The following is a 72,089-nucleotide window of genomic DNA, read 5'->3' as shown; positions in this document are numbered from 1 at the left end:
TTTGAGGACCTGTCATGGTAGATGGATATAGATTTGAGGACCTGTCATGGCAAGTGGCTGTACAATTGAGGACCTGTCATGGCAGATGGATGCAGATTTGAGGATCTGTCATGATCGGTGGATGTAGATTTGGGGACCCGTTATGGTAGGTGGATGTAGATTTGAGTATTTGTCTCTCTGTGACTAGGCTCCCTTGCTTCCATAGCAGTTACTTGCCCTGACCTAGAAATTCAGGCCTCATAACGTTAAATTGTGCTGTATGCAAACAACCAACTTTTACATCAGTCTTTTAAAAGTGTCCACCCACATTAGATGACAGTCAGCTGAGCCTAGATATTGGGTGACCATTTATTTTTATTGGGGCATCCCTACTCTCCTTTGATGGCAGATGTTGGGAAACAAGGATCAGACTTGTTGGATTTCAGTAGATTTACTGCTGCCAGAAGTATTGACAGCGGTTTATTCCCTTTTCCCCATTGAGAACACATTCATGCTTAGCCAAACGTGCAAGTATACATAGGGGGAGGGGAATATCAGTTGGACAGCCAACTATAGTAAGTTGCATGACCACCTTCAGTTGTCTGCTGTGTCAGATCCTCTATATATTAGATTACCTACACACAATAAAGACATTTTGTGGGTTAAACAATTTTTAGGATTTTTTGAAATTTTTTATTTTTTTTAACTTTATTACTTGTAGGGTAAAACAATATATTGATCTCATTGACAGTACTCTGAGCGTACCAAAACTTGCAAATGATTTTCACACAAAGGGTTTTTCTGTGACCATGAATGTTGAATGTTTACAAAATGGCGGTTTCTTCTGGATTTATGCAAAAGGTATGCTTAAAAGGATTCTCCTACAATAACAGAGTTTGAGCGCATTATGTGCTCACACCTTCTAGTCAAGTTATATTCAGTGATTCGTTCCCTGAGAGCAGTGGCCACAGTTACATACAAACCTATGTATAATGTCTTGTGGACACTCATCACGTGAACAAGCAGAGATATGGCTGTATGTAACCTCACTCCTCCTCCATAGACTTTGTGTAAGCATTACAGTCTCTGAGATCTGCCCTCAGGGACTGAATCGCTACTTATAAATATAGTGCAAATATACTACAGTATATGTACTGATATTCGGCTAGAAGTTTCATTTTCGTGTAAGTGACAGATAGACATAAGGGGATGGATAAAAGTAGATTACGTCTGTTGTCATTGTAAAGCTTCCTCCAAATACTCTCCACATCGGGACCAAGTAATATATAGACAGATTGTTTTTTTTATCTATGGTGCTGATGTAAATGTTTGAAAAAATGGATCTTTGTAAATATCTTTTTACTATACTGCGGATATCACTGGGTCTAATGTCTGTACAAATATATAAATAAAATAAATATATATATATAATTATATATATATATATATATAAATACTGTTTGTTTAAAATAGAGTATTTTTATTTCTTTCTCTATCTCATCATCGATGCAGTGGTATTGCACTTCAAACAACATCAAATTTTAATTTTGTACTGTTTATCTGACATTAATCTTCACCATTCAGATCATAGTTTTTAGTTTTTTTTCTAGACTTTTCAGATTTTTTTATTGGGTTGTTTCTTGAAAATTGTAGATTCTTAAGCTGTAGAAAAGGTGATATTGGCATACCACTTTTGATGAATAAAATATTATATGAACAGAACAATTGTGTGGACTAATCCTTTGTAATGTGACCGGTTATCAGTTGACGCTTTAGTCAGCTTATGGCCAGAAACATTTTCTCCCATATGGTTAAATCTCTAGCAGATCCTGTGAGCCAGCTCACCTACTCTTGTGGATCCAAAGTTGGAACATTAGTTTTGCCTCCCAAGGGAATGTGCATGATGGCATAGCTTAGAGCTATGGAAATCTCACAGCTGTGAGCTGAATGGACATGGAAGAACACTACAGTCCACTCTGTTCTAAATTGATCTGAGTGGGTCCCATGAATTATTGGGAGGGCTAAAGTGGCAATTACCCAGGGACCTCTACAATAAGGACCTTCTCCCAGAAGTGCTTCCCAGAAACACCAAGCAGCAACAATGATATGTTAAAGTTTTTTGTGTATAGCTTCAACAACAATATGACAATGTGAAAGTTCAAATGTGTGGTGGCAGAAGAAATGGTAATGCAGATAGCATACTGTATGTGTGTGTGTATATATATATATATATATATATATATATACAGTCAAAAGTTTTAGACATGCATGGAAATAAATGCCTTTTAAAATAGATAATAAATGTTAATAAAGAACTGTCTTCAGCATAAAGAAAAATGAAGAGCCTGTTTGGGATTACATGAAGAGACAGAAGGATTTGAGAAAGCCTAAATCCACAGAAGATCTGTGGTTAGTTCTCCAGGATGTTTGAAACAACCACCCTGCCGAGTTTCTTCAAAAATTATGTGCAAGTGTACCATTTTTGGTACCATTGTGGTATTGTTTAATAAGATAAGAACCAATCTTCACACAAGCAAATCACTTAATCCCATGGAAATGAATGGAGGTCTAGAGATAAAGTCTCTACTCACAGCATGAGGTGGACAGGCTGTAGGTCTACAAAGGAATATGAGTAAATATACATATTAGGGCTCATGTACACGGTCGTAAGTGTTTTATTGTCTGTAAATGGCGGATACGCTAAAAGCCGGATTCCAGCCGAGTGCATGCCATCATTTTATTTTATTTTTATATTTATTTTCAATTTCGATGAAAACATAACAATAAGTCATGAACAAGGTTGTAACATGGTACAAGGTACATGATACTGACAAGCAGAAAGAGTCATCATATATGTATAAGGTGGTGGCTTGAATTGACCAGGTTCTATTGGGTCTAATTAAAAGCGATATAAGAGACAGGCCAAATATTATGGCTTGTAGTCAAGACAAGGTAATGCCAACAAACTTTTTTGGGAGTTGGTAAGTGAAGGGAGAGTGATCGATTCAAGGAAAGATGAGACAAGGGAGAGGTGAGATTCGGGGGAGGGAGGTGGTGGAAGATTGTATAATTTTTTGTAGAAGTTCTTAAATTGTTTGGCAATTTGGTTGGAGGCAAAGAGGGGGTCTCCACTAGGAGAAGACATTTGGTGTATGTAATTGTCTGCTCTTCCGGCCTTGATTCTATTCATCAGGAACTTAGTTGTTTTGTCACCATGCGCAAATAATTTATATTGCGAGTTGAGGTAATATTTTGCAGATTTAGCTTGAAGTAAAGCTTTTAATTCTGCTCTTAGATTAGAAAGATCCTGAAGTTGTGAATCAGCCAAGGAGCGTTTGTGTGTTGTTTCGAGATTTTTTATTTTAGAGAGGAGGGTTTTGATATTTTTCACTCTAAGTTTTTTCAGGTGAAATCCTATACTAATAAATTGTCCCCTTATGAAGGGTTTGTGTGCGTCCCATAGGGTTTGGGGTGAAAGGGAAGGGTTACTATTTAACTTAAAATATTCTTCCAATATAGAGGCGACTCTTTCGATGGTGTTAGTGTCTCCTAGAATAGATTCATTGAGGCGCCAATTAAAACATGTGGGATTATGTGAAGGGGATCGAACCAAGAGGAACACAGGTGCGTGATCAGAGATATGAATGGAGCCAATCTTGGCTTCATGACATAGCTGGAGGTGCTCTTTGGAAATAAAAATATAATCGATTCGATGGTAAGTATTATGGACATGGGAAAAAAAGTTATAGTCTACAGCATTTGGGTGTAATGCACGCCAAGAGTCTACCAGATGAAGGCTCCAAAATGTGTCTCTTATCAGTCTTAGGGAGCGTAATGAGTGAGACATTTTGTTGGAGGATGAGTCTAGTTGAGGATTCAAAGCGACGTTTAGGTCTCCACCCAATATCACTATGCCCTCCTTGAAAGACATAATAGTCTGGGAGATGTCAGTAAGCCAAGAGGCTTGTTTAGTGTTGGGAACATAAGTTTATGAAGGTATATATTTGGAGACCTATATTCCCTTTGACCAGAAGGTATCTCCCCTCCAGGTCTTGGATATGATTAACGTATTTAAAAGGTACTTTTCTCCTAAACCCTATGCTTACTCCTCCAGATGCAGATGAGCCACCCCACAATGGAACCACAGAGGATAATGTGAAAATTCCAATTTAGGGTAATGATTAAACCTGAAGTGTGTCTCCTGGAGGAGCAACACATCTGAGCTTTCTTTACGCATCATTGTGAAAATGTGACTTCTCTTGGACGGGGAGTTAAAGCCCTTTACATTGTAAGTGGCGATGTGGAGGTCAGCCATGATCTCGGGTCAGATTGAGAAAATAACGCTGCAGTGTGTTGGTCCCCAAGAAGAGAGCACTTACAGATTGGGTGGTACTCATCTGCTCTGGAGGAGAAGCTCGGGTCCAAGGGTCAATGTGCTAACTTCTATAGATGGGGGGTAGAAGTATTGTGTACCTTAAATCAAACAGGGGAAAAGGAAAAAACATAAGAACATAAGATAAAACCAAATAATAACAAAGTTAGCGTAGGGTCGGACCTACACCAAGCATGAAGGGGTTTGGGTCACTAGACCTGATTGTGTGCCGTCAAGCACATTTTAAGACAACGAGTATGATGAAATATTCATACTACAATGGGGAAGAATATTTGTGGCTTAAGGAGAGAACTACCAGGTTAGACATACACTGCGTGCAGAATTATTAGGCAAATTAGTATTTTGACCACATCATCCTCTTTATGCATGTTGTCTTACTCCAAGCTGTATAGGCTCGAAAGCCTACTACCAATTAAGCATATTAAGTGATGTGCATCTCTGTAATGAGAAGGGGTGTGGTCTAATGACATCAACACCCTATATTAGGTGTGCATAATTATTAGGCAACTTCCTTTCCTTTGGCAAAATGGGTCAAAAGAAGGACTTGACAGGCTCCGAAAAGTCAAAAATAGTGAGATATCTTGCAGAGGGATGCAGCACTCTTAAAATTGCAAAGCTTCTGAAGCGTGATCATCGAAGAATCAAGCGTTTCATTCAAAATAGTCAACAGGGTCGCAAGAAGCGTGTGGAAAAACCAAGGCGCAAAATAACTGCCCATGAACTGAGAAAAGTCAAGCGTGCAGCTGCCAAGATGCCACTTGCCACCAGTTTGGCCATATTTCAGAGCTGCAACATCACTGGAGTGCCCAAAAGCACAAGGTGTGCAATACTCAGAGACATGGCCAAGGTAAGAAAGGCTGAAAGACGACCACCACTGAACAAGACACACAAGCTGAAACGTCAAGACTGGGCCAAGAAATATCTCAAGACTGATTTTTCTAAGGTTTTATGGACTGATGAAATGAGAGTGAGTCTTGATGGGCCAGATGGATGGGCCCATGGCTGGATTGGTAAAGGGCAGAGAGCTCCAGTCCGACTCAGACGCCAGCAAGGTGGAGGTGGAGTACTGGTTTGGGCTGGTATCATCAAAGATGAGCTTGTGGGGCCTTTTCGGGTTGAGGATGGAGTCAAGCTCAACTCCCAGTCCTACTGCCAGTTTCTGGAAGACACCTTCTTCAAGCAGTGGTACAGGAAGAAGTCTGCATCCTTCAAGAAAAACATGATTTTCATGCAGGACAATGCTCCATCACACGCGTCTAAGTACTCCACAGCGTGGCTGGCAAGAAAGGGTATAAAAGAAGAAAATCTAATGACATGGCCTCCTTGTTCACCTGATCTGAACCCCATTGAGAACCTGTGGTCCATCATCAAATGTGAGATTTACAAGGAGGGAAAACAGTACACCTCTCTGAACAGTGTCTGGGAGGCTGTGGTTGCTGCTGCACGCAATGTTGATGGTGAACAGATCAAAACACTGACAGAATCCATGGATGGCAGGCTTTTGAGTGTCCTTGCAAAGAAAGGTGGCTATATTGGTCAGTGATTTGTTTTTGTTTTGTTTTTGAATGTCAGAAATGTATACAGTGGCGGAAATAATTATTTGACCCCTCACTGATTTTGTAAGTTTGTCCAATGACAAAGAAATGAAAAGTCTCAGGACAGTATCATTTCAATGGTAGGTTTATTGTAACAGTGGCAGATAGCACATCAAAAGGAAAATCGAAAAAATAACTTTAAATAAAAGATAGCAACTGATTTGCATTTCATTGAGTGAAATAAGTATTTGAACCCTCTAACAAAAAAAGACTTAATACTTGGTGGAAAAACCCTTGTTTGCAAGCACAGAGGTCAAACGTTTCTTGTAATTGATGACCAAGTTTGCGCACATTTTAGGAGGAATGTTGGTCCACTCCTCTTTGCAGATCATCTCTAAATCCCTAAGGTTTCGAGGCTGTCTCTGTGCAACTCTGAGCTTGAGCTCCCTCCATAGGTTTTCGATTGGATTAAGGTCCGGAGACTGACTAGGCCACTCCATGACCTTAATGTGCTTCTTCTTGAGCCACTCCTTTGTTGCCTTTGCTGTATGTTTTGGGTCATTGTCGTGCTGGAACACCCATCCACGACCCATTTTCAGTTTCCTGGCAGAGGGAAGGAGGTTGTCGCTCAGGATTTCACGATACATGGCTCCGTCCATTTTCCCGTTTATGCGAATAAGTTGTCCTGTGCCCTTAGCAGAAAAACACCCCCAAAGCAAAATGTTTCCACCCCCATGCTTGACGGTGGGGACGGTGTTTTGGGGGTCATAGGCAGCATTTTTCTTCCTCCAAACACAGCGAGTTGAGTTAATGCCAAAGAGCTCTATTTTGGTCTCATCAGACCACAGCACCTTCTCCCAGTCACTCTCTGAATCATTCAGGTGTTCATTGGCAAACTTCAGACGGGCCTGCACATGTGCCTTCCTGAGCAGGGGGACCTTGCGAGCCCTGCAGGATTTTAATCCATTGCGGTGTAATGTGTTTCCAATGGTTTTCTTGGTGACTGTGGTCCCTGCTAATTTGAGGTCATTAACTAACTCCTCCCGTGTAGTTCTAGGATGCTTTTTCACCTTTCTCAGAACCATTGACACCCCACGAGGTGAGATCTTGCGTGGAGCCCCAGAGCGAGGTCGATTGATGGTCATTTTGTGCTCCTTCCATTTTCGAACAATCGCACCAACAGTTGTCACCTTCTCTCCCAGCTTCTTGCTAATGGTTTTGTAGCCCATTCCAGCCTTGTGCAGGTCTACAATTTTGTCTCTGACATCCTTGGACAGCTCTTTGGTCTTTCCCATGTTGGAGAGTTTGGAGTCTGCTTGATTGATTGATTCTGTGGACAGGTGTCTTTTATACAGGTGACTAGTTAAGACAGGTGTCCTTAATGAGGGTGACTAATTGAGTAGAAGTGTCTAACCACTCTGTGGGAGCCAGAACTCTTAATGGTTGGTAGGGGTTCAAATACTTATTTCACTCAATGAAATGCAAATCAGTTGCTATCTTTTATTTAAAGTTATTTTTTCGATTTTCCTTTTGATGTGCTATCTGCCACTGTTACAATAAACCTACCATTGAAATGATACTGTTCTGAGACTTTTCATTTCTTTGTCATTGGACAAACTTACAAAATCAGTGAGGGGTCAAATAATTATTTCCGCCACTGTATTTGTGAATGTTGAGATGTTATATTGGTTTCACTGGTAAAAATAAATAATTGAAATGGGTATATATTAGTTTTTTGTTAAGTTGCCTAATAATTATGCACAGTAATAGTCACCTGCACACACAGATATCCCCCTAAAATAGCTAGAACTAAAAACAAACTAAAAACTACTTCCAAAAATATTCAGCTTTGATATTAATGAGTTTTTTGGGTTCATTGAGAACATGGTTGTTGTTCAATAATAAAATTAATCCTCAAAAATACAACTTGCCTAATAATTCTGCACTCCCTGTAGGTTATAGGACAGACAATAAGATGAAAAACAGATAGACAGGGGGAACACACAGACTAGTAGGCTTAGAGACAGGGAGACAAGGAGACCAGGGAGGGTTTGGAAACATTAAGTGAGGGACAGTTAAGTGACACATAAAAAAGACAAGGGAGAGACTTAGACGTCAAGCAGTCTTCATCACATGTCGGTTGCTGGAGTCTCTTCCTGATCTCTCCGTATTGTTGGAGTATGCTGATGTACAGGAGATCGACGACACCTGGTGTGACAATGGCATCTCAAGGTAAAGTTCTCCGGTGGCGAACCGCAGCGAGGTAGAACCAGCTTGAGAGAGACCTATGGTTCTTGAGCAAGTCTCTTTGGAGTTAACTAGTGGCCCCTTTTGCCAGCTTTTTGAGCTTTGAGGGTATGTTGCAGTGAGAAAGGTGTTATTGTTGGGACCTCTGGAAGTGCGGTGATGTCTTGAAATAAGTCCCAGTTGTCTATCGTCAGGGGTGGAATTTGTAGGAAATCATATATTTCATCCAGGTCGGAATGAGTCGAAATGTTGAAGCGGCGTCCCGCTTGAGAAAAGGAGAGGCCGAACGGAAAGTTCCATTTGTATTGAATTCTATTGGTACGTAGCCATTCTGTCAGGGGTTTCAGGGTTCTACGTTTTCGGAGTGTGGAGGGAGCTAGGTCTTGGTATATGGTGACCTGCGCACCCTCAAATAAAATATCAGGACGGTTCCTAGCAGCCTCTTGGTCTGCCACCTTTACTTGAAAATTAAGGAATTTGCAGATCACGTCCTTAGGAGGGTCCTCCGGCTTAGGTTTAGGGCGCAGTGCTCTATGAGCTCTCTCAATAACTATGTCAAGGGTATATTCTGGGCCCAGGAGTGAGGCGCAGAGAGTTTTCACCGCTGTAGGGATATCTCCAGGCATAATGGATTCTGGGATCCCTCTGAGACGCAAGTTGTTGCGGCGCCCTCTTTTTTCCTGGTCTTCCAGGGCATTATGCAGCTCGTTAAGGTACGTGCTGCACTTTTTGAATGAGCTGGTAGTGGCCTTCTGGTGGTTTAGAATCAGAGTCTGGTGAGTTTCGAGGGTCTCCACCCGATCTCCCACATGTCTCATGTCCTGGCGCATAGCTGCGATTTCACCAAGGACCGGCTCCATGGCCTTGCATTGGGTTTGTTTCAAATAGTGCCTGGTTATGGGAAGGGCCCCTTTACCTTGCGACTCTTCAGTATCGCTTTCTTCCTCCGATCTATCCGGCGCGCTGGCTTTATGCTGATGTGTCAGCGCCATCTTGGAGTCTCGCGCTACAAACGAAGAGGCCGCTTTCTTGATAAACTTATACATTTAACTCCCGGCAAACTGGGTTTTGTTGGGGTTCGGATGATCTCCTGCCTTGCAGTTCCCGATTTTCACAATTTTTGGGAAGATAGCTGCAGTTAGCAGGTGCTATAGACGGTCTAAGTTACGGAGCTCAGAAACGTGCAGCCATCTCTGACCGGCGCAAGCTCCGCCCCCCCAAGTGTACCATTCTTAATTTGCAGCATTTTCATCACACCTGTACTGTACATTATATGTATATATGGAGAGCAAGAGAGAGTGGAGCTCCATCTGCTAACTTCTAATTCTAAGAAATTCGGTGCCTGAACATGCATGCTTATTAATAAGCGAGTGGTTCACACCTCTGTGTCCACAGATTTTTTTCCCACAGTAGAAAGGAGAAAACTTAGGCTGCTAGATTCAGCAGATGTTGGTTGCATTGGCCAACAATTATCTAATGTGCATAGCCTGCTGAAGTAAGCCACGCGTATTATGACACTGGGCCTCCACCATCCTTGTTCTTGCCCTGATTTTGCAAGCTTCATCTTTTTAATTCAGAGCAACCATGACAAAATCATTTCTGTATTAAATACCTTGTCATATCTTACAAGCAAATATTTGTAGAAAACCTTTCTTTCACAGCTATACAAGATCCAAATGTTCTAAAATGGAACCATGAAGGCATAGGTTGCCTTAGGAATAGGGAGGGTCCATTAGCTTTTTATTATTACTTCTTTGAGGAGAAGAGGTCATTCCCAACAGAGGCCTGGACAAGTTAGTTGATTTGGTCCTTTCGTTCTATTGCTATGATTAATATGTTGGTGGGTAACCCACATATTTCCCAATTCCCCCCTAACAGTAAAATGTTTGTTCCTTTTGTCTTGTTTTTGTGTGCCCCCATGTTGTGCCTCACATTTTCTGTACACACGTTGGCCCTTGTATTGTAAAGAGCTGGTGGGCCAATGTACATGAAGGTGGCACCAGGAAATTTGGTTTCCTGGCTGCTAGCTTACAGGAGGAGGTGAGCATCAGGGCTGTCCTGATACACTTGCGTTGATGCGGGAAGAAAATAAAGTTGACTGTTCAACCACAAAATGTCTGTGTAAGCAATAGTTAAATGGGTTGTTTGGCAAACAAAATGAGATGCTATCACAATAGAAAAAGATTATATTCACCATTACAAATCACTCCATTCCAGTACCGCCACTCCAATCTTTCTGATGGGTTTTGTTTTCATGACGGCAGTTATGATGTGTCTGAATACCGCACGTGACTGTAGCAGCCAGTCATTGGCCTCAGTGATCTTGTGCCATAGTGTGTACTGCTGAGCCCAGTGATTTGCTACAGAAGTCAGGTGTAATCACATGTCATGGGGGCAATGCTGGAGTGGAGAAGGTACATAACAGTCAGTTAAACATTTTTTTTTATAATTGTAATGCCTTCATAAGCCTTTTACAATTTTTTTTGTTTTACAGGGACAATCCCTTTTATGGATTCTTCCTATTCTGATTTATCTTGATGTGTGTTACCGAATCAACATTGACATTGGGATCATTTTAAGAAAAAAAAAATGCCAGTTAATATAATATTTTGCTCAATTTTGTTTTTATTGTAAAAGCTCATTAATACACAGTGCAATAGGAAAGTTTATTTTCTTAAATTGTATGAATATTACCAAATAGTAGTGGTAGAAATGTGACAATGTATGACAGCTTGTGTATAACCGTTTAATAAAGGGTAAACACAACTGTTACATCAGTCAGCAAATGAAACTATAAAATCTGTAGATCGTTATAGTAAAACAAAGACAAACAAAAGGGAAATCATTCTGTATTTCCTGGAGTCTGAATCTCCAAACAAATTAAGAAAGATCCTGCAGAAAACCTCTGCAGCTCGACACAAAAAAAATAAAAATAAGACAGTATAATTTAACAATAAAAGAAATCATACCTTACTGATCCTCGGCTGCTCCTGTTTTGGCACTTCATGATTCCGCCAGTCTCGGCTTTCTGGTCCCTCTCAGCATGCAGGAAATGATTGCTCAGCCGATCACTGGACGCAGCAGTGTCCTACCTCAGCCAGCTGAGCGCTCATTTCCTGCATGTCGTGATGGGAAGTGCTGGAACAGGAGCAGCAGAAAATCCGTATGGTGAGTATCATTTGTTTTATTATTTTACACCATGAATAGTCTTCATTTTTAAAAAATACAGTCAGATAAGTGGTAAGTCCACATACATATGTGATACAAAAATATGCATTCACACACTCACATCTAAACATCATAACAAGAGACTGTCGCTATAAGAGATATCTGTATAATACCCTAAAGGAATTTTACTTATGGACTCAACAATAGGCACTAAACTATCCCAGAAAGTGTGAAATAGAGGAGGGACTGAAAAATAGCACTTTCTGGTTCTGTGAAGTCCATAGTTGAAATATGCGTGATTGTCTTGGACTCTATAAAGCCATATAGAGTGCCACATGCTTTCACAGCCAATCAGCAGTGCTGATAGGGATCATGTGATACCTGCCATGAGTCCACAGACCCATGAAGGTCCCTTTTTGGCACTTGGGGGTAGTTTTGTGGATGTAATGGTACTCCTTAGGCCTCTTTCACACGAACGTGTGCGCTCCGTGGCCGTATTGCGGACCGCATTTGTGGATCCGCAATACGCAGGCGCCGTTCCGTGGGCATTCACTTGAATAGGTCCGCAAATCCGGAGATGCAGAATGGAAGCACGGAACGGAACTCTACGGGAGCACTATGGAGAGCTTCCGTGGGGTTTCGTCCCGTACTTCTGTTCCGCAAAAAGATAGAACATGTCCTAACTTTTTGCGGAACTGCCGGATCGCGGACCCATTAAAGTGAATGGGTCCGCGATCTGCTGCGGCTGCCCCACGGACGGTGTTCGTGCATTGCGGACCACATTTTGCGTGCCGCAGCACGACCACGGGGCGCACACGTTCGTGTGCAAGAGGCCTTAGTACAACTCAGTGAGGGTATTATATGTGACCCTCCAATTCAAGAAAAAAAAAATCCACCTTGACTGAGGAACAAACAGAACACTTGGCTAATGCCCTCCTTTTTAGCTGCAGATCCATGACTTCCCCAGCTCCTCTTCCGCCATCCAGACTGCCTGATGCATACTGTGCATTTGGTAGCCCAAAACATTTCTGCTGTTCTTGGATGGACCAGCACTGGTCCTGTGAACATTGCTGGCCAATCCAAGAGCAAAGCTAGACAAGTAGGGAGTGTCTTGGGCTACTGATGCACAGTGTGTATCATACAGTCTGAGAATCTGTGCGGCCATCTTTGATGGCAGAAGAGGAGCCCAAGAATTAGTGGATCCGCAACTAAAAAGGTGAAAACAAGGTCACAAGGTAAGTGTTGCATTTGTTTCCCAATTAATGTGATTTCTTTTCTTGAACCAAAGGGTCACTTTAAAAAAGGTTTCCATTAATGATTTTTATTCATTGTCCACAGAAAATGTGTCAGTTTTCCCTGGCCAGGTGCTTTTCTTAGGCTGGGGCTACACAGCAACACTGATTGCGGCCAGGATTGTAGATTAGCGGTGATCCCATAGGTGTGGTACAAAAACATGACGTGAACACAGGCTAATACAATAACTCCCATTATGGGAAGAGGAACACATTCGACTGACAGTAGTGTATTTACAGCTACAATTACTTGAGCTAATTTTATTTGCCTCCAGATTTCCAAGGATCCTTCAGGTAGTTTTACCTCTGCTCTATAACATTTTCATACTTCTCTTAGGCCAGGCATGCTCAACCTGCGGCCATCCAGCTGTTGCAAAACTACAACTCCCAGCATGCCTGAACAGCTTACAGCTATCAACCTACAGTAGGACGTGGTGGGAGTTGTAGTTTTACAACAACTGGAGGGCCGCAGTTTGAGCATCCCTGTCTTAGTCTATACCCATGGAAGCCTAATTAAATGCATTTTAATGTGAAACTATTAATAACATTGGCTCATTTCATGCTTTGAGTCACATATTTCCCTAACGTGTGGTATAACCACTAGCACATATTAGATTTTTAGTTTTGTGACGTATATACCAATTATGAGTAAATGCCATCACCATGAGGTAGACTACAATTTCACAAGGTCCTCCTTTTTTCTCTTTGGTTATAAAGCTATATATTTTCCATATTTCCCTCTTGTTCTGTCTATATCCAAGTGCCATTGTACATAAGAGTGATGAGCACTGTGACTCCAGGATCAGTCATAACCTACCTGTTTATCAAGCCTTGCCACAGAGGACCCTGCATACAAAATAGCAGGCAAAATTACAGAAGGCAAAGGACACCAAAATTGCCAAATGCCATACCAGATGTCTCAGTAGAAAAGTCAGCACATGCATAACATATTCTAAAATTGTCTAAAATTCCAAAAATGATTATATAAAGCCATCATGTTAGCCTCCCCCCTTATCCTAGTACAATGTGACGTATTTTAGTCAGCAGGTTGAGGTGGATATATTTGTCCAGGAGACTGTTAGTGATTCCCGTCACGGACATGATCAGGAGCAGAATCAGTGCCATCTTGCTTACAGAGAATCCCTTTAGCCTAGTGGAAAAGGGACAAAACGAGAATTAGCCTTATCTGATACACCGGGCATATATTGGAAAATGACAACTGTCCAGAACTGTCTCTACAATTATAGCATTCGATCGTACGGTAAAGTCAACAAAATGTAAAGAAAATTGCAAACTACTGAAAATGCTTAAATGTGCCTAAAATAAAAATAATATCAGTTTGTTACCAAAAAAAGCTGTAACAGAAACCAGATAAGTAGAAGTCAGTTTTCTTATTTAGCAGCAGTTCATTCTCCGATTTTTTATATGTATTATAATTATTTGTATGTATTTAACATGTATTTGTCAATCAGATTGATAATTTCCGTGGATCAAAAATGCTATAGAAAATGCTTTACACAAACAGACAAAGGTGAAGACAGACTTCAGTTTGTCCCCTGTTGATAAATCAGGTTCAAAGACTATATTAACTCTATTTATGCCTAATATACCATATTGGCCCAGATTTACTAATATGTCTCCACCTAAAGTCTGTCTAAAAAGTGGAGCTTATTTGCGAAATTAGCACAACTAGGGTTTCTACAATTTGTTTCTAACTTGCTCAGGGGGTGCGGCTTAGCTGAAACGGCAGAGCTTCACAGGAAATAGTCCAAGATGCACCATTTTATGACAAACATGCGCCATAATTCTGCCATAAAATTCTGTCTCAAAGTAAGCCAACAAATATTTGGTATAGAGTTAGGAATTTCAAGACATGCACCAGATTTATCATCCAGCCTGGTCCACTGTGATTAATCTGGTGCAGGTCTAGACAGCCTGTCTAAATTCACGCCATTTATAGGATTAGGATTCTGCCATTGTGCGTCTGGCTTTAGTACAGATGTAGGAGAGCTAAATGAAGTTTGTCTGACTGCGCAAGAGCTATTCAGATATTCTCCCATAGAAGCAATGCCTCCATAATACGGTATGTGTTGGTGAAAGAAGCCTCTGTATGAAATTGTGGGCCTGCAGAGGAATAGTAAGGCCCTCTGCATCTCTATGGCTGTACTATTATGTGTTACAGTCATGTATTACATTTTATCTCATTAATGAAATGTAAGTATGTAGAGGAACAAAGGTGTTCTTTTTTAGATGTTGCAGCAGCCTTCCTGTAATGACTATATACGAGGCCTTAAAGGGGTTCTGCAGTTTGTTTAAACTGATGATATACAGTTGCAAGAAAAAGTATGTGAACCCTTTGGAATTATATGGATTTCTGCACAAATTGGTCATAAAATGTGATCTGATCTTCATCTAAGTCACAACAATAGACAATCACAGTCTGCCTAAACTAATAACACACAAAGAATTAAATGTTACCATGTTTTTTTTGAACACACCATGTAAACATTCACAGTGCAGGTGGAAAAATTATGTGAACCCTTGGATTTAATAACTGGTTGAACCTCCTTTGGCAACAATAACTTCAACCAAACGTTTCCTGTAGTTGCATATCAGACGTGCACAACGGTCAGGAGTAATTCTTGGCCATTCCTCTTTACAGAACTGTTTCAGTTCATTATATTCTTTGGATGTCTTGTGTGAATCGCTTTCTTGAGGTCATACCTCAGCATCTCAATCGGGTTGAGGTCAGGACTCTGACTGGGCCACTCCAGAAGGCGTATTTTCTTCTGTTTAAGCCATTCTGTTGTCGATTTACTTCTATGCTTTGGGTCGTTGTCCTGTTGCAACACCCATCTTCTGTGGAGCTTCAGCTGGTGGACAGATGGCCTTAAGTTCTCCTGCAAAATGTCTTGATAAACTTGGGAATTAATTTTTCCTTCGATGATAGCAATCCGTACAGGCCCTGACGCAGCAAAGCAGCCCCAAACCATGATGCCCCCACCACCATACTTCACAGTTGGGATGAGGTTTTGATGTTGGTGTGCTGTGCCTCTTTTTCTCCACACATAGTGTTGTGTGTTTCTTTCAAACAACTCAACTTTGGTTTCATCTGTCCACAGAATATTTTGCCAGTACTGCTGTGGAACATCCAGGTGCTCTTGTGCAAACTGTAAACGTGCAGCAATGTTTTTTTTGGACAGCAGTGGCTTCCTCTGTGGTATCCTCCCATGAAATCCATTCTTGTTTAGTGTTTTACATATTGTAGATTCGCTAGCATATGCCAGAGACTTTTGTAAGTTACTTTTATAACCCTTTCCAGCTTTATGCAAGTCAACAATTCTTAATCGTAGGTCTTCGCAGAGCTCTCTTGTGCAAGGCATCATTCACATCAGGCAATGCTTCTTGTGAAAAGCAAACCCAGAACTGGTGTGTGTTTTTTATAGGGCAGGGCAGCTGTAACAAACACCTCCAATCTCATCTCATTAATTGGACTCCAGTTGGCTGGCACCTCACTCCAATTAGCTCTTGGACATGTCATTAGTCTAGGGGTTCACATACTTTTTCCACATGCACTGTGAATGTTTACATGGTGTGTTAAATAAAAACATGGTAACATTAAATTCTTTGTGTGTTATTAGTTTAAGCAGACTGTGATTGTCTATTGTTGTGACTTAGATGAAGATCAGATCACATTTTATGACCAATTTGTGCAGAAATCCATATAATTCCAAAGGGTTCACATACTTTTTCTTGCAACTGTATTCTCTGGATAGATCATCAGCAATTGATCGGCAGGAGCACCGCGGCCTTCTCACTGTTTACCGCAGGCCCAGTGACGTCACGACTAGTATCAATGGCCATTTAAGTGAACAGAGCTTTCTATATGGTATCCAGCTTATTACTGGCTTACTGTTCCCACTGCTAAAATAAACAAAAGTTCTTAAATACAGTGATTTTCAAAAGGCAATGCTGCTTGATTTTTCACCCCAAAAAAATCTCCATGCCACGTTTGTTTATACGATGCTGCCCAGTAGTTTGGTTCAGGTCGAGCATGGGTGGTTGATACCAGCCACCATCTATAGCAGATATCCTCTTTGTGTTGTACAATGAGATGGCACACTGCACATGGCGGTCATGCACACTGCTCTCAATGAAGCAGCTGTTCCTCAGAAGCACAGAAGTCTCACCCATCACCAATGGTAATATCTCATAAAAAATAAAAAACAACAACATAAATATATATTTTTATCCCCATATTTGTCACTACTGGTCACTTCCATCCTGGAGGAGAAGTCAAGTGCTTACGAGAAATGTGGTTATTTCCCACAAGCAATCAGAGGTCACGTGGGCAGCACTGAAGGACTGTGTACCACACACTGAAGAGAGAGACAGGATCAGGAGCCAACACATTGTGTTGCCAATGTGAAAACTGGAGAATTTCAAGATTTTTTTATGTGGATGGCCAGATAAAAAGCACCAAGATTAAAAGAAAATATGTTTATAATAAAAACCTGATTTCGGCTACTTTCACATCTGTGTTGTGCTGTCCGGTTTTGAAATCCGGCACAGGCTCTCAAAATCTCAGCACAACGCTTCAGTTTGGTCCCCGTTCATTGTCAATGGGGAGTAAACTAAACAAACCGGCACAGAGGGCACCAGAATGCATTCTGTTCCGGTATTTTGCGTTCCCATGCCGAACACAGAACTTCTGCACGCAGCGTTTTTGTGTGTGGCATGGGAAACTGAAGAAGCCGGATCCGGTACCAAGAACCATGTAAGTCAATGCTGTCTGATCCGGACACGAAAAAAACTGATCAGGTGCCCATTGACTTTCAATAGTTTTAGTGCCGGATCCGCTTTCTTCATTTTCAATATAATACAACCGGTTCCATTCAGAATGGATGCAGCCGGTTGTATTGTTATAACCAAAAGCGTTTTGCTGTGGTTTTGAGAACCCATGCCAGATTTCAAAACTGGATAGAAAAAGCGTAGATGTACAAGTAGCCTTAAATGTAATTTTATGATGGTCACTCCATGTAGGATAATGCAATAGGTTTACCCGCAGTACTAAGAAAAACCACAGTGACATAATGGGGGAGATTTATCAAAATGGTGTACAGGAAAACTGGCTTAGTTGCCTATAGCAACCAATCAGATCACAGGAGCTGTGAAAAATGAAAGGTGGAATCTGATTGGTTGCTATGGTCAATTTAGCGAGTTTTTCTTTACACCAGTTTTGATAAATCTCCCTCAATGCGCTGGGATATCACAAACTCAGCTTTGCTTCGTCTGTTCATGTACTTGGATCGAAGGACAGGCAGTAGAAACAAATCATTTTTTTCTAGGGAGCAATCAACAGGGGAAATAAAATGGCTGCCGCCCTATTAGTACACACAAAACCTGTCCTAATCACACAGGAGGACAAATTACTTCACAACACTGAGCTATAGTCTGTCCTTTCTGTACTTCATGTCTCCTCATGATCTCCATTCCTACAGAGATTCAGCTAAGGTTCTTATCATCTGTATTCAGGATCATAATTCCTAACAAGTAGGAAAGAGCTGTCTCAGCCTCCTCTATCTCAATGTTGTGAAGTAACTTGTCCTGCTCTGTAATTAGGACAGATTTTGTGTCTGCTAATAGGATGGCGGCCATTTTGTTTCTCCTAATGATTGCTCCCTAAACAAAATGAGCCATTATAACTAATGAAAGGTATTTGGGAATATATTTATAATAAAGTAATATTTAAGTATTTTAATTTTCTAAATTCCTGGAGAACCCCTTTAAGCTGTAAAGATGCTTAGTCTATAAGTCCCTTCAGCAGCAAAGGTATAATTCCTCTTTAACCACTTTCCGTCCGCCCATAGGATATAAACGTCCTATGGGTGGATCTCTATTTCTGAACGCACGTTTTAAAACTTCCGTTCAGAAAGTGCAGCTGCACGCTAATCGTGCAGCTGCTGATCGGGTTGCCCGCTGTCAGTGACAGCAGGGCAACCCAGAGAGAAGGCAGGGACAGTTCCCAGGTGTCCCTGCCTTCTGGATCGCTGCATACACAGTGCTCACCGAGCGCTGTGTATGCAGAGCAGGAAGCGCTATGCGCTTCCTGTTCCGGCCCGGCGGTCATGTGACCGCCGTGACCGGAGAGTGCAGGGGCTGTGTGAGGTCTTTCAGAGACCTCGATCAGCCCTGCTCTGAGGCTGTACAGCGCAGAATTATGCTGTACAGCCTCTCTGGGGGGGTGTATTTCCCCTGTAACTGGGGACTCAGAAACTACTATGACAGCCCCAGTTACAGGAGAAATCAACAGTGAAAAAAAAAAGAAAAAAAGTGAAGCAAATGTATGACCTTATGGGGGACAAAAAGTGTAAATAAATAAATAAATAAATAAAGGGTTGAAAAAATAAAATAAAAAAAGTTTCACATGTAAAAAAAAAAAAGTCCCCAAGTAAGGAATAAAAAAAAAATGTTAAAAATAGAAAAAATAAAATAAAATAGACATATTTGGTATTGCCGCGTCCGTAAAAACCAGCTCTATAAAAATATCACATGACGTAACCCCTCGGGTGAACACCGTAAAAAAAAAAAAAAAAAACTGTGTCAAAACAAGCAATTTTTGTCACCTTACATCACAAAAGGTGCAACACCAAGTGATCAAAAACGCGTATGTCCCACAAAATGGTACGAATAAAACCGTCACCTCATCCCGCAAAAAATGAGCCCCCAAGAAAATCTCTCAACAAATAAAATAACTATAGCTCTTAGCACATGGAGACACTAAAACATCATTTTTTTGGTTTCAAAAATGCTATTATTGTGTGAAAGAGAAACAAATAAAAAAAAGTATACAATCTGCTCTATAAAAATGTCACTTGACTGAACCCCTCAGGTGAACGCTGTAAAAATAAATAAATAGAAACTGTGCTAAAACAACCAATTTTTTGGTCACCTTGCCCCATAAAGTGTTATAATGAATGATCAAAAAATCATATGTACCCAAAAATAGTACTAATAAAACTGGCACCTTATCCCCTAGTTTCCAAAATGGGGTCACTTCTTGGGAGTTTCTACTGTAAGGGTGCATCAGGGGGCTTCAAATGGGACATGGCATCTAAAAACCATGTGGAGTTCCTTTTCTTCTGCGCCCTGCCGTGTGCCCATACAGCAGTTTATGACCACATGTGGGGTGTTTCTGTAAACCGCAGAATCTGGGTAATAAATATTGAGTTTTGTTTGGCTGTTAACCATCGATGTGTTAAAGAAAAAATTGGATTAAAATGGAAAAACTGCCAAAAAAGTGAAATTTAAAAATTTGATCTCTATTTTCCTTTAATTCTTGTGGAACGCCTAAAGGGTTAACAAAGTTTGTAAAATCGGTTTTGAATACCTTGAGGGGTGTAGTTTCTACAATGGGGTCATTTATGGGGGTATCCACTATGTAGGCCCCACAAAGTGACTTCAGACCTGAACTGGTCCTTAAAAAGTGGGTTTGGGCAATTTTCTTAAAAATTTTAAGAATTGCTTCTAAACTTCTAAGCCTTCTAACGTTCCAAAATGATGCCAACATAAAGTAGACATATGGGGAATGTTTAGTAACAAATATTTTATGAGGTATCACTTTCTGTTTTAAAAGCAGAGAAATTGAAATTTAGAAAATTGCGAATTTTTCAAATTTTTGGGTAAATTTGGGATTTTTTCATAAATAAAGGTGAAATATTTTGACTCAAATTTATGACTATCATGAAGTACAATGTGTCACGAGAAAACATTCTCTGAATGACTTGGATAAATAAAGGCGTTCCAAAGTTATTACCACATAAAGTGAGATATGTCAGTTTTGCAAAATTAGGCCTGGTCAGGAAGGGGGCAAATGGCCCAGATGGCAAGTGGTTAAGATTGGTAAGGCAATTTTGCTAATGCATTGTTGAGCATGAGATCTAATTTATTATAATATGTCAATAGAAGATAAAATATGAGCATATGAAAAACAGATCACGTGACCAGATTTTACCTCACAATTGGTTTAAAAGAACTGAACTTCTCTCACTGAAACAGTAAGAACCTGTAGCTGAACAGCCTCCTCTGCCCATTTTCAATTTACTGTTTTACACCAGATGGATTTTTTGGTGGCTGCAGAGGTTTTTGGAGACCGTGCCAGGGAAAAGGTTTCAGTGTTATCGTAGCCCTTGACAGAAAAGATATTTAAAAAATGGATACAAATGGAAAGGCAGACATTTGCATCAATTTTACATAGATTTCAATGTTAAAAAAAGAAAAAAACTTCCGCCACTGTCAATTTTCTTTTTTCGCTGGACACAAAAGCATGGTACACTCCCTTTTTTGTCTGCTTAAGGGTCCATTCACACGTCCGTTGTTTCTTTCCTGATCTGTTCCGTTTTTTGCGGAACAGATCTGGACCAGATCTGTACCCATTCATTTTCAATGGGTCCTGAAAAAAACTCAGACATTGAGCTGTCCGATTTTTTTCAGGACCCATTGAAAATGAATGGGTCCAGATCTGGTCCAGATCTGTTCCGCAAAAAACGGAACAGATCAGGAAAGAAACAACGGACGTGTGAATGGACCCTAACTATGTATATATACTGAGCAAAAATATAAACGCAACACTCTCGGTTTTGCTTCCATTTTGTATGAGCGGAACTCAAAGATCTCAAACATTTTCTACATACACAAAAGACCCATTACTCTGAAATATTGTTCACCAATCTGTATAAATCTGTGTTAGTGAGCACTTCTCCTTTGCCGAGATAATCCATCCCACCTCACAGGTGTGGCATATCAAGGTGCTGATTAGACAGCATGAATATTGCACAGGTGTGCCTTAGACTTCCCACAATAAAAGACCACTCTGAAATGTGCAGTTTGATCACACAGCCTAATGCCACAGATGTCGCAACGTTTGAGAGAGCGTGCAATTGTCATGCTGACTGCAGGAATCTCCACCAGAGCTGTTGCCCATGCAATGAATGTTTATTTCTCTACCATAAGCCGTCTCCAAAGGCGTTTCAAAGAATTTGGCAGTACATCCAACCGGCCTCACAACCGCAGACCACGTGTAACCACACCAGCCCAGTGTATGTATTATTTTTTTTACATTGAAATCTATGTAAATCTTTATACTGTATTTCTCTATAATATGATGGAACAGAATAACACAGAGTAGCGATACAACAGTGTGAACAGGGCCTTCTTTATATTCAATATTTTAGGTCATTTTGAATCCAACTTACCTGCCCTTAACAGATTGAACATATCCATAAAAGTAGAGGTGCCGTCCGTAGATGTATAGTAAACCAAACAGTGAGGCTAATTCTGAAACAAAAGTCATATGCTCATCATATCAACTATGTATACACAGCTTTATGAAGACATGTACTGTCATTTTTCTGCTTAGGCAATGAGAATGCATTTTTCTAATACGCACAGTATTCTTGCCCGTAGAGATGGCTTAAATGTTAAAAATAAAGGGGTTTTCCAGGATTTTGATACTGACGACCTATCCTCCGCATAGGTCATCAGTATCTGATTGGTGGGGGTCCCACATCCAGGACCCCTGCCGATCAGCTGTTTGAGAAGGCACTGACGCTTTTGTGTGCGCTATGGCCTTCTCGCAGCTTACCAAACACAGTGCCATACAATGTATAGCAGTTGTGCCTGTTATCGCACTCAGCCTCATTCACTTCAAAGGGACTGAGCTGTGATACCAAGTACAGCCACTATACAATGTACGGCATTGTGCTTGGTAAGCTGCAAGAAGGCAGCGCACTCACAGGAGCGTCGGTGCCTTCTCAAATAGCTGATCGGCGGGGGTCAGTGTGTCAGAACCCCCCTGATCTGATCATCAGTTATCAGTATAAAAATCCCGGAAAACCCCTTTAACTTTTTGACTAAAATATTTTTACAGTCAATTCTACCATTGAGAATTAGATGTCTGATTCTGCTGCCCTCCTTTTGTTGTAAGTATGTTAATATAGTTACTATAGGTTACATTGACTATTCTTTATTGCTATTATTATAATTAATATTACTATTATCACGCTTACATTAGATTTCTACCTAAACTAGTTCTCAAAAGCAAATAGAAATATATTTAGAGAGGACCTGTCACCTCTCTTTGCACTAAAAAGATTAAAACGGATTAAATGATTAAAACGACCACGCTTGGCCCGGGAAACACGACCCCCGTGTTGGCTGCATATCCCAGACCAACAGCAGCTCCCCTGATCCGAACTGACTGCCTCATAGTGATTTATTATACAGTCAGTTCCTATCTGATCGCACAGCTATCGTAGTAGTATACCAACTCTAATTAAGAAACAGGAGCAGGCAGGTAATGAGACATCAATAAACTAAAGGCAGTAAGGAAACTGTATGTCGCTGTTTGCTTGGATAACCTCTTTATCTTGGTCTAGAGGTCTTGGACTTTCCAGAGACAATCTAGTCATTTGTGGACAGCATCTGCATGGAGAATGGTCATCTAATGCCGAACAAGCTTGCCATTATGCTATATTATACAAATGACTAATTTATCTTATTAAACCAAACTAATGAATTACATACAATATGAAATTGTACAATATTTAAGCAGCTCATCCCATTCAATCTTGTTAATTTTTTTAACAGTCAGTTAGACATAGGAAAACACAATCCCCTAATAGTAGACATTTACTGTATGTGTTCCTTAAAATCCTATACATATATAAAAACACTAACAAAACATCATTTAGGAATGGTTGCAGAAGCTGAAATAGTAGGAGGTGCATTTTGCTACGTTTGCATTTCACTGTCATTTTTATAGAAATTACCTTGATTAAAGAACCAGCCTGCAGCCCAAAGATCGACCAAAAACATTGCATAGAATTCAATACAGTTTTGTCTGCAAAAAAAGGATATAGTTATATAGTTATAACACTGATCTGTATAATGTGTTGTCAACTTTCAGTAATAATCAATAATTAATGTATCGACTCCCCAAAGCGCTGACAGGGAGATATTCAGTTGTCTCATGCACTGAAAGGGATTTATCTGGGTTCTAGATAGTAACAAGCTATCCTCAGCCAGAAACAACACAGTGGACTGTGCCAAAAGCTGACAGCTCCTCTGTGTAATGGTCATGGGAGCTGAGCTGCAGCAACCTAGCACAGACACTACACGGTGGACAGAACTGACCGCTTCCAGCTCCATCTGCTGTGTTATTTCTGGCACCTGCTGAAAACCGCTGATCAGTGAGGGGTCCCAGTTGTTGGACCCCCATTGATCTGATATTGATGACATCCTAAGAATTGGTCATCATCAATATACAGAACCCAGACAACCCCTTTAAGCAAATAAATAAATGAAGTCACAGTGACCTATACACTGTATGCAGTAACGTATTACTGAGCAATATAAGGTAAATATTATTCACACAATACAGTTTTTTCTTACTTCTATCAAGAATCCTCTTCTACCATATGACAGTACTAGACACAAAATGTCCTCATTTGACCAAAACAGATTCTCCAGTTTGTAAACCTCCCAAGTGTCCTCTTTTGGAGGGACAGTCCCTCTTTTTGACCCAAAGCCCCCAGCCCCCCCCCCCCCTCCCTTTGCATGACCAGAAGTTGTCAACTTTACTGGAGAAGAAGAGAGGTGACTGCACTATTACTGTTCTCCAAATGCAAGATCCTGAAGACCCAACCAGGGATAGTGGAAGGACTGCATGGAGAATGGCACAAGCATAGCTAATGGGAGCAGAAAAAATACAAATAAGGGGATCTGGGTGGACTAAAGGAGATATCTGAGAAACAGTACAACATGCAACATGGAAAAAGCAAAGTATTGACATACTAATAATAGTAATTAGTACTTTTACACAAGGATCAATTTTTTTTAATAGAAATACCCCATTAAACCATATAAAACCATATTGTTTTATAACAATTGTGAATGTTTCTTGTTTTATTACCACCATAAGACATTAAGATATTATTTGCTAATCAGACCATGACTGAAGTGTTTTGACTATTGCTTTTATTAATCTACAGTTTAGTGGTAGTCTGTTAGGGCAAAAATAGGGAGACAGGATCTGGATCAGTGTTGGTTACGTATACTGTTATGGAGACACAATAGCCTTTTACCATTGGTGTACTTGCTGTGCTCATGTTTTATATTTAGTGCCAAGAACAGCATCAGATCCTACACTGTGATATGAAGAAAGCCTTTCCCAAAGCTTTCCTAGGAAAAAGATTTCCAGTTCCATCCTTGGCTTGAGCTGTAAATTTAAACTGTACAAGCCCTAAGGAGATCTGAGATCCCACCTTTCACCCAGGTGAAATAAAAACAACAATGACCTAGGGGTATTATGTAGGGTAATGGCAATTTCTTCTATTTTGTTAGAAATATCTTTAATTAAAATCTTTAGAATATGACCATATATACTGTACAGTACTGCAGCAGTCACGTGTTGTCCACATGTCTTCACCGCTGCAGCCAGGTAAATAGAGCCCAGCCAGGAGAACCAGAGTAGCGCCATGGAATCTGCCAGGTACTTACCACTTCTTTCTTGTAGGCAAATCCTGAGGGTAGTCCAGTTTCCTCCTGAAACCGAACAACCCCTTTACGAAACACAGGGAAACAAATAAATCTAAACAAATAAATTCTAGCTTTAACTTTAAAAGATGGCGGTAAATTATCCCATTCAATGGAGCTAATCCATAAGGGGCCACTTGTTGTGGCTTCCATGGCAAGAATGACCATGCTCATTCTTATTTTTTCTCAACATAGTTTCAAAATCCACAGTCTGAAAATTCTGTACATTATGATGGCACAATTTCTCATTGTAATCTAGGGGCACTTAACGCTACCTGTCATGGATTTTGATGAACTGCACCTAAATCAGTGTGAGTGTACCCTTAGGCCCCATTTATGTGTGTGTGTTTTTTGCCAACATCATTTGACACAGATGTCACACCAAGAAGCCGCCGGCAGCAGCGCAGAGTCTGCCTCCCATTGTTTTCAATGGGAGACTGTGCTGCACTTTATGGGGCCAGGCTGGTGTTTACCACCTTGACCATGCCAGGAAAGGAAAGGACATGACCTCTCTTGGTGCAGTGTCCAGATGGGCATTGCTGGAATCTACTTATCCATATGTGGTTTAGTTCCATTCAATCGGGTTAAACCGCCAGTGAGCCAGCAGCATTGAATTTGAATGTGCTGCAGATTTTGGTTTTGCACTAGTCCACAGGTAAGTGAAGCTATTTCCTAATATTCACAGAAAGCAAGAACAGCCACAAGATTTATTATCAGCAAACCTGACATAGAATGAGCAGTTGAAAATTATTAATATGTCATCTCAAGCATCGTATATACTAAATACATACTGTGCTCTGAAGGTTCTCTCAAACTCTGGGTGTCCACTGACAGCTGGAGGTATCACCTTGTGCTTTATTCTGGATTTTCCTACCAGGTTGGCAAAATATGCTGCAATTAAATAATATAAAGGTTAACAAAGTGTAACGTTTTATGCCATTTCATCTGATGGTCCCACTCTGTGCAGTCATGCATTGGCTTATGTTTAGAAAACAACATAACTACATGTAAGGCCAAGGGCCACATTTCTCCGGGTCACCAGGAAAGACTGGTGCTATCACATTTCATGATTGCATTTCTCTCCGAAGAAGGCAATTCTATTTGCGTGCATTGTTAATTTAGCATATACAGTACAGACCAAAAGTTTGGACACACCTTCTCATTCAAAGAGTTTTCTTTATTTTCATGACTATGAAAATTGTAGATTCACACTGAAGGCATCAAAACTATGAATTAACACATGTGGAATTATATACATAACAAACAGGTGTGAAACAACTGAAAATATGTCATATTCTAGGTTCTTTAACCCCTTAAGGACACAGCCTTTTTACACCTTAGGACCAGGCCATTTTTTGAAAATCTGACCAGAGTCCCTTTAAGTGCTGATAACTTTAAAACGGTTTGACTTATCCAGGCCGTTCTGAGATTGTTTTTTCGTCACATATTGTACTTCATGACACTGGTAAAATGGAGTCAAAAAAAAAAATTTTTTTGCACCAAAAAATACCTAATTTAACAAAAATTTGAAAAAAATTAGCAAATTTCAAAGTTTCAGTTTCTCTACTTCTGTAATACATAGTAATACCCCCAAAAATTGTGATGACTTTACATTCCCCATATGTCTACTTCATGTTTGAATTGTTTTGGGAATGATATTTTATTTTTTGGGGATGTTATAAGGCTTAGAAGTTTAGAAGCAAATCTTGAAATTTTTCCGAAATTTACAAAAACTCAATTTCTAGGGACCAGTTCAGGTCTCAAGTCACTTTGCGAGGCTTACATTATAGAAACCACCCAAAAATGACCCCATCTAAGAAACTACACCCCTCAAGGTATTCAAAACTGATTTTGCATACGTTGTTAACCCTTTAGGTGTTGCACAAGAGTTATTGGCAAATAGGGAGGAAATTTGAGAATTTCATTTTTTGGTCTAATTTTTCATTTTAACCCATTTTTTCCACTAACAAACCAAGGGTTAACAGCCAAACAAGACTGTATCTTTATTGCCCTGACTCTGCCATTTACAGAAACACCCAATATGTGGCCGTAAACTACTGTACGGCCACACAGCGGGGCGTAGAGTGAAAGGTGCGCCGTTTGGTTTTTGGAAGGCTGATTTTTATGGACTGGTTTATTTACACCATGTCCCATTTGAAGCCCCCTGATGCACCCCTAGAGGAGAAACTCCCTAAAAGTGACCCCATCTAAGAAACTACACCCCTCAAGGTATTCAAAACTGATTTTACATACGTCGTTAACCCTTTAGGTGTTGCACAAGAGTTATTGGCAAATGGCGATGAAATTTGAGAATTTCATTTTTTTGCCTAATTTTCCATTTTAACCCATTTTTTCCACTAACAAAGCAAGGGTTAACAGCCAAACAAGACTGTATCTTTATTGCCCTGACTCTGCTGTTTACAGAAACACCCCATATGTGGCCGTAAACTACTGTACGGGCACACAGCGGGGCGTAGAGTGAAAGGTGCGCCGTATGGTTTTTGGAGGGCTGATTTTGCTGGACTGTTTTTTTGGCACCATGTCCCATTTGAAGCCCCCCTGATGCACCCCTAGATTATAAACTCCATAAAAGTGACCCCATCTAAGAAACTACACCCCTCAAGGTATTCAAAACTGATTTTACAAACTTTGTTAACCCTTTAGGTGTTGCACAAGATTTAATGGAAAATAGAGATACAATTTCAAAATTTCACTTTTTTGGCAGATTTTCCATTTTAATATTTTTTTTCCAGTTACAAAGCAAGGGTTAACAGCCAAACAAAACTCATTATTTATGGCCCTAATTCTGTAGTTTACAGAAACACCCCATATGTGGTCGTAAACAGCTGTACGGGCACATGGCAGGGCGCAGAAGGAAAGGAACACCATATGGTTTTTGGAAGGCATATTTTGCTGGACTGTTTTTTTTGACACCATGTCCCATTTGAAGCCCCCCTGATGCACCCCTAGAGTAGAAACTCCAAAAAAGTGACCCCATTTTAGAAACTACGGGATAGGGTGGCAGTTTTGTTGGTACTAGTTTAGGGTACATATGATTTTTGGTTGCTCTATATTACACTTTTTGTGCGGCAAGGTAACAAGAAATAGCTTTTTTGGCACCGTTTTTTTTTTGTTATTTACAACATTCATCTGACAGGTTAGATCATGTGGTAATTTTATAGAGCAGGTTGTCACGGACGCGGAGATACCTAATATGTATACAATTTTTTTTTATTTATGTAAGTTTTACACAATGATTTCATTTTTAAAACCAAAAAAATGTTTTAGTGTCTCCATAGTCTAAGAGCCATAGTTTTTTCAGTTTTTGGGCGATTATCTTAAGTAGGGTCTCATTTTTTGCGGGATGAGATGACGGTTTGATTGGCACTTATTTTGGGGTGCATATGACTTTTTGATTGCTTGCTATTACACTTTTTGTGACGTAAGATGACAAAAAATGGCTTTTTTTACACCGTTTTTATTTTTATTTTTTTACGGTGGTCATCTGAGGGGTTAGATCATGTGATATTTTTATAGAGCCGGGCGATACGGACGCGGCGATACCTAATATGTATACTTTTTTTTTATTTATGTAAGTTTTACACAATGATTTCATTTTTGAAACAAAAAAAATCATGTTTTAGTGTTTCCATAGTCTAAGAGCCATAGTTTTTTCAGTTTTTGGGCGATTATCTTGGGTAGGGTATGATTTTTGCGGGATGAGATGACGGTTTGATTGTTACAATTTTGGCGTACATGCGACTTTTTTGATCACTTTTATTACCTTTTTTGGGAAGTAAGGTGGGCAAAATTTCAATTTCATCATAGTTTTTTATTTTTTATTTTTATGGTGTTCACCGTTCGGGTAAAGTAACATGACCGTTTTATAGATCAGGTCGTTACGGACGCGGCGATACCAAACATGTGTAGGGAATTTTATTTTTTTCATTTTTTATCAGTGATAAATGTGTTTTTTGATTTTTACTTTTTTTTCACTTTTATTCACTTTTTTTTGACCCAGACCCACTTGGTTCTTGAAGATCCAGTGGGTCTGATGTCTGAATAATACAGTACAGTACAATATATATTGTTCTGTACTGTATTTTACTTACACTGAACAGATCTATGCCATTCAGCACAGATCTGTTCAGCACCATGGACAGCAGGATGCCTGAGAGGCGTCCTGTTGCCATGGGAACCTTCCCCGTCTGCTCAGTACTGCTCAGAACTTCGCAGACGGGGAAGGGTAAGGAGGGGATCTCTCGGGGGGCTCTCTGGGGGCTCTCTCCCTCCCCATCGGGGGGCTGCAAAGGCACAACAGCCCCCCGATGGGAGAGGGAGGGAGCTCCCTGCGCTGTTAACCTTTTCCATACAGCGGTCCGTACGGACCGCTGTATGGAAAGGGTTAAACGGCTGACATCGCATCGCAGATGTCAGCCGTTTATACCAGGGTGCCAGCAATGTGCTGGCACCCTGGTATCCCCACTAGACACCAACGATTATACAAGGGGAGGCGGGCGGGGGATCGCGATCCCGCCTGCCGCACCGCCCGCCTCCCGCACCGCCCACACCGCCCGCAACCCTCCCCCTGCACCTCCCGCCACCATAAAAATCATTCGGGGGTGCAGGGGGGGGTAAATAAAACTTTTTTTTTGGCATATAAAGTTTCTGATCCCTGCGGTCAGGGACTGCGGGGACCAGAAACTTCAGAAATCGCAGCAAACCGCAGGTCTGAATTGACCTGCGGTTTGCCGCGATCGCCGACATGGGGGGGTCACGGGACCCCCCCGCGCATTTAGCCTAGGTGCCTGCTCAATGATTTGAGCAGGCACCGGGTTCCGATCACTGCCAGCCGCACGGCAGTGATCGAAAATACACAGGGCGTACATGTACGCCCTGTGTCCTTAAGTACCAGGGCACAAGGGCGTACCTGTACGCCCTATGTCCTTAAGAGGTTAAAGTAGCCACCTTTTGCTTTGATTACTGTTTTGCACACTCTTGGCATTCTCTTGATGAGCTTCAAGAGGTAGTCCCCTGAAATGGTTTTCACTTCACAGGTGTGCTCTGTCAGGTTTAATAAGTGGGATTTCTTGCCTTAGAAATGGGGTTGGGACCATCAGTTGCGTTGAGGAGAAGTCAGGTGGATACACAGCTGATAGTCCTACTGAATAGACTGTTAGAATTTGTATTATGGCAAGAAAAAAGCAGCTAAGTAAAGAAAAACGAGTGGCCATCATTACTTTAAGAAATGAAGGTCAGTCAGTCAGCCGAAAAATTGGAAAAACTTTGAAAGTAAGGGCTATTTGACCATGAAGGAGAGTGATGGGGTGCTGCGCCAGATGACCTGGCCTCCACAGTCACCGGACCTGAACCCAATCGAGATGGTTTGGGGTGAGCTGGACCGCAGAGTGAAGGCAAAAGGGCCAACAAGTGCTAAGCATCTCTGGGAACTCCTTCAAGACTGTTGGAAGACCATTTCAGGGGACTACCTCTTGAAGCTCATCAAGAGAATGCCAAGAGTGTGCAAAGCAGTAATCAAAGCAAAAGGTGGCTACTTTGAAGAACCTAGAATATTCCATATTTTCAGTTGTTTCACACTTGTTTGTTATGTATATAATTCCACATGTGTTAATTCATAGTTTTGATGCCTTCATAGTCATGAAAATAAAGAAAACTCTTTGAATGAGAACGTGTGTCCAAACTTTTGGTCTGTACTGTATATGTGTGGATGCTGTTTAAATACATGTGGGTGGACCATAGTACATCAGTCTACAAAGTGTCACCCAGCTTAAGGGTAAGGGTGACCCTTAACACATATAGAACCAAATGATATATCTGCAAGAAAAAGGGGGTCAGTCAGCACATCCCGATGCGCAGGTGCACACTGCTATGGTTAGAAACACAAAGAAAATAACACAATGCAACAGCACTCTGCAAACCAAATAAAGTACAATAATGCCATAGTTATAGAAAATATTCTGGTGCTAATGCTACGTTTATTTTGTAAATTTGAGATTCTTGGCAAATACATTTTGTACAAAATTATTTGGGCCCGTCTGCCAAACGTCAAGGCGATCTCTATAATACAGGAACCTAACACTCAATACTACATGTTATGTGCTACAATGGCCACCATAAAATTCAGGGAGTGCATGTTCCACATACATGCTGGGTCCACTCTGCCTTTTACCATTTTTGTGCCATAATGGCCTCCATTAAATCCAAGGAATGCAGGTACCAACATGCATGCTGAGCCCACTCTATACCTCTCCTGGTGCCAGACGGCTTCCAATGAATTCAGGGAGACCAGGCTACAGCTTTATACTTTTTACTAAAGTATTTTACTAATACTTTATACTAATTAAAATCAGCCTATAGGGCAATCTTTGTTATGTTCCTCAAACCATTCTTGAACAATTTTTGCAATGTGGCAGGATGCATTCACATCAGCTGTCAGTGGTTTAAATGTTGATATTTCTTTGTGCTGCTGGAGGATGTGCCTACTTTATGACGAGGCACAGGCTCGTGGATGTCGTCGATTTCTCTTTTTTTTTACATCAGAAAACTGGCATAAAAAAGGATACATTCACGGATCCTTTAGGTCCAGCCTTCCCCCATCACCATGCTCCCTTTTCTGGAAACGTGAAGTGTACAACTTTTTTTTTTATACCAGAAAACTCACATGATAAATTCCCCCCAAAAATGTGATGGCTAGACGACTAGGTCAGAGCATCTCCAAAATGGCAGGTCCTGTAGGGTATTCTTGGTATTTAGTGTTTAGTACCGGCCAAAAGTGGTCCAAGGAAAGACAACAGGTAAACCGGTGACTAGGCCATCTGTGTCCAAGACTCACTGATGTGTCTGGGTAGTGACGGCTATAACCTGTTGATTCCAATCTCACACAAGAGTTATTGTAGCACAAATTGCTTAAAAAGTTAATAATAGCTTATTTGTTATGTGTATGGAAACATTGATCCAAGCAATAAGACAACACCCGCATATTTGTGGATTACATGCTCCCTCGGGTATACATACTGCAGCCGCGTATGCGGACGACCTTTTAATATTCCTTACCAACCCAGCACAAGCTGTCAGAACACACAGGGGGAGATTTATCAAAACTGGTGTAAAGGAACTGGCCTAGTTGCTCATAGCAATAAATCTGATTGGTTGCTATGGACAACTAAGCCAGTTTTCCTTTATACCAGTTTTGATAAATCTCCCCCACAGTGTTTTACGGATTGCTGCTTATTGATGTCCATTCTGACACCTGTCCACTGCTGAAAGTATCTACAATGAGCATGAGAGCATCGGAACTGGACTATGGAGAAGTAGAAGAAGTTGAGCTAGTCTGATGAATTACTATATCTTTTCTTTTACATCACGTGGACAGCTGGGTTTGTATGCTTACCTGGAAAAGAGAGGGCACCAGGGTGTATTTTTAGAAAAAAGACAAACTGGGGGAGGCAGTGTGATGGGGAATGTTCTACTGGGAAACCATTTACAGACCGAGTCCACCCCCCCATGGCAACAATATTCCCTAATGGCAGTGGCCTCCTTCTGCAAGATTAAGAATTGCAAACTTGCAATTGCTGCTAACATGCAAAATAAAAAATGCAGCACTATCACCCTATTTAAAGTTGGGTTAGGGCCCTGGAGATGACCTGTGGAGGATACTCCTATGACCGCATTATAGAAACATAGAATGTGTCGGCAGATAAGAACCATTTGGCCCATCTAGTCTGCCCAATATACTGAATACTATGAATAGCCCCTGGCCCTATCTTATATGAAGGATGGCCTTATGACTATCCCATACATGCTTAAACTCCTTCACTGTATTTGCAGCTACCACTTCTGCAGGAAGGCTATTCCATGCATCCACTACTCTCTCAGTAAAGTAATACTTCCTGATAATACTTTTAAACCTTTGCCCCTCTAATTATGATCATACAGTACTTATACTACCGTAAAAGAAAAATGAACGGCCGGAAAACTTAATGCGATTGAGCTAAGATTGACAAAGTATAAACTGCTAGTGGTGCTTGGTCAATGATCACACAACCACCTTTTATTTTGGGTTCTGCAGAAGGGTATATGCTGAGACAGGGTCACGTTAATACTGGGTGGCATCTCCCTTTGCTGCATTACAGACTGCCATGGTAATGGTCATACAGATGCTGGATATCTTTCTGTGGTATCTCATTCTAAGCTCTTTCGACTCATAGATCAGCTGAGTTGATTGTTGGCTGCTGTGCATGGGCGACCCGTTACCCGATGAAGTCCCAGATGTTCTCGATGGGGTAGAGATCTGGCAATTTTGGTGGCCAGGGGAGCTGCTGGATACCCTGAGGAGAACCTTGTGTAGCACGGCAGTGTGAGGGCTGGTCTTGTGATAAAAGGCAACCATGATCAGGACATAATGAAGGCTGGTCAATGTTCCCTCCATGAATACCAGACAGGAATGACTATGGTTCCCCACAAAATGACATCTGGTGTTGGCCCTGTCTGTCTCTTTTCTATGCATGATGGCAGTAGGAGCTCACAGCCCTCCTGCAAACTCTGATGCAGCCATGAATGGAAAACAGTAGTGTTCAGGAACAATGACCAGCCTTTAGTCCATGGGGTAAATTAGGAATGGCGTTTTCTTAAAAATAAATATGCCATAGTAAGATGTGTCAAATTTATTCTCCAAAAATTGGCACATCTGTGAAGTTTACATGTGCAAGAAAAGCAAACAGATTTAGACATTAGAATTGCGCTATCGTTTACATCAGTTTCTGGAGGAAGGGTCTGTTTATATGGGCAGATTTTTTGTCTGAACCAAGCACCAATCAATAATATAGCAAGTCAATATAGTGCTTGTTTGGTTCCATTTACATGGTGCATTCTTCGGCTCTGTGTCAGGATGATTATTTATTGGAGTATTCGAACACATACAGTTAGCACGCCCCTGTTCACATAAGACGATGTGCTGCCAATAACTGAGGATTTTAATGCTGTATGAAAGAGCTAATTACCCGACAAACAAGTTTTTTTTTTTGTCAAGTCATCAGTGATGACAAGTAGCATTTTTAAAAAGTGGCAAGAGCAGGAAAAATGGTAAAAAGTTACAAAATGTATGTTGGAACAGCCTTTGATAAATTCCCCGTCATTTGTGTAAGATGAATATTTGAAGTTAGATTTCAATAGCTTCCCTTATTCTTCTCAACAAAAAAACACATGTATTATGTATGGGTCTCTTGGTTTCATTTTTCCACTGTACACAGGTTTAGGCAGACTGTACAGACATAACATTAATCATTTACTGTATTGTGGCCTCTTTATGATGTGTATAGTTTGTTACATTTTAATACCGGTTAGATACAAATACCTTATCATACTGTCAACCACGAATCACTGTACCCTTTGCCAAATGGTGGTCACTTGCCGGAAATCCACCACTAGAATTACAGCTGTACTTCTCACCACCAGACCTTCATACTTGAACCCAACCATCGTGGGATACCACACATAACCTGGATGCATCACTAGATACGATGCGGCTCCAGTCCGTAGAAGCCCAGGTTGCTTCTTTGCGGTATCACTGGCTAGCTATCAATGGCAGAACATGTAATGGATGCCGTGACACCAAATTTCCTTTTGCTAAGGAAATGCCTCGAAATGGTCCTGGCAGGGAAAGGGTTGTGTAATGAAGGTGCCATATTTATCAATTTTCTTGTACAACCATATGGTACCTTACTGTCATACTGCATAGTGTCGTGCCTGAGGAAGAGGCTAGTACGCTCTTGAAATAAATAAAGCAAATCTATGAAGGAATTGGCCTAAAGCTGGCTATACACATTCGATCTATGTTGGCTAAACCCTCCCAAACATCTAAAGTGTGTGGTGTTCTCCCGACTGTCCCCTGATGGCTGATGTTGGTAGAGATAAGGGTTGGGCCTGTTGGATTTCAACTGCCCAATCCTTTTCTTCTCAGAGAAATAAGCCACTGTCAGAGGAGTCTTGACAGCTACATTCTCGACTTTCCCCATCAGCAATGCATATGTATGGAAGGATCGGGAGGAACAGCTGTCAGTTAAACGAGTGTTCGGCCAACAGTTATCTTGTGTATGTGGCCAGCTTTATACTTTCTCTATAAAGAAGGAAATGCAAAGTTTAGCATTCGGAATAATTTTTTCCAATTGTCCTCAAATGCTGGTACACTACCAGATGACGCCAATATTTCATCTCTAAGAGTGCCTGTATGCGGTTTGGCTCAGTACTGGGATCTGCATGTCAATTACTATTAATTACCAGGCCACTCCTGTACTTGGTTTCATATAGCTATTACAAGTATGGCCTGGTAATACACATGGATTTCCTGCGTTTGGAATGCAACGTGTATGGGCATGCTTAAAGGGGTTGGCCACTTTCTGGTTACTATTGACCAATGTGTTTGTAAGATTATATGGCTCTTACGAATATAGCCTTTGTTGAAATTCTGCTCCATTTTCTAAATTTTATAAGCTTGTTCACACAGTCTTTTGTGCTGTCCACACAGAGGTCCTGTCCATAAGATGGCCATTGATGTAGGGTCATGTGACCAGGAAAATCTCCTCCATTCAAACACACTGCACCTGCCATCTGCACTTGTTCTGCTGGGAGTTTAGTGCAAGTGTAGAGTGTTTGAATGGAGGAGACATCACAAGGAGGTGATTTTCGTGGTCACATAACCCTCCATCAGTGGCCATCTTATGGACAGGACCTCCGTGTGGACAGCACAATAGACTTGGTAAACAATGGGGCATACCTTATAAAATATAGAAAATGGTGCAGAATTTTAACTAAAGCACTATTAGTAAGTGCCATATAGTCATCTCACAGACACACTGGTCAACAGTAACCAGAAAGTGGCCAACCCCTTTAAAGGGATTCTGTCACCTCTTTTTACCCTATAGAGATGCGGACATGCACGGCTAGATCGCCGCTAGCATGTCCGCAATATACTTGTCCCATATCTCTGTGTGGTTTTTATTTATGTACATTATAATGTTCAGAGTTTGTACACTAATATTCCCCAACATGAAGGACTCCAATGCGTTAGGGAGATATTGATGTAGAATGCCAGTCTGGACAACTGCATGATCACCTTCCTGATGACATTATTGAAGTTAATTCTTACAAAAAATTATTTTAGATTTAATGAAGATCATCACTTGCAGCTGCGGGGGACTTTAATGGGGTCCTCCGCTTCGCCAAATTTTGCAAATATTTTCATGGCAGCATTTGAGAATTAGCATATTTTCAATAATGGAAAATTAGAAACATCATCCACATGGCTACGCTATGTGGATGATATATTTCTACTATGGAAGGGTACGGAACAGTCAGTGATGGAATTCATTGATCATCTCAATTCCTGCCATAAAACTTGCTCAGATCGCCGTAATCTCGCGATGAGTGAGCTCGCGCATACGCAGTGCCGGCATAGTGTTCCTTCCCTGTGCTGGCATCAGCCTCAGGGAAAGAACTGCACATGCGCGAACTCGCGCAACGCGAGATTACGGCGATTTGACTTCGTGAGCATGGAGAAGATTGCTGGTTACAGGCGGTGCTCGGCTCCTTCACAGAGGGGCGTGGCTGAGCCCCTTGGGCTCCTTACCAGGCTCATTTACATATATATCAAATAATTTTTTCCCCTAAATAAAACCACACAGAGATATGGGACAAGTATATTGCGGACATTCTAGCGGTGATCTAGCCGTGCATGTCCGCATCTCTATAGGATAAAAAGAGTTGACAGATTCCCTTTAAGGGGGCAGGTTTGCTAACAGAAAATCTGCACAAATTTCTGTACGATTTTCTGTGCGTTTCCACGCACCAAGAACGCATGTGTCACTTGCGTTTTTTTGTGTGGATTTGATGCCTTCACCCTTGCATTGAAAAGAGTGAAATCACAAAGAGTGAAAGCACAAAAGAACTGCACTAAGAATTGACATGCGGTGGATTTCAAAATCCGCACTGCAGGCCCAGTTTCGGCATGGAACAAAAAAGCAAAGTGTGCTGTACATGAGATTTGTCTAAGATCATACAATTTGCTGGTACCGTACTACGCCGCGTTTTTTTCCACACAAATCCAGATGGAATAACTGTGTGCGCAATCCAAAACATGTGCAGGTAGCGTAAGGGTACGGACACACAAATTCTGCAGATTTTCCTTAGTGGTACCATGTGCAGAAAATCAGCAGCATTTACAGTAGCAGAAAACGAGAAATTCTGCAACAATATCTGTACATAACTTGACATGCGATGTGCAGCATGTGAATTTATTTGGCGGATATCTGTTGTGGATTTCACCCTTTGCAATGTAACAGATGAGGATTTTGTGCATGTGTGGCTATACACTAAGGGCTCATGCCCACGAACGTATGTGAATGGGGTCCGCACTGCAAAAAATGAATGCATGCACTATTTTTTTGCGGTGCGGAAGCACGTACAGTAAACCCACGAAAGCACTCCGTAGTGCTTCTGTGGGCTTTCTATCTGTGCCTCCGTTCTGCATCTCCTGGATTGCGGACCCATTCAGGTGAATGGGTCAGCGATCCAGGATGCACACGGCTGGTGCCCGTGTATTGCAGACCCGCCGTATGTGGGCCGCAATACGACCACGGCCAGCACACGGTCGTGTGCATGAGCCCTAAGGATAACATTTATCCCCTGTATGCAAAATTTGTCACATGCCATAGTTGCACAAACATTTGCCTGTTTAGGGGGGTTTAGACTCCACTCACCACTTTTTCAAAAAAGTAGTGGGAGCAGGGCGGGTAATGTTCGGTGCAAGGGAAGCTATAGCGAGCCCAGCACATTTATTATAGTCTATACCTGAAAACTGGCATAGGTTATAGCTGGAAAACAGCTGCCTTGCTGGTGTAGATTTCCATTTTGGCACATGTCCTGCACAGATGCACCATAATTATTAAAGGTTGTGCGGGTAAAGATAATGCTGTACTATCTTAGCTGCTGGGACTCGGACTGATCAGCTTTTTCCGGGAGTTGCTGCTCTCACTAGAGCTCTGGTGAGTGCTGCGGGCTCCCAGCAGCTTTCCAAGAACAGCGCCGTTGATCGTATAGTGGGTGTGCTTGGTACTGCAACTCTGCCCCATTCAAGTCAATAGGTCTGAGCTGCCACTAGATCCACATAATCCACTCAGTCGTATTAGGCTACATGTACACGACCGCATGTGTTTTGCGGTCCGCAAATTGCGGACACGCAAAAAAAAAAACGGATGACATCCGTGTGCCATCCATTTTTTTTGCGGATCCATTGTAACAATGCCTAAAACGGAAAAGAATAGGACATGTTCTATTTTTTTGCGGGGCTATGAAACGGACATACTGATGCGGACAGCACACGGTGTGCTGTCCGCATTTTTTGCGAACCCATTGAAATGAATGGGTCCGCATCCTATCTGCAAAAAATAAATAAATGAACGGACACGGAAACAAACAACGTTCGTGTGCATGTAGCCTTAGGCCTCTTTCACACAGGCGTCGCGAGTGAGGGCCGGATAGGATGCGGGTGCGTCGCGGGAAAATGCACGATTTTTCTGCGCGAGTGCAAAGCGTTTTAATGCGTTTTGCACTTCACAGAAGTTCGGGTTTGGGTTAGGTGTTGTGTAAATTTTATTATTTTCCCTTATAACATGGTTATAATGGAAAATAATACCATTCTTAATACAGAATGCTAAGTAAATTAGGGATGGAGGGGTTAAAAAAAAATTCTTTGAGGACCTGGGAGAAAAGGACCTTTGGTGATGCCACTGCACTCATCACATGGCCCATCACATGATCTGTCACCATGGTGATGCCATGTGGATGATGTTTCTAATTTTTCCATTATTGAAAATATGCTCATTCTCAAATGCTGCCATGAAAATATTTGCAAAACTTGGCGCAGCGGAGGACCCCATTGAAGTCCCCCGCAGCTGCAAGTGATGATCTTCATTAAATCTAAAATAATTTTTTGTAAGAATTAGCTCCAATAATGTCATCAGTAAGGTGATCATGCAGTTGTCCAGACTGGCATTCTACATCAATATCTCCCTAACGCATTGGAGTCCTTCATGTTGGGGAATATTAGTGTACAAACTCTGTACATCTAATGTACATAAAAAAGTGACGTTATCACATCTCTCTTTTTCTAGTTGTCTCAAAAAATCTGTAGTGTTTTTACTTTTCTCTGTAGGAAAGAATCTACATAAATTGCTATAGGTTTCAACAATGAATCAATGCAGGAAAATCTGTCTAAATCTGTGTTAGTGAGCACTTCTCCTTTGCCGAGATGTGGCCAGGTGTGGCATATCAAGGTGCTGATTAGACAGCATGAATATTGCAGAGGTGTGCCTTAGACTGCCCACAATAAAAGGCGACTCTGAACTGTGCACTTTGATCACACAGCACAATGCCACAGATATCGCAACGTTTGAGGGAGCGTGCAATTGGCATGCTGACTGCAGGAATCTCTACCAGAGCTGTTGCCTGTGCAATGAATGTTCATTTCTCTACCATAAGCCGTCTTCAAAGGCGTTTCAGAGAATTTGGCAGTACATCCAACCGGCCTCACAACCGCAGACCACGTGTAACCACACCAGCCCAGGACCTCCACATCCAGCATGTTCACCTCCATGATCCGCTGAGACCAGCTACCCGGACAGCTGCAGCAACAATCGGTTTGCATAACCAAAGAATTTGTGCACAAACTGTCAGAAACCGTCTCAGGGAAGCTTATCTGCATGCTCGTCGTCCTCATCAGGGTCTGGACCTGACTGCAGTTCGTCGTCATAACTGACTTGAGTGGGCAAATGCTCACATTCGAAGGCGTCTGGCACGTTGGAGAGGCGTTCTGTTCACGGATGAGTCCCGGTTTTCACTGTTCGGGGCAGATGGCAGACAGCGTGTGTGGCGTCTTGTGGGTGAGTGGTTTGCTGACGTCAACGTTGTGGATCGAGTGGCCCATGGTGGCGGTGGGGTTATGGTATGGGCAGGCGTATTTTATGGACAACGAACACAGGTGCATTTTATTGATGGCATTTTGAATGCACAGAGATACCGTGACGAGATCCTGAGGCCCATTGTTGTGCCATTCATCCACGACCATCACCTCATGTTGCAGCATGATAATGCACGGCCCCATATTGCAAGGATCTGTACACAATTCCTGGAAGCTGAAAACATCCCAGTTCTTGCATGGCCAGCATACTCACCGGGCATGTCACCCATTGAGCATGTTTGGGATACTTTGGATCGGCGTATACGACAGCGTGTTCCAGCTCCTGCCAATATTCTGCAACTTCGCACAACTATTGAAGAAGAGTGGACCAACATTCCACAGGCCACAATCAACAACCTGATCAACTCTATTCGACGGAGATGTATTGCACTGCGTGAGGCAAATGGTGGCCACACCAGATACTGACTGTTTTTCTGACCCCCCCCCAGTAAGGCAAAACTGTGCACATTTTAGAGTGGCTTTATTATTTGAGTAGTCTCCAAGGCATTGCTCCCGGTTAGCCAGAATCCGACTCCACACTGATGAGGGGCAACACCCCGAAACAGCTGTCTGTGGATGGATAACTGGCTAAGGTCTTCCCTGTCACATCCTTAAAGCTTGTAAAAGAGTGGAATCTTGACATAGGGGCCACTTAATATGGTGGATTTGGTGATCTCTGTAATGGGGACACCCCTTTGCTTGGTTTTCCTTACTTTGAGGGATATCTAACTTTCACTGTGTTGAAGACCCATAACTGGGGCTCCACAATTATTTTGCATATTACTGTTTCCCAGGGAGCTTTGCACTTTGGAATGCTGTATTGAGACTCTTAAATGAGGCTCCACAGTGTTTTCCGTATCTGGTCTTCCTAAGATCAGCTATTATTTTGTTTTATTGTGGGCAGTCGAAGGCACACCTGTGCAATATTTATGCTGTCTAATCAGCACCTTGATATGCCACACCTGTGAGGTGGGATGGATTATCTCGGCAAAGGAGAAGTGCTCACTAACACAGATTTGTGAACAATATTTGAGAGTAAGGGCTGTTTCACACGAGCGAGTCCATTGCAGGAATCACGCTCCGTGTGTGAGTGTGATCCTCTGCTCTGGACTTGCAGGAGCGCACGGCATTATCATGATTTATAATGCTATGTGTCTCTGTATGGCCTTTTTTCCACAGAATCATAGTGACATAAAGCTGTCAGTATGATTCTGTAGAAATAAGGTCAAGCAGAGGCACATAGCATTATAAATCATGATAATGCCGTGCGCTCCTGCAAGTCCAGAGCAGAGGATCACACTCACACACGGAGCATGATTCCCGCAATGGACTCGTTCGTGTGAAACAGCCCTAATGGGTCTTTTGTGTATGTAGAAAATGTTTCAGATCTTTGAGTTCGGCTCATGCAAAATGGGAGCAAAACCAAAAGTGTTGCGTTTATACAGTCCTGATCAAAAGTTTAAGACCACTTGAAAAATGGCAAAAAATCATATTTAGCATGGCTGGATCTTAACAAGGTTCCATAAGCGTAAAAACACCAAGTTGGAGCTCACCTCACCATACACCACCGAGGAGCACGGACACAGAACCGGAACCAAGGATGAGAAGTAGCAAAAAAATATATATTGTCCAGCTTCACCTCGCAGTGCGTGTTTTATTAGGAAACGTGCTTAACCCCTTAAGGACTCAGCCCTATTTCACCTTAAGGACTTGGCCATTTTTTGCAAATCTGACCAGTGTCACTTTAAGTGCTGATAACTTTAAAACGCTTTGACTTATCCAGGCCGTTCTGAGATTGTTTTTTCGTCACATATTGTACTTCATGACACTGCTAAAATTGGGTCAAAAAAGTTAATTTTTTTGCATAAAAAAATACCATATTTACCAAAAATTTTGAAAAATTTGCAAATTTCAAAGTTTCAGTTTCTCTACTTCTGTAATACATAGTAATACCCCCAAAAATTTTGATGACTTTACATTCCCCATATGTCTACTTCATGTTTGTAGCATTTTGGGATTGATATTTTATTTTTTGGGGATGTTATAAGGCTTAGAAGTTTAGAAGCAAATCTTGAAATTTTTCAGAAATTTACAAAAACCAAATTTTTAGGGACCACTACAGGTCTGAAGCACTTTGCGAGGCTTACATAATAGAAACCGCCCAAAAATGACCCCATTCTATAAACTACACCCCTCAAGGTATTCAAAACTGATTTTACAAGCTTTGTTAACCCTTTAGGTATTGCACAAGAGTTATTGGCAAATGGGGATGAAATTTGAGAATTTCATTTTTTTGCCTAATTTTCCATTTTAACCCATTTTTTCCACTAACAAAGCAAGGGTTAACAGCTAAACAAGACTGTATCTTTATTGCCCTGACTCTGCCGTTTACAGAAACACCCCATATGTGGCCGTAAACTACTGTACGGGCACACAGTAGGGCGTAGAGTGAAAGGTGCGCCGTTTGGTTTTTGGAGGGCTGATTTTGCTGGACTGTTTTTTTGACACCATGTCCCATTTGAAGCCCCCTGATGCACCCCTAGAGTAGAAACTCCATAAAAGTGACCCCATCTAAGAAACTACACCCCTCAAGGTATTCAAAACTGATTTTACAAACTTTGTTAACCCTTTAGGTGTTGCACAAGAGTTATTGGCAAATGGGGATGAAATTTGAGAATTTCATTTTTTTGCCTAATTTTCCATTTTAACCCATTTTTTCCACTAACAAAGCAAGGGTTAACAGCCAAACAAGACTGTATCTTTATTGCCCTGACTCTGCCGTTTACAGAAACACCCCATATGTGGCCGTAAACTACTGTACGGCCACACAGCGGGGCGTAGAGTGAAAGGTGCGCCGTATGGTTTTTGGAAGCCAGATTTTGCTGGACTGTTTTTTTGACACCATGTCCCATTTGAAGCCCCCCTGATGCACCCCTAGAGTAGAAACTCCATAAAAGTGACCCCATCTAAGAAACTACACCCCTCAAGGTATTCAAAACTGATTTTACAAACTTTGTTAACCCTTTAGGTGTTGCACAAGATTTAATGGAAAATAGAGATACAATTTCAAAATTTCACTTTTTTGGCAGATTTTCCATTTTAATATTTTTTTTCCAGTAACAAAGCAAGGGTTAACAGCCAAACAAAACTCATTATTTATGGCCCTTATTCTGTAGTTTACAGAAACACCCCATATGTGGTCGTAAACCGCTGTACGGGCACACGGCAGGGCGCAGAAGGAAAGGAATGCCATACGGTTTTTGGAAGGCAGGTTTTGCTGGACTGGTTTTTTTGACACCATGTCCCATTTGAAGCCCCCCTGATGCACCCCTAGAGTAGAAACTCCAAAAAAGTGACCCCATTTTAGAAAGTACGGAATAAGGTGGCAGCTTTGTTGGTACTAGTTTAGGGTACATATGATTTTTGGTTGCTCTATATTACACTTTTTGTGCGGCAAGGTAACAAGAAATAGCTTTTTTGGCACGTTTTTTTTTTTTTGTTATTTACAACATTCATCTGACAGGTTAGATCATGTGGTAATTTTATAGAGCAGGTTGTCACGGACGCGGTGATACCTAATATGTATACCTTTTTTTTATTTATGTAAGTTTTATACAATAACTTCATTTTTAAAACCAAAAAAAGTTTTAGTGTCTCCATAGTCTAAGAGCCATAGTTTTTTCAGTTTTTGGGCGATTATCTTGAGTAGGGTCTCATTTTTTGCGGGATGAGATGACGGTTTAATTGGCACTATTTTGGGGTGCATATGACTTTTTGATCGCTTGTTATTACACTTTTTGTGACGTAAGATGACAAAAAATGGCTTTTTTTACACCGTTTTTATTTTTTATTTTTTACGGTGGTCACCTGAGGGGTTAGATCATGTGATATTCTTATAGAGCCGGTCGATACGGACGCGGCGATACCTAATATGTATACTTTATTTTTATTTATGTAAGTTTTACACAATGATTTCATTTTTGAAACAAAAAAAATCATGTTTTAGTGTTTCTTTAGTCTGAGAGCCATAGTTTTTTCAGTTTTTGGGCGATTATCTTGGGTAAGGTATGATTTTTGCGGGATGAGATGACGGTTTGATTGGTACTATTTTGGCGTACATGTGACTTTTTTGATCACTTTTATTACCTTTTTTGGGAAGTAAGGTGGGCAAAATTTCAATTTTCTCATAGTTTTTATTTTTTTATTTTTATGGTGTTCACCGTGCGGGGAAAGTAACATGACCGTTTTATAGATCAGGTCGTTACGGACGCGGCGATACCTAATATGTGTAGTGTATTTTTTTTTTTTTTTTTTTTATTCAGTGATGAATGTTTTTTTTTTATCTTAACTTTTTTAACTTTTTTTAACTTTTTTTTTGACCCAGACCCACTTGGTTCTGGAAGATCCAGTGGGTCTGATGTCTGTATAATACAGTACAGTACAATATATATTGTTCTATACTGTATTTTACTTACACTGAACAGATCTATGCTTTCAGCATAGATCTGTTCAGCACCATGGACAGCAGGACGCCTGAGCAGGCGTCCTGTTGCCATGGGAACCTTCCCCGTCTGCTCAGAACTTCGCAGACGGGGAAGGGTAAGCACAGGGCTGAGGGGGGCTCTCTGGGGGCTCTCTCCCTCTCCATCGGGGGGCTGCAAAGGCACAGCAGCCCCCCGATGGAGAGGGAGGGAGCTCCCTGACCGACGACAGTTAACTTTTTCCATACAGCGGTCCGTACGGACCGCGGTATGGAAAGGGTTAAACGGCTGACATCTGCACAGATGTCAGCCGTTTATACCAGGGTGCCAGCAATGTGCTGGCACCCTGGTACAACCACTAGAAGCCAACGATCGTTCATGGGGAGGCGGGCGGGGGATCGCGATCCCGCCTGCCGCACCGCCCGCCTCCCGCACCGCCCCCACCGCATGCGCACCACCCGCCGGCATCAAATCATGCAGGGGTGCAGGGGGGGGTGAAAAATATAGATTATAGGCACTCAAAAGTTTCTGATCCCCGCGGTCAGGGACCGCGGGCATCAGAAACTGCAAAAAGCGCAGCAAACCGCAGGTCTGAATTGACCTGCGGTTTGCTGCGATCGCCGACACGGGGGGGTCACATGACCCCCCCTGGCGTTGTCACAGGATGCCGGCTGAAGGATTTCAGCCGAAATCCCGTTCCGTTTAACCCCTCGGGCGCCGGAATACTGAGTTCAAGCTAGGACGTACCGGTACGCCCTGAGTCCTTAAGGACTCGGGAAATAGGGCGTACCGATACGCCCTGCGTCCTTAAGGGGTTAAAAACCAAACATCAGGCTCATATCATCAACATGTTTCGGATCAACATATATTACAGATCCTTCCTCAATGAGGAAGGATCTGTAATATATGTTGATCCGAAACATGTTGATGATATGAGCCTGATGTTTGGTTTTTAAGCACGTTTCCTAATAAAACCAAACATCAGGCTCATATCATCAACATGTTTCGGATCAACATATATTACAGATCCTTCCTCATTGAGGAAGGATCTGTAATATATGTTGATCCGAAACATGTTGATGATATGAGCCTGATGTTTGGTTTTTAAGCACGTTTCCTAATAAAACACGCACTGCGAGGTGAAGCTGGACAATATATTTTTTTTTAACAAGGTTCCAAGTAGAGCTTCAACATGCAACAAGAAGAAATGGGAGTGAGACAAAAAAAATTTTGAACATTCAATTTAATGAAAACAACGAATAAACTGAAACAGGCTGTTTTTCAGCTGATCAAAAGTTTAGGACCACACCTCCAAAAAAAAACGAAACCCCCCCAAAACAGAAATCCAACTTCCAAACATGAACTCAGTAATGAGTAGCTCCGCCGTTATTGTTTATCACTTAAAAAAATTGTTTCGGCATGCTTGATGCAAGCGTTTCCATGAGGTGAGTAGGAACATTTCTCCAAGTGGTGAAGACGGCCGCACGAAGGCCATCTACTGTCTGGAACTGTTATCCATTTTTGTAAACTTCCCTTGCCATCCATCCACAAAGGTTCTCAATTGGATTTAGATCAGGGGAACACGCAGGATGGGCCAAAAGAGTGATGTTATTCTCCTGGAAGAAGTCCCTTGTCCTGCAGGCATTGTGTACTGTAGCGTTGTCCTGTTGAAAAACCCAGTCGTTACCACACAGACGAGGGCCCTCAGTCATGAGGAATGCTCTCTGCAACATCTGGACATAGCCAGCGGCCGTTTACGCCTCTGCACTTCCTGAAGCTCCATTGTTATACTGAAGGAAAAAGCACCCGAGACCATTATGGCGCCCCCTCCACTGTGGCGCGTAGAAAACATCTCAGGTGGGATCTGCTTGTCATGCCAGTAACGTTAAAAACCATCAGGACCATCAAGGTTACATTTTTTCTCATCAGAGAATAAAACTTTCTTCCACCTTTGAATGTCCCATGTTTGGTGCTCTCTTGCAAAGTCCAAACGAGCAGTTCTGTGGCGTTCAAGGAGACGAGGTCTTTAAAGACGTTTTTTTGTTTTTGAAGCCCTTCAGTCCCAGATGCCGTCTGATGGTTATGGGGCTGCAGTCAGCACCAGTAAGGGCCTTAATTTGGGTTGAGGATCGTCCAGTGTCTTGACGGACAGCCAATTGGATCCTCTAGCTCAGTGCTGATGAATTTTTCTTGGGTCTTCCACTTGACTTTTTTGTTCCATAACCCTCAGGATTTAAGAATTTAAGAAATTCCAAATGACTGTCTTACTGCGTCCCACCTCAGCAGCGAAGGCGCGCTGTAAGAGACCCTGCTTATGCAGTTCAACAACCCGACCACATTCAAAAAGGGAAAGTTTTTTTGCCTTTGCCATCACAACGTGTGACTACCTGACAGAAAATGACAATAAATCCACATCTTTGCACAGATTTGGCCTTTTAAAGGCATGTGGTCCTAAAATTTGGGTCACCTGAAAAACAGCCTGTATCAGTTTATTCGTTGTTTTCATTAAATTGAATGCTCAAAAAATGTTTTGTCTCACTCTCATTTCTTCTTGTTGCATGTTGAAGCTCTACTTAGAACCTTGTTAAGATCCAATAATGTAAAATATGATTTTTTGCCATTTTTCAAGTGGTCTTAAACTTTTGATCAGGACTGGTATTTTTGTTCAGTGTATTTATATGAATAAAAGGACTGAAAAATACAAGCAAAGCTTCAAAAGAGCGAGTATTATTTATACCTCACGAATAACCTTTTGAATAAGGCTACTTTCACACTTGCGGCAGAGTGATCCGGCAAGCAGTTCCGCCGCCGGAACTGCCTGCTGGATCAGGCAATCTGCATACAAACGGATGGCATTTGTAGACGGATCCGGATGCGGATCTGTCTCTCAAATGCATTGCAAGAATGGATCCGTCTCTCCGTTTGTCATACGGACAAACGGATCCATTTCTATTTTTCTTCATATCTTTACCGGTCTGGGAAGGACTGATCCTGCATTCCAGTATTTTTAATACTAATACAATTCAATGTAAATTAATGCCGAATCCGGCATCTAATCCGGAATTTTGGACAGAGAGAATACCGCAGCATGCTGCGGTATTTCCTCCATCCAAAACGCAGTTCAGTGACTGAACTGAAGACATCCTGATGCATCCTGAACGGATTTCTCTCCATTCAGAATGCATGGGGATAAAACTGATCAGTTCTTTTCCGGTATTGAGTCCCTAGGACGAAACTCAATGCCGGAAAAGAAAAACACTAGTGTGAAAGTACCCTAAGACTAATACGACTGAGTGGATTATGTGGATATAATTGGGGAGCCTGAGTGAGGTTCTGAATCGGGTCGTGGTATACTACAGGTGGAGCAACAGCTGATTGAACTGAGCTGCAACTAGTCCACGTGACCAATGTACGGGGATGTCACTGGCATATGAAGAGCCTGCGGTACTCATGGAGCATCCGGCCTCTTCTAACAGTGGATCAGCGGGTGTCCTGGGTGTCAGATCCCCACAGATCTGATACTGATGACCTATCCGGAGGACCAGAAGGGGAAGGCTGAGTAAACAACAGACTTGAAATGATGAGAAGGTAGAGATTCTTTGAAAAGATGACATGACTTTAAATTTGTGCAACCATTTGAACCCTGTGATGAAGCTCCTGATAATATTGTAGGTGTCGGGGTAGAATGGGCTTTTCACTTTATTGCAACTGGAGGAAAACAGTGTGATATCAACAGCTAGTATGCTAAACCTTAGAGACTGAAGTCCATCCTGAAGAAGAGAACTGATAACTGGTAGTACAGTATGTGTTTTTTTACCGACTTTCTAAGTGTACATATATCCATGTAGGCTTAGAATGAGCGCACAGTTTCCTAACAGATGTGAATATATGGAATTTCCAGCAATCGTGGATCAGCTGCAGCTTTGGGTGTGACTCAGTTTTGCTGTTTGAATCTCTGCAGCTGTGGGACAAAAACCAATGACATAGCCTCACCCTGTGCTCGGTCTATGAGTCACTAGTATGGTGCATCATTTGAGGGGCCCGAGCAGCAGCTCCGGCAAATTTACTAACTCCAGAGGGATAGAGGCAGAGTGTGGGCATGCTCCGGCAAGTTTACTAACAGGCGTAAGGGTCAGAGGGTGGCGCAGTTTTTACGCCGGGCACAAGGACTGCCACAGATGTGCCTAATTTATGACTAGGAGCATGCCTCGTCATAAATTAGACAAATCTTATGGCAGTGCAAGGGGGGAAACTAAGACCATAAAAAGCCGGTCTTAGTAAATGTGCCCCATTAAATGAATGTGATAACAAGCACATTACTCATTGCTCAGATGATATCCAGATGCTGTAAAGTCTATTTTTGACACACACTGCAACACATAATTTTTATTATACCATAGACTGCAATGGTTTTGAGGAAACTGCCAACAGTCAATGCAATTTATTGCCCACTGGGGGAACCCTAAAGTTAACACTTGTAACACTGTTAATTTGTAGCACTTAAAGGGGTTTTCTGAGACCAACATATTGATGACCTATCCACAGTCATCAAAATGAAATCTGTGGAGATCTAACACCAGTCATCCTCATTGAGCAGATGGTAAGCTGTGTATAGAGCTGGAACACCGCATCTTCATACACTGTGTAGTAACCATTCTCGGTGCTACAACTCGTGCTCCTATGTTTCTGTTATTCTTATCAATGCTTGCTGCTTGGCTGCATTTTAGCCGTGCCCCTCATCTCTGACTATAACTAAGCTATACTGCCTACAGGAAGTCTGAGGTTGTCAGAGACACACCCCCTGTCTCATGATTGGTTCAGGCTGCTGCTCGCTCCCTCCCCTGCAGATCTGCCTCCTCCTGCTGTGCAGACACAAGTCTTATCACAGGCCAAGCAAGATGTCATCGTATGGAGAACTGTTTTCCATTGCAGTAAGGCCTCTTGCACACAACCGCATGGCTTTTTCAGTATTTTGCCGTCCGCAAGAAACGGATCTGCAAAACATACAGATGACAGATCTGCTGACAGATGTCCTTTAAGTTACAGTCATAGGACAACCCATTTAAAACTCCAAATCCAATCTCCACCACACAGTTAAAAGTTAAAATTTCAGAGACTGGCAGCTGACCTGCTTACATCTGAAAACTATAGAATCTGTTTTCTGTGTAAGATGAACACACCCCTAGCACCAGCAGAATTTTTAAATGTAATACCCTGACCAAACAGAGCTTTTATGCGGTGCAGCCCACATACGGGATCTGCATGCGGTTTACCGCTAACTGCAATAGCAAGTACAGGTGCAGCTTGGCATTTAGTAGATCCGCTGCTGGGCTGCACAGCGTACCCTAAAAGGGTTGTTTAGTTTAGAAAACCCTACTCATGTACCCTATCATGTACCCTATCAGAATTAATAGAGGGGGCACCCTTATCTGGATCCTCATCTCTTGGGCAGCGTGGAGACAGGCTACACAGAACATCTCTCTCTGGCCCGTCCTGTGCTGCATTACACAGACAGCCCTGGGCTCTGGGGATTCGCTGTTTCCCAGTGACACTGCAGGGAATGTGAACACTTACTGCCAGGTTTCCCACAGATTACTACTGGTAGCTGGGGACACAGCCGGGAGACACGTTCTTATCTGCTTATTCTCATGGGTCCAAACCAAAACTACTGGCGCATTTCAGAAAAGTCTCATGTCATTTCCTTTATTTTTATTAAATATTGAAACTGATAACAGATAACATGTCTCTGTACATCTATCTATCTATCTATCTATCTGTCGTCTATCTAGTCTATCATATATGAAGGCTTCACTACCAGATATACATTGTCACGGAAGATAACATGGTCAGTTTATCATACGTCAGACACTGAACTTCAGAATGTTTTCTCAGTAAGTGGACTTTGCTTTAATAGAGAAAGAAACATGACATATATGACACCTTAGGGCCTATTACACAGCATGATCGCGAGCAATCATTTCTAGTAACGCTCATCAGTGATAATTGGCTTGCCTTGTATAATCGATCAGCTCGTTCATCGGCTGCTGGGAATCTATCATCAGGATGAAAGATTCTGATTGGCATCACATCTCCCTGTGTAATCAGGAATGTGCTGCTGATAATACAATGGAAGTGAATGAGGGAGGAACGACTACAGTAGCAATCATTTCTCTCACATTCAGTTTGCATCAGCCAGAGTAATCAGGCTGGTGCAAACAAGCGGTGATGCGTTCTCATTCTTCGGGCACTGGCACTGCCCGGATATGGGACAGTGTAATAGCACCATTGGAGATGTAAAGAACAGGTAGCTGCTCACCATAGGCAGATAATGGTGTAGACAGAACTTGAAATAATTTGAACAATATGCCCTTAAAATAATCACCAAAGGTGCCCCAAGGTCCTTTTCACACGGAAACATAAATTGGGAAAATGAGCACCAACTCATGATACAAGCAAGTCGTTATCATCCTCAAGACGTCCACTTATGTTATAATAATCATTATAGTTTTTCATAATCGCGATCATTTGTGCAATTGCTGGTCTTTTCTACTTCCTTGTGTTTGCCGTACAAATGATTAGCTGATGCCTACAGTATGTAGATGAGTGGATGTGCTGGAAACCAACAGTGGTCTTAGATCATCATAAAAGATGTCATCAATGACAAACTAGAAAATTGTTGTATATGTCTTCACTGGACAGTAATTGGGAACTATCATTCTATCTAACAATTTTAGAGGACACTCACCCTCTCCAGAGGGCAGTCATGATGCTCTTATGTAGAAGTGCCTCCAACCTGAATAGGGGTCACTTCCACTACACACACACAGCAGTTTGAGAACTTTGAAGAAAACCATTCTTGTCCTTATTTCCAACCACTAAACATAGTTTTTAAGCATTTTGACAATATTTGCCCATATTATTAAGAATAATAAATACCATATTATAAGAAATAATACATTTAATAAATACCAGTCCACCTGGATCACAGAGGATTTACCAGACAATGTGTGGATGATTATATAAAGCTTATAATGTGGAACACGCAGTGGATCAATAGATCTAGTAATTAAGAACTTCTGACTCCAACCCTGGGGTCGGATAGATTCCAGAGCAGATGTGCTGATGACCAGCAGATCGCTGGTCATCAGCACATCTGCTCTAGAATCTATCTGACCCCAGGGTTGGAGTCAGAAGTTCTTAATTACTAAAGGTTCATGTACAGGTTCTGTCCATGAAGAATATCCCTTCAGCGGTTACCTGTACATGCAGAGATGATTCTGGAAAACTGCAAGGTAGTTCATGAGTTCACATACAGAGCAGAGGACTTACCTTGCTGGCAGGCAGATAACACAGAGACAGCAGCAAGAAGGACTATGTCAGAGGCCATGTTATAGGAGAGAAAGAATGAGGTAGAATGCAAAGGGGAGCAGACTCTCAGCAACCAAAGGTCCACCCACCACTTCCGTTCTATAAGTTAACTCCTTGCCTGCTGGAATGCACTATATGTTACAGATACTGTCGTTTCTTGAAAGGAATGGTAACAATAATAACATTTGTAAAGCGCTTTTCTCCCATAGGACTCAAAGCACATGGTAGTAAAATTCAGTTGTAAAAAGTGCAATTAAAATCAGTCACATTTTTTATGAGTTCGATTATAAGAACACTGATATGTTTTCCATATCAAAAGTGATATATTGTATGCAGATTGCGAAAAACTATTAAAAATGATCCAAATTAGTTAATAAAAGGACATATTTTTCCTTTGATTAATTATACCGTGGGTAGTGGGGCCTCACTATTACAGATCCAAGTCATACAGATCTGTAATCGAGCATCAATAGAAATCCATAATGAGCCTCCATGTGCCTCAGATTTCATACATGGCTTGTTCCATTGCATCATTGTTCCCGTGCTGTGGAATATACAGTCAGGTCCATAAATATTAGGACATCGACACAATTCTAACATTTTTGGCTCTATACACCACCACAATGGATTTGAAATGAAACGAACAAGATGTGCTTTAACTGCAGACCGTCAGCTTTAATTTGAGGGGATTGACATCCAAAGCAGGTGAACGGTGCAGGAATTACAACAGTTTGCATATGTGCCAACCACTTGTTAAGGGACCAAAAGTAATGGGACAATTGGCTTCTCAGCTGTTCTATGGCCAGGTGTGTGTTATTCCCTCATTATCGCAATTACAATGAGCAGATAAAAGGTCCAGAGTTCATTTCAAGTGTGCTATTTGCATTTGGAATCTGTTGCTGTCAACTCTCAAGATGAGATCCAAAGAGCTGTCACTATCAGTGAAGCAAGCCATCATTAGGCTGACAAAACACAACAAACCCATCAGAGAGATAGCAAAAACATTAGGCGCGGCCAAAACAACTGTTTGGAACATTCTTAAAAAGAAGGAACGCACCAGTGAGCTCAGCAACACCAAAAGACCCGGAAGACCACAGAAAACAACTGTGGTGGATGACCGAAGAATTCTTTCCCTGGTGAAGAAAACACCCTTCACAACAGTTGGCCAGATCAGGAACACTCTCCAGGAGGTAGGTATGTGTGTCAAAATCAACAATCAAGATACTTCACCAGAGTGAATACAGAGGGTTCACCACAAGATGTAAACCATTGGAGAGCCTCAAAAACAGGAAGGCCAGATTAGAGTTTGCCAAACGACATCTAAAAAAAGCCTTCACAGTTCTGGAACAACATCCTATGGACAGATGAGACCAAGATCAACTTGTACCAGAGTGATGAGAAGAGTATGGAAAAGGAAAGAAACTGCTCATGATCCTAAGCCTACCACCTCATCAGTGTAGCATGGTGGTGGTAGTGTCATGGCGTGGGCATGTATGGCTGCCAATGGAACTGGTTCTCTTGTATTTATTGATGATGTGACTGCTGACAAAAGCAGCAGGATGAATTCTGAAGTGTTTCGGGCAATATTATCTGTTCCTATTCAGCCAAATGCTTCAGAACTCATTGGACGGTGCTTCACAGTGTAGATGGACAATGACCCAAAGTATACTGCAAAGCAACCAAAGAGTTTTTTAAGGGAAAGAAGTGGAATGTTATGCAATGGCCAAGTCAATCACCTGACCTGAATCCGATTGAGAATGCATTTCACTTGCTGAAGACAAAACTGAAGGGAAAATGCCCCAAGAACAAGCAGGAACTGAAGACAGTTGCAGTAGAGGCCTGGCAGAGCATCACCAGGGATGAAACCCAGCATCTGGTGATGTCTATGCGTTCCAGACTTCAGGCTGTAATTGACTACAAAGGATTTGCAACCAAGTATTAAAAAGTGAAAGTTTGATTTATGATTATTATTCTGTCCTATTACTTTTGGTTCCTTAACAAGTGGGAGGCACATATGCAAACTGTTGTAATTCCTACACCATTCTCCTGATTTGGATGTAAATACCCTCAAATTAAAGCTGACAGTCTGCAGTTAAAGCACATCTTGTTAGTTTTATTTCAGATCCATTGTGGTGGTGTATAGAGCCAGAAAATGTTAGAATTGTGTTGATGTCCCAATATTTATGGACCTGACTGTAGTAGCGCTATATAGGTGCATAACATAAAGAAACTAAATAAATAAATATAAAATACACATCATCTATTACATAAGCATAGGAGATCCAAGTGATGTTGCATAGGTTCCACATTGCAGTGTACATAAGACCTAATATAGATGGGTTTTCCACCCATTTAGCCTATCTTCAGGACAAGCTGTAATATCCTGCACCACCGCTGCCACCGCTACCAACAGTACAGTGTGTACGATCAGCGTCCAGGATCAATGTAAACAATGAAAAGGCTGAGCAATGCTGTCTCCTCAATCAACTGACTTATCCTAAGGCTAGCTCATCAACTTTAAGAGTCTGGATAACTCCTTTAACGGTAAACTTCAAACTAACCATGACCTTCTCATCAGGTGGTGAGGCACAGTGACCAGTACTAGCGGATATATTCAAATATATTATTAATTATTAGAGTGTCACAGTCGTAGTACACTCTTACTTTTCCATCCCACAGAGTCCAGTAAAAAAAAACTTATATGTTAACCTATGTTTTTTTTCAATGGAACTCTGGTGACAAATGCCACCGTATGTCATCTGTCTGAGGTATCCGCTTAATTGATATCTTTTTTGTATACGTTAATCGTAAGAAAAAAAAGGTGATGCAAACCAAGCCTAAGTCATACTATTGATGTTACTTGCACTGGGGTTACTGTGCATGTAATGTAGACTTTTGATGATTCACCTACAGAAAATATGCAACCTCTATTACTGCTAGTAACTTATTGGTGAACCGCATAAGTCTGGTCGTACTACTCCAAATTGTTTGATTTCATAAAAGTTGGCTAGGCTTACACATGCAGCAGAGATCCTGACAGGAGCATCCGTTGCAGATTCCGGCTAAAAGAGGCCAAAACACTACCTCATGCAGCATTATTTTCGTCTTACAGAATCCAGGCTGGAAACCCGACAGACCTCATTATAGTCAATGGGATCCATAAGGTGTTGGTAGTGTTTGGCATATTCCAGCAATCAGGTAATTTGGGCAAGATCCGGCAGTTTCGGTGTTACGACAGTTGCTGTGAAACCACTGTGTCAACCAAATTTGACTTGGGGCTACTCCTAAGAGCATTATCCTGGAAGTCCCCTGTTTTCACTCTTTAACCCCATTACAGGGATCTGGACTTCGCTTCAGGGGAACCACAAGGCTGTTACCGCTTGGAGTAGTCTGTTTTATTGACCACTGAGGAAGGGGTGTAGAACGCCCCGAAACGCGTCTGGTGACTGGAAGAAGCGCCCACCTAACCCACTGGATTCGGATGGAATACATTGCATGGCCATGCGATAAGGAATCTTACTAACACTTTACTAGGACACAGGAGCTGAATACAGGTTCCAACAATTGCCTACCATCCACATCAGCCAAATTTTCTGTTCCCGCGATACTGTGACGTCAGCGACTCGAGATCTGTGACGTGAGACGCCGAAGCGGCCGGCATCACTTGCTGCTCGTGGCAGGACGGCCCAGCGGAGAACAGTTTGGTGAATCTTGGAATGAGGTAGGAACCTGAACTGGGCACATATTATCTATAGCCCTGTGTAGATACACCGGAACAACTGTGGAGAGACTGCTCTATTGAGAGACATTTTTATGCACGTGGACACTTTAATCCGGAGCCATACGAATTTGTACCGGGATACTACAGCTGCTAAGTTGCGGCCTGCGGTTTCATTGTCACCATATAATCTTAGGTGGTGACAAGTGTGAATTGTGACCAATCATTACACAAGGTTTGCACAACTATTACCCGCCAGTGTGATTTTATGTTGGTACCATTTATTATTTTATGTGATTTTACTGTAATTGAGTACGAATTATTAAATACCATTCATTCCCCATGGTCCAGATAGTGTGAGTGCTCACTCCTTTCTTTTTGTTATATTGTCTACCATTTTTTGGGTTCGGGCACCCAAGTTGTGAGTTTGCAGCACCTGCCCGTAATCACCTGAGTGTGAGCCAACCACCAATCTACTTTATTTCCTGTTTTATTGACTGCTGACCCACGGGGGTCAAGATACAACAGTGCAGAGCACTAACGGATCAGGCAAAACCATAGTGAGGGACAGGCAAGGTCAGGGCAGGCAGTAAAGGATCAAATCCGTAATGTCGGTACACGGGCAGACAAGCAAAACTATAGTACTTTTGCATTGAACTAGCAAGCTAGACAACCTATTGCACAGGAACTTTCCCACAAGGGGGACAATTGGTGGGCAGACATTTTCAGGTCTCTCCAGAGATGTTCAGTTGGATTCAAGTCAGGGCTGTGGCAGGCCCACTCAAGAACATTCACAGAGTTCTCCTAAGCCACAGCTGTGTTATCCTGGCTAAGTGCTTAGGGTTATTGTCTTGTTGGAAGGTTAATGTTTGGCATAGTCTGAGGTCCAGAGCACTATTAAGAATATTAAGAATATCTCTGTACTCTGTTCTATTCAGCTTTCCCTCAACTGTGACCAATTTCCCTGTCCCAGCCGCTAAAAACACCCCACAGCATAATGCTGCCATCACCATGCTTCACTGTAGGGATGGTATTGAGCAGGTGATGAACAGTGCCTGGTTTCCTCCAGACATGACGCTTAGATTTGAGGCTAAAAAGTTAAATCTTGGTTTCATCAGACCAGAGAATCTTGTTTTTTACAGTCTGAGAGTTCTTTACATGCTTTTTTGCAAGCTCAATGTGTCATTTAATTAGGAGAGGCTTCTTTCTGCTGCTCTGCCATAAAGCCCAGATTAGTGGAGTACTGCAGTCATGCCGGATCTTCTGGAAGTTTCTCCCATCTATGCACAGGATCTTTGGAGATCAGCCAGACTGACTATTGGGTTCTTGGTCACCTCTCTTATCAAGGCCATTCTCCACTGATTACTTAGTTTGGTGGGGCAGCCAGCTTTAGGAAGAGTCCTGGTACTTCCAAATATCCTCCATTTAAAAAAGGACCTTTCATAGTTTTTTATGTTTTTAGTACCTTTACATGCGGAGTACCCTCCGCTGATGCTGCCAGAATTTTTTTTTGTTGAAAGACTCCTTGTCTGCCCTGCTGCGTCGCCTAACTTGTTAATGCAGAAGACTGGTACAGGGAGGAGGAGACAGCTGCGTTACTCAGTGGGTGTCTCCTTCTCCCTGGCTGTGGCGCGGTCCAATCATAGTGGACAACATCACAGCCAGGGAGAAGGTGAGCTGTTTAATGGCTGTGACTGGTACTCTCCATATAAAGGTACTCAGTTAAAAAAAAAAAAAAAACTGTGAAAGGTCCTCTTTAATAATTACAGAGCCATTGTGCACTTGGGGACTTTCAGTACAGCAGAAATAGTTTTGTACCCTTATGCAGATCTGTGCTTCCACACAATCCTTTCTCTGAGCGCTACAGGCAGTTCTTTTTTCCTGGTGGCTTGGTTTTCACTCTGATAAGCATTGTCAGCTGTGAGACCACATATAGGCAGGGGTGTCTCTTTCCAAATCATGTCCAACTTAATTTACCACAAGTGGACTCTAATCAAGGTGTAGAAACATATCAAAGATAATCAACAGAAATAAGAAGGCCCCCAGAGCTGAATTTCAAATGTCATAGTAAAGGGTCTGAATACTTCATGTCCATGCAAAATTTTAGCTTTTGCTATTTAATACATTTGCAAACCTTTCTAAAATTCTGTTTACACTTTTTCATTATGGGATATTGGGTGCAGAATGATGGGGGAAAACTTGATTTGTGTTTTTATTTCAGCAGAAGGCAGCAACATAACAAATGTGAAAAAAGTGAAAGGGGCTGAAGACTTTCCAAATGCACTGTATACTAGGGAAGACAATGTGTCAAGGTCAGTGTCATATTTCACATGTGAAAAGGAAAACGGAAGCAAGTGGAAGGCTGGGGGCATGTAGTGGATGGATCCAAGTAGGGATGTGAAGCTGATGAGGAAGTATTTTGGCGTCAGACTAATTTCCATATACAATATTAGTAAAATAAAGATCATTTATTCATGTTCAAAAGAGTTTTTCAGATTTTGTGTTCCTCTCCTATAGTAATATATACCCTGATTCATCCAACAAGATCTTCTCTGTATATAGTATACCCTATGGTGAAATATTTTAATAGGGAATTAAGATGAGATGCGAGACAAGAATCATTCCTAATTACATGTTCCAAGTATGACTTTGATAAGTGTTCAGGCATGTTTAGCTGAGGGCACCACTGACTGAATACTTACTGGAAACAATAACGATATTGAGAAATTATGGACATTTCACAGAGTAGTCAGGAATTTAAAAGTATATACGAAGGGGTCCAGCTCATTTGTAAGCCGTAGAGGATAACAAGTAGTCTTGAAACATAGGAGGTAATTTATTAAGAACGGCGTTTTAGATGCTGGTCTTAATAAAGCCCCTGCACTTGCAGTGGATCCTCCGAAGTTATGAAGGGGCGCTGACCTCTACATAACTAACCGGTGCGCCGCCATCTGCGCCTGAAATAGGCTTAATATAGGTGTATTTCAGTATAATAAATGACCCCCATAGTGTTATTACGATAGCAAGTGAATCATGTTGGTTTCCTTGACTTCACTGCCAAAACCACTGGTTCTTGCAATCAAGTGGCAATACATGTGACAGCTAAAGGTTTTACAACATGTAATACATGTTATTAATCAGGCATCCTCAAACTGCGGCCCTCCAGCTGTTGTAAAACTACAACTTCCACAATGCCCTGCTGTAGGCTGATACCTGTAGGCTGTTCGGGCATGCTGGGAGTTGTAGCTTTGCAACAGCTGGAGGGCCGCAGTTTGAGGATGCCTGCTATTAATAGTCATAATTTAAAAAAAACTCACCTTCCCAACCCACTCTGATCCCATCCACAGGGCTGCAGCAGTGACGTCCTGCTAACCACTGTAACCAATCAGTGGCCTTAGCAGTGTATGACATGAGACCACTGAGGCCTGTGATTGGCTGCAGCAGTATACAGAACATCACTGCTTCAGCCAAAATAATAAAACAGAGCCCTTAAGGTCCTATATACACAGAGGTTGGGCCCTCAGATTAATTTCCTCTGGTGGGCCCAAGAGACTTCAGTCCGATGCTGCTGTTACGACTCATTCAGACTTGCATAATACAACACAGAGTTAAAGCGATTGTCCCACCAAAGACACTTATCACCTAACCACAAGGTAGCTGATAAAAAACTGATCCCTGGGAACCCCCATCACTGAAATGATGACAGAACCAGTGGCAAGGTATGTGTTGTGTCACTCAGTCTCATACACATTGAATGGAGTCTCATACTTATTGAATGGAGCCCCAAGGCACACTGCCATGTCTAGCCAAGATCAGGAAGTGAAGAGCTGCAGGGACCAGACCAAAGAAGTCATTGTGTAGTGCTTCGCGCATGAGCAGTAAAGCTGGGTGTACTCATTCCAGCTTCAGTTAAGTTGTAATAAGTACACCAAGCTTTACTGTTCATGCATCGACAGCTCTGCACAACGGCATAAGCACAAGATATCGGTAAGCCAGGTGAGCTCTCAGGAAAGCAAGTGGATGGCATTCCCAACACTGCAGGCATCAATCAATGGAGAAGGGGCAGGGGTAGCTTGACTTCAGTGCAGTAGTTGCTATCCCCTTTGTTGGAATAATGTGTATTGCAACAATTGCACAAAAAGTAAGGGATATTTGGCTTGTGGGTGAAATTTTAGAATGAACCTAAAATGCACGCTAATCTTTACAGGTGAACATAATGTGCCATTCTCTAAACTTTTGAATGCACATGTCCAACCCCAAAAACGGTGCAAATACAGAGCCCGGAAACTATAGGCCGGTTAGTTTAACATCTGTCGGGGGTAAACTGTTTGAAGGTTTTCTAAGAGATGCTATCTTGGAGTACGTCAATGAAAATAAGCAAATAACGCCATATCAGCATGGCTTCATGAGGGATCGGCCATGTCAAACAAATTTAATCAGTTTCTATGAGGAGGTAAGTTCTAGACTTGACAGCAGCGAATCAATGGATGTCGTATATCAGGACTTCTCCAAAGCATTTGACACTGTACCGCATAAAAGGTTAGTATATAAGATGAGAATGCTCGGACTGGGAGAAAATGTCTGTAAGTGGGCAAGTAACTGTCTCAATGATAGAAAACAGAGGGTGGTTATTAGTGGTACACACTCAGATTGGGTCACTGTCACTAGTGGAGTACCTCAGGGGTCAGTATTGGGCCCTATTCTCTTCAATATATTTATTAATGATCTTGTAGAAGGCTTGCACAGTTAAAGGGGTTGTCCGGGATTGGGAAAATTGGTGTATGTGTACAATGATCCCCTAAATATTACATTCATGCCTGTCCTTCCCTTACCAGACATTTCTGATGGCCCTTTTTCACTTCACAAATTTTTATCCGGAAGTGCAGTTTCTATTACAGTCAGTGACGTACCGGGTCCCTTTCTTCATAGCGAAGCCGCTCCTTCCGCTTCGCAAGGAGCCCAGTGACGTCGCCGTCAGCCTCAGTAATTATTCAGAGCGCATGGAGGGGCGGTAACTAGGTGGAAACACACCACGCTAAGCCACTCCCCTCTGGTCCGGTGACGTCACCGGACAGGGTGCATTCTTAGCAAGGAAGGAGGCGTTTAGGGGCGTGACTAAGGGGGAGGAATAGTTGCTGCAGGAGGTGGCATATGAATTAGGGGGGCGCTTTCATGGACCCAGAAAGCAGTGAGGCAGGAAGTTACCGCACACATAAACAGAGAGGTAAACAGTCAGTGGGGGACCGTAGGAGCTGAAAAATACCTAAAAACATCTGGGGGGACCTTCAAACCGCTATTAATAGAGATTCAACTGTTTAAAAAAAAAAATCTTGATCCTGGACAACCCCTTTAATTTGCAGATGACACTGAACTGTGTAACGTAAATAACAGTGAAGAGGACAGTATACTACTACAGAGGGATCTGGATAGATTAGAGGCTTGGGCAGAGAAGTGGCAGATGAGGTTTAACACTGACAAATGTAAGGTTATGCACATGGGAAGGAATAATGCAAGTCACCAGAACATACTATATGGTAAACTAAGCTGCAGAAACCAGTGTCAGGCAGCTGCTGCCAAGGCCAATAAGATAATGGGTTGCATCAAAATGGGGCATAGATGCCCGTGATGAGAACATAGTCCTACCACTTTACAAATCACTGGTCAAACCACAAATAGAGTACTGTGTACAGTTCTGGGCTCCTGTGAACAAGGCAGACATAGCAGAGCTGGAGAAGATCCAGAGGAGGGCAACTAAAGTAATAACTGGAATGGGGCAACTACAGTACCCTGAAACATTATCAACATTAGAAAAAAGATGACTGAGGGGAGATCTAATAACTATATATAAATATATCAGGGGTCAGTACCAAGATCTCTCCCATCATCTATTTATCCCCAGGACTGTGACTGACAAGGGGACATCCTCTGCGTCTGGAGGAAAGAAGGTTTGTACACAAACATAGAAAAGGATTCTTTACGGTAAGAGCAGTGAGACTATGGAACTCTCTGCCTGAGGAGGTGGTGATGGTGAGTACAATAAAGGAATTCAAGAGGGGCCTGGATGTATTTCTGGAGTGTAATAATATTACAGGATATAGCTACTAGAGAGGGGTCGTTGATCCAGGGAGTTATTCTGATTGCCTGATTGGAGTCGGGAAGGAATTTTTTCCCCTAAAGTGAGGAAAATTGGCTCCTACCTCACAGTTTTTTTTTTACTTCCTCTGGATCAACTTGCAGGATAACAGGCTGAACTGGATGGACAGATGTCTTTTTTCAGCCTTATAAACTATGTTACTATGTAGAATAAGGCAGGAAGGGGCGGAGACGTGCTGCACATGTACAGGGAGAGAGCTGAGAGAGAAGAAAGCCAGAAGCAGATGTGCTGAGATTCTGAGCTTACTGAAAATTATATTCATATATTTTGCTCTAAAGCCTCATTCACACATCAGTGTTTTGGTCAGTGATTTCCATCAGTGATTGTGAGACAAAACCAAGATTGGAGCCTCCACAGACAAAAGGTATAAGGGAAAGATTGGCACCTGTTCTGTGTTTAGAGCCACACCTGGTTTTGGCTCAAAATCACTGACCAAACACTGATGTGTGAATGAGGCTTTATTTCCGAATAAAACCCTGTTCATCGTGCTACACCTGATTAATCAGCTGCCAACACCCTTAGCATATGGTGGGAACAAGGATTTAACATAATTTATAGCGCATTCAGAGAATATAAGTACACTGTCAAGAACCTCATAAAGATATCATAAAGGTCTTTCGATTAGTTTGGAGGGCAAAAATGGGCTCACAGGTTTTCTTCAAATGGAGTCATCATCACCAGGGGGGAATTTATTATAAGGGGAATATTTGAAGTCAGTTTTGCTTGAGTCTGTGTTGGAGTACTTTATGCCACATTTATCAAATGTCACAGGTTTTTTGATAAATTTGTCTTATCCTTAAACCTAACACTTTTGTCTAGAGAAGCTCCTCCAGTTTTCCTACTCCAACCTCCTACTGGAATGCGATGGCAATTTTTTTGCGATTTAAAAAAAAAAGACTCAATGATAAATCTGGAGTGAAAATCATTAACATAGCTAACCACACCCACTTTTCCACTCACATTTCAAAACTGGAGTGAGTGGTGTAAAAATGCAAAGAGTTGCTCAATTTTTGCACAAATGAGTGCAAAAGGTCAAAAAGCCTTATTTTTGTGACTTTTTGAAGTCATACTTCTGGAGTGAAGGTATGATATATCAGAGCCCTGTTGTCCAAAGAAGCAGTTCTTCCTGGCACATACAGAGGGTGGGACAGAATATACAGTATACTACTGCTACAGTATATGTACTACTGCTACTAAGATAGCAGTACACATGTTTTACCAGAGAAATGGCCAAGTTGATTGGATCTGAGACTGAGAAGTTGTATGTTGAGTCTAGTTTCAACTTACGATGGCCCAAGAGAAATCACAAGTTGAAAATATTGCCTAGGCCATTGTATGTTGAGGGATCACTGTATACAGATAAATTCATCATGCAACATCTTTCAAGTGCAACTCTTTAAGTGCACATACCAAATTATACCAGAATGTAATATTATGGATACGGAATCCAGTTTGTCATCACTGTCTACTGACCATCACTCACCCAATTCTCTCCTCTCCAGGTATGTCTGTATTGAACCTAACTGCTGCACCCAACTTTTCCAGAGTCTGATAGTGTCCTCACCCCTCATCTTTCCTTCTCATTCCCTGTTATGTCTGCATTGAACCTAACTGCTGCACCCAACTTTTCCAGAGTCTGATATTGTCCACACCCCTCATCTTTCCTTCTCATCCCCTGGTATGTCTGCATTGTACTATTAATGTCTCTTTCCCTGCTGGATTTATTGAGTATTTGTATACATTGACTATTTTCCCTCTGTATATGGTCCTTCCTTGATTAGGCCAAATGTAGCCCCCCCCCCCCCCTCCTCTTGGTCATACCTGATTGAACACTAAGTGGTATAAATCTAAGTACTTAGGTCTTTCAGACATTGGTCTTTTCAATGCAACATCTTTCAAGTGCACATACCGAATTATACCAGAATTGAACCAGAAGGAGACCAAAGGTAATTACAGAAATAGTTAATGCAAAAAATGTTTCAATCTTTCATCTTACTCTTCACACTTTTCCTAAACCTCCTGAAATACCCCCACATCCATTCACCCAGCAAGGAACTATTCATCTCTCCCTCCATCTTACCTATTCATCTGAGTGCTTGCACAAACCTGTTTGGCAATGTAAAACACTTCCTTCCCAAACACACACAGCCACCTTATGACCTCTCTTATTCTCACCTACTAACACTTTCTCTGCTTCTCCTTATTGCTGGTGATATCTCTCCAAATCCAGGCTCCCCTCAGGAAAACCTCACTATCACCTCTACCTCATACTACAAATCTCCTTCTACAAATTTCTGCAACCCCTTAAACCTAATAACCATTCCTCTGACCCCAGCTCCTTTGATTCTTCTTGCAGGAGCATTATGGAATGCACGCTCTGTCTGTAACAAACTGTCCTACATTCATGACTACTTCATCTTTCGAAAACTTTCCTTTCTGGGTCTCACAGAAACATGGCTGACACCTCCTCATCTGCTGATTACGTCCATGAGCATCCCAAGACAGAAGATGACTATGATCCAGAATATCAGCCAGCTTATACAGAGTGTCAAAGATCCTACCTTGAACCACAGTACCTCAAGCAGTATGCGACAAAGCGATGCTGACCACAACTACCGCCCTTCAGAACAGAAGATACAACCTTCGCTTCAACTTAAAGGGACACCCTTCACGTCAGAACAGTATTATACAGACTGCCCTAAGCCGCTCTGTCTGTAACAAACTGTCCTACATTCATGACCTCTTCATCTCTCAAAAACTTTCCTTTCTGGGTCTCACAGAAACATGGCTGACACCTCCTCCCCTGCTGTACTCTCTTATAGCGGATTTAATTTCACTCACACACCCGCCCCGGCAGCAAACATGGTGGAGTAGTTGGTCTTCTCCTAAAAGACACCTGCTCCTATAACCCAACTTCACTGCCACCCTCCATTACACTCACTTCATTTGAAGTATACTTTGTTAGCATCTACTCTCCCTCCAACCTCCAAGTAGCTGTCATTTACCGACCCGAGGCCCAGCCACCATCTTTCTTGACCACTTTAACACCTGGCTCCTACACTTTCTTTCTGCCGATATCCCCACTATCATCATGGGTGACTTCAACATCCCTATTGACACCTGACAGTCTCCTCTAGATTTTCCCGTACCCCCTCCCCCAAAATCCCGTGGGGGGCCGTCTTACCCATTTCAAAGACTCTTGGAGCCGGTTGATTGCAGACCCCTGGGTCCAGGACATAGTTTCCGCCGGGTACCGGGTAGATCTTATCTCTCTCCCCCCAGAGAGATTCATCGCCACACGAAACTTCGGGTCTGCCAAACAGGTGGTCCTAGAATCTTACATTCAGGACTATATTTCCAAGGGAGCCCTAGATGAGGTACCGGCAGGGGAGAGGGGCCTAGGGATTTATTCACCAGTGTTCCTGGTTCCCAAGAAGACAGGAGATCTCCGGATGATCATCGATTTGAGATTCCTCAATCGATTTATAAGGGAAACAAGGTTTCGCATGGAAACCATAAGGTCAGTCAGCCATATCCTCAATCCTGGGGACGTCATGGCTACTCTGGACCTCAAGGATGCGTACCTTCACATTCCGATCCATTCCGCTTCCCGGAAACTCCTCAGGATCGCGGTCCAGATTTCAGGGGTTTGCAGGCACTTTCAGTTCGCCGTGCTTCCCTTCGGAATCTCTTCTGCCCCCCTTATCTTCACCAAGGTGGTGGTTTCGGTGGTGGCAGCTTTGAGACTCCAAGGACTGACTATTATTCCTTATCTGGACGATTGGCTTTTCATAGCCTCTTCAGTTCCGATCCTTACCCACCATCTTCAGGTCGCAATCTCTTTTCTCTTCCGCCTAGGCTGTTTTATCAACTGGCAGAAGTCGAATGTGAGCCCATCGACTTCAATCCATTACTTAGGATTCGTGGTCGACTCTGTGGAGATGTCCCTCCGGTTGACTCCAGAAAGGAGAGCGCGGATTCAGGACCTGGCAAAGGTCTTTTATGTCCCTCGTCGAGTCTCTATCCGGACTCTCATGAAGATTCTGGGGCTCATGTCAGCGGCTGCGGATGCGGTCCCTTGGGCGCTATGGCACCTCCGTCCTCTTCAGTCGGAGGTCTTACACCTATGGAACGGCAGCCCTGCGGGGCTAGATTCCCTGTGCTCCCTGTCCGGTCAAACCCGAAATTCCCTCAGATGGTGGTTTCAGCTACCAGCAGGGAAGTCTATGACCCAACCAGCTTGGGTCATATTGACTACAGACGCGTCCCTTGTAGGCTGGGGCGCTCACCTGGACGGATCCCCAATTCAGGGATCTTGGTCTCCTCTGGAGCGGCATCTTTCCTCCAATCTTCGCGAGATGCGAGCTATCCGGCTAGCCCTCCTTCACTTTGCGACTCAGATCCGGGGCAAAGCAGTGAAAGTCCAGTCAGACAATATGACTGCAGTTCTCTATATAAACAAACAGGGAGGCACAAGATCATTGCCCCTTCTGTCAGAGATCGGGGTAATTCTTCGGTGGGCAGAGCTGAACCTTTCCCATCTATCTGCCGTTCATATTCGAGGCTCCCTCAATATGATAGCGGACCGCTTAAGTCGAGGATTACCGACCATGAAGTGGTCTCTGCATCCGGAGATCTTCAGGCAGCTAGTTCACAGATGGGGTATGCCAGAAGTGGATCTCATGGCAACCAGGTTCAACGCCAAGGTGATGAGGTTCTGTTCCCTCTACAGGGAAGACAACCCCCTGGCGATAGATGCTCTGTCAATACCGTGGAGGTTCAGGCTGGCTTACATCTTCCCTCCCTTTTCCATGATACCGAGGGTATTGATGAAAATCCGTCAGGATCAGGCCTCGGAAATAGCCATCATACCGTTTTGGCCCAGAAGATCCTGGTTTACCCAGCTCATTCAGATGAGTCGGGGACAATACTGGAGACTCCCCCCGGAGCAGACCCTGGTGTCGTGGGACACTCACCTCTGCCTAGATCTGCACAGGTTCAACCTGACAGCCTGGAGGTTGATCAGTCCCTTCCCAACATAGAAGGGCTTTCCGAGTCGGTCCTGAGAACTTTGTCGCATTCCCGAGCAGAGTCTACAAAGAAGGCCTACTCCAGGATCATGAGAATCTTCGAGGCATGGTGTGATTCCAGACAGGTGGCGTCTGCAGATCCGCCCCTTCCTGCGATACTTCAATTTCTTCAGGATGGATTAGATAGAGGCCTATCTCCAGCTACCTTGAAGGTACAGGTTTATGCCATCTCGGCCTGTCTCAACAGGCCACATTCTCGGGACCCACTCATCAAACGCTTCCTGAAGGGAGCTGAAAGACTAAAGCCTACTATACTGAAACCTATCCCCCAGTGGGATCTTTCAGTAGTGCTCAGGGGGCTAGCATCTCCCCCCTTCGAGCCCTTGGAGGAGGTAAATTTTTAATTTTTGACTTTAAAGATGGTCTTTCTTCTGGCTATAGCTTCAGCCAAAAGAGTTTCTGAATTGCAGGCTTTCTCCGCAATTCACCTGTACATTATTTTTCTACAGGATAGAGTACTCCTGAAGTTTTTACCTTACTTCAGGCCTAAGGTGCCTACATTCCAGAACATCAATCAGGTAATATCTTTACCAGTTTTGTTTACAGCCTCCTCCTCTGATACTCCAGCTAGAAACCCGCTGGATATTTCAAGATGCCTCCAGATCTATGTGGATAGATCTAGTGAGTTCAGGATAGATGAGAATCTTCTTATCCTGTTTGCCGGTAAGTCTAAAGGCCATAAAGCGTCTAAAGCCACCATTAGTCGCTGGATCAAGGAGGCCATTATGGAAGCTTTCGTCTCCCAATCCTTAGATCCTCCTGAGTTTGTGAGAGCCCATTCTACTAGGGCGGTCTCCACCTCGGTTGCGGAGAGAAGACTCCTCCCCTTAGAGTTGATCTGTAAGGCGGCCTCCTGGAGCTCTGAGTCAACCTTCATCTCCCATTATAGGATAGATGCTAGGATGGCAGAGTTTTCGGCTTTTGGGCAGACTGTTCTTAGTTCTGCCAGGCATGAGGACCCTCCCTAGGGGATTCTTCTTGCTATCTCCCCATCTGTGCTGCTGTTGAGGACGTAAGGGAATCGTTAATTTCTAACGATAATTTGTTTTCCCTTAGTCCTAACAGCAGCACACAAATATCCCACCCTAAATACATTATGCTTGTTAAAAACACGGTGGGCTGGGGGGTGATCTCCTCCCTTTCAGGGAGCTGAAGATCGTTTATTGGTTCTTGGGCTCATTAAAATTCCGCCGGTCCTACCAGTCCACAGGGGCAGTTAACCCCATCTGTGCTGCTGTTAGGACTAAGGGAAAACAAATTATCGTTAGAAATTAACGATTACTTTACATTCCCCATATGTCTACTTCATGTTTGGATCATTTTGGGAATGATATTTTATTTTTTGGGGATGTTACAAGGCTTAGAAGTTTAGAAGTTTAGAAGTAAATCTTGAAATTTTTCAGAGATTTTCAAAAACCCAATTTTTAGGGACCAGTTCAGGTCTGAAGTCACTTTGCGAGGCTTACATAATAGAAACCACCCAAAAATGACCCCATTCTATAAACTACACCCCTCAAGGTATTCAAAACGGATTTTACAAACTTTGTTAACCCTTTAGGTGTTCCACAAGAATTAATGGAAAATAGAGATACAATTTCAAAATTTCACTTTTTGGGCAGATTTTCCATTTTAATAATTTTTTTCCAGTTACAAAGCAAGGGTTAACAGCCAAACCAAACTCAATATTTATGGCCCTGATTCTGTAGTTTACAGAAACACCCCATATGTGGTCGTAAACTGCTGTTCGGGCACACGGCAGGGCGCAGAAGGAAAGGAATGCCATACGGTTTTTGGAAGGCAGGTTTTGCTGGACTGTTTTTTTTTACACCATGTCCCATTTGAAGCCCCCCTGATGCACCCCTAGAGTAGAAACTCCATAAAAGTGACCCCATCTAAGAAACTACACCCCTCAAGGTATTCAAAACAGATTTTGCAAACGTCGTTAACCCTTTATGTGTTCCACAAGACTTATTGGCAAATGGAGATGAAATTTCAGAATTTCAATTTTTTGGCAAATTTTCCATTTTAATCAATTTTTCCCAGTAACAAAGCAAGGGTTAACAGCCAAACAAAACTCAATATTTATGGCCCTGATTCTGTAGTTTACAGAAACATCCCATATGTGGTCGTAAACTGCTGTACGGGCACACGGCAGGGCGCAGAAGGAAAGGAATGCCATACGGTTTTTGGAAGGCAGATTTTGCTGGACTGTTTTTTTTGACACCATGTCCCATTTGAAGCCCCCCTGATGCACCCCTAGAGTAGAAACTCCAAAAAAGTGACCCCATTTTAGAAACTACGGGATAGGGTGGCAGTATTGTTGGTACTAGTTTAGGGTACATATGGTTTTTGGTTGCTCTATATTACACTTTTTGGGAGGCAAGGTAACAAGAAATAGCTGTTTTGGCACCGTTTTTATTTTTTGTTATTTACAACATTCATCTGACAGGTTAGATCATGTGATATTTTTATAGACCAGGTTGTCATGGACGCTGCGATACCTAATATGTATACTTTTTTTTATTTATGTAAGTTTTACACAATGATTTCATTTTTGAAGCAAAAAAAATCATGTTTTAGTGTTTCCAAAGTCTGAGAGCCATCATTTTTTCAGTTTTTGGGCGATTACCTTGGGTAGGGTATGATTTTTGCGGGATGAGATTACGGTTTTATTGGCACTATTTTGGGGTGCGTGTGACTTTTTGATCGCTTGCTATTACACTTTTTGTGATGTAAGGTGACAAAAAATGGTTTATTTAGCACAGTTTTTATTTTTTATTTTTTACGGTGTTTATCTGAGGGGTTAGGTCATGTGATATTTTTATAGAGCCGGTCAATATGGATGCGGCGATACCTAATATGTATACTTTTTTTTATTTATGTAAGTTTTACATAATAACAGCTTTTTTAAAACAAAAAAAATCATGTTTTAGTGTCTCCATATTCTGAGAGCCATAGTTTTTTCAGTTTTTGGGCGATTATCTTAGGTAGGGTCTCATTTATTGTGGGATGAGATGACGGTTTGATTGGCACTATTTTGGGGTGCATATGACTTTTTAAGCGCTTGCTATTACACTTTTTGTGATGTAAGGTGACAAAAAATGGTTTATTTAGCACAGTTTATATTTGTTATTTTTTACGGTGTTCATCTGAGGGGTTAGGTGATGTGATATTTTTATAGAGCAGGTCGATACGGACGCGGCGATACCTACTATGTATACTTTTTTTCCCCCTATTTTTTGCCAATTTTTTTTTACTTTATTTGGGGAAAATGACGTTTTTGTTTATTTTTACTTGAAACTTTTCATTTTTTGGGAGGAAAACTTTCTTTTTTCAATTTTTTTTTCTTACTTAATTTTTTGTCCCACTTTGGGACTTGCACTTTTGGGGGTCTAATCCTTTAGAATGCATTCCAATACTTCTGTATTGGAATGCATTGGCTGTATGAGTAATACTGTGTGTATTACTCATACAGCTTCCGACCTGTGAGATCCAGGGGGCTGGATCTCACAGGCACATCAGAGGAAGGCAGCGCGCTGCCTTCCATGCCATCGGGTCCCCCCTACAGCCGCATGGGGACCCGATGGCACGCCCGATCGCCGCCGCAAACCGCAGGTAAAGCCGCAAACCACAGGTCTGAATTGACCTGCGGTTTGCGCGATCGCCGACACTGGGTGGTCACAGGACCCTCCCGCGCATTTTGCCGAGGTGCCTGCTCAATCATTTGAGCAGGCATCTTGTTCTGATCACCGCCCGCCGGGCGGCGGGGATCAGAAATACACAGGACGTACCCGTATGCCCTGTGTCCTTAAGTACCAGGACATCAGGGCGTACCGGTACTTTCGACTTTCGCTTGCTTTCTGAATCTCTTCTGCCAGTATGTTATGTAGAGCTATTTAGCTAGGTATAAGTGTCACTCAGCAAGTTATTTCTGTTAGCTAGCCATGCAATCTAGATATAGGCAGTCATTTTGGACATCAGCTTTCTCTGTCAATGTATTACTGTACATGCTATTCTATATGTTTTACTTACACAAGACATTTGTATTCTTGTAGTTTTACTAATTCACAATCTTGTTGAGCAATAAACAAGTTAGACTACAGAAAATAGTCCTCTTATTTGGAAGACAGGAATGGTTTACACTGAATGTCAGACTGCACACTGTGTGAACATGTATGAAGACAGAACACTCCTCCTGCTCCCTCTTTGACCGGCTACAATCTGGCTTCCGACCCCACCACTCAACTGAGACTGCCCTTACCAAAGTCACCAATGACCTACTAACAGCCAAAACCAAAAAAACATTACTCTGTCCTCCTTCTCCTTGACCTGTCCTCTGCCTTTGACACTGTCGACCACTCACTTCTGTTGCAAACTCTCTCATCTCTTAGCATCACTGACCTGGACCGCTCCTGGATCACATCCTACCTCACAGAGCGGACATTTAGAGTCTCCCACTCTCGCCCCACCTCCTCGTCTCATTCCCTCTTTTGGTCTCCCAAAAGGCTCTGTCCTAGGACCCCTGCTCTTCTCTATCTACACTTTCGGCCTGGGACAGCTCATAGAGTCCCATGGCTTTCAGTATCACTTTTAGGCTCTATTTACACGTCCGCAATTCCGTTCCACATTTTGCAGAACGGAATTGCGGACCCATTCATTTCTATGGGGCCGCCCGATGTGCGGCCCGGATCCGGAATTGCGGACCCGCAATTCCTATCCCGAAAAAAATCAAACAATTGCGGACAACAATAGGCATTTTCTATTAAGTGCCGGCGATGTGCGGGCTGCAAAATGCGGAACGCACATTGCCGGTGTCCGTGTTTTGCGGATCCGTGGATCTTCAAAACACACACAGACGTCTGAATGGAGCCTTATGCTGATGACACACAAATCTACCTCTCTGTTCCAGACATCACCATCTTATTATCCAGAATCCCACAATGCCTATCTTCCATACAGGGGCGCACACAGGCAGTAAAGGACCCCTGTGCAAAGGATATACCTGCCCCGCCCCCCCTTTCCCCAAACCACACATACAA

At 42.2% G+C, this 72,089-nt stretch overlaps 1 protein-coding gene across 1 annotated transcript; it reads right to left on the bottom strand.

Annotated features, from left to right (window-relative positions):
• Nucleotides 1-12,740: 12,740 nt before the first annotated feature.
• LOC120989987 (microsomal glutathione S-transferase 2-like) lies at nt 12,741-52,141 on the bottom strand. The gene is made up of 5 exons (XM_040418472.1): nt 52,050-52,141; nt 26,000-26,099; nt 23,444-23,514; nt 21,869-21,950; nt 12,741-13,764 (listed from the first exon to the last, which is right to left on the bottom strand). The coding sequence occupies exons 1-5, from the start codon at nt 52,105-52,107 to the stop codon at nt 13,626-13,628; spliced, it is 450 nt and encodes a 149-aa protein (XP_040274406.1). The 5' UTR covers nt 52,108-52,141; the 3' UTR covers nt 12,741-13,625.
• Nucleotides 52,142-72,089: the final 19,948 nt, after the last annotated feature.

Source organism: Bufo bufo, chromosome 2, assembly GCF_905171765.1.
Source record: "Bufo bufo chromosome 2, aBufBuf1.1, whole genome shotgun sequence".
NCBI lineage: Eukaryota > Metazoa > Chordata > Amphibia > Anura > Bufonidae > Bufo > Bufo bufo.
The sequence above is the reverse complement of the archived record's forward strand: the minus strand, read 5'-3'. Positions and strand labels throughout refer to the sequence as shown.

Bases quoted from the DNA above. Each gene is read 5' to 3' on its own strand.
- LOC120989987 (XM_040418472.1), bottom strand. From the start codon at position 52,107: ATGGCCTCTGACATAGTCCTTCTTGCTGCTGTCTCTGTGTTATCTGCC. The intron at 26,100-52,049 runs GTAAGTCCTCTG...ATTTAATTGCAG, and splicing joins GTTATCTGCCTGCCAGCAAG to CATATTTTGCCAACCTGGTA. The intron at 21,951-23,443 runs GTAATTTCTATA...CTTTTGTTTCAG, and splicing joins AGGCTGGTTCTTTAATCAAG to AATTAGCCTCACTGTTTGGT.